We start from the raw sequence: 72,089 nt of genomic DNA, 5'->3' as shown, positions 1-72,089 counted from the left end.
AAGGCATCGCCATCTGACTGGGGCCTGATTGACAGGTTGAATATCACTCCTACATTTTCATATAGCTTCAAGGTGACATGAAATTATGTAACTAGCACGAAAGGTGTGGGGAATTACAAAATAATATTTAGATATAATCAGGAGACTATCATATGGCAGCTTAGGAGCATTTCCTAATTGTTGGGTTATAAAAACATTCTTTTTTCCAAATTGTTTGAAACTAGCTCATGTGCCACCAAGGCATTGAAGTCAGTTGCAAGTTTGCTTTTCCTCCTGTAACCTCTCAGAGCAGTGCTTATATGTGATAGATAAGGGAATTTCAGGGTGTTCAAGGCTGTGACACTTTTAATTTAATTAAATTCTCCTGTTTTTTAAAAATCATTTTATTGGGGCTCATGCAACTCTTATCACAAAGTCCACACATCCATCCATCGTGTCAAGCACATTTGTACATTCGTTGCCCTCATCATTCTCAAAACATTTGCTTTCTACTTGAGACCTTGGTATCAGCTCCTCATTTTTCCCCTCCCTGTCCGCTCCCCCCTCCCTCATGAACCTTTGATAATTTATAAATTATTATTATTTTGTCATGTCTTACATTGTCTGACATCTCCCTTCACCCACTTTACTGTTTTCCGTCCCCCAGGGAGGAGGTTATATGTGGATCCTTGTAATCGGTTCCCCCTTTCCATCTCACCCTCCCTCCACTCTCCCAGAATTGCCACTCACACCACTGGTCCTGAAGAGATCATCTGCCCTGGATTCCCTGTGTTTCCAGCTCTTATCTGTACCACTGTACATCCTCTGCTCTAGTCAGATTTGTAAGGTAGAATTGGGATCATGATAGTGGTGGTGGTGGGAAACATTTAGGAGCTAGAATAAATTATGTTTCATCGTTGGTACACTGCACCCTAACTGGCTGGTCTCCTCCCCATGACCTTTCTAATTTTTCCTGTTTTAGTTGTGGACTATAACACATATGAAGAAAAACACATTACACCTATGTTGCATGTTATACACCTGTTGCATCAAAACTGACAGTATCTCAGAAACACCACCCCCAGAGCCCCTACCCTCACCCCATGCAACTTTCTTCTTCCCACCCACTCCCACCCTCCCTTTCCCCTTCCCTGTCTCTCTCCTTTCCACCTCCAACTTCTGGCCTCATCAGAGCATTCAAAGTCCTTTCCTTCAGTATGACACCATTTTTATCTCTTTATAATAATTCTGTCATAACTATTTCTCTTTATGAGATTGACTAATGTTGACGGGCAATAACTGCTCCAATATCAGTTTGTGTTTTCTGCTCTCCTTCTTTGGGGCATATGCTGAGTGGAGAAAGATTATAGCATCCCGTGGTATTTTGATTCGCATATGCTTCGGAAGTTGGACATTAAATAAGAAAGACTGAAGAAGAATTGATGCATTTTAACTGTAGTCCTGGTCAAGAACATTGAAAGTACAACAGACTGAGTGAAGGCCAAACAGCTCTGTCATACTTAAGAGGTTCTACTGAAATATGTATCATGAGGAATAAGAGAGAGCAGAAAGATATCATGGGCAGCTGTGCCAGGGGAGATGGACAGAGCTCTCTCTCCTAACCAGCACCACCATCCCAATAAAACACATGGTGCTTTTGGGCTTCATGACTGACTGACAGTGACTTCAAAAATTATTTTTTCATAGGAACTCAAGATAATAAATCTCCTTTGAACACTGGGTCATAAAGATTACTATGAGACTTCATGAAAACCATTAACTCAAAAAAGACAAATCATGTTCTTCCTGGAGAATTCATTTACAAGGGCATGGAGTATGTTGTGCTTGCCTAATGCTGCTTCTGAATTGGAAGAGGATATCATTGACAGGAAACAGAAATTGATATGTCAGTACGTAGACACAGAAGGTGCCAAAGAATGAGACACATGAAGAGATAGCTACTGTGATAAAGTTACTACAAAAAATATCAAAATTAAGTTGAGTGCCATATGACTAGATACACAGTTTTTTTAAAACGCTTTATTAGGGGCTCATACAACTCTTATCACAGTCCATACATATACATACATCAATTGTATAAAGCACATCTGTACATTCTTTGCCGTAATCATTTTCTTTTCTTTCTTTCTTTTTTTTCCCTTTTCTTTTTTTACATTTTATTAGGGACTCATACTACTCTTATCACAATCCATACATATATATATACATCAATTGTATAAAGTACATCCATACATTCCCCGCCCCAATCATTCTGAAAGCATTTGCTCTCTACTTAAGCCCTTTGCATCAGGTCCTCTTTTTTTTTCCCCTCCCTCCCCGCTCCCCCCTCCCTCATGTGCCCTTTGTAATTTATACATCGTTATTTTGTCATATCTTGCCCTATCCGGAGTCTCCCTTCCCCCCTTTCTCTGCCGTCCCTCTCCCAGGGAGGAGGTCACATGTGGATCCCTATAATCAGTTCCCCCTTTCCAACCCACTCACCCTCCACTCTCCCAGCATCGTCCCTCATACCCTTGGTCCTGAAGGTATCATCCACCCTGGATTCCCTGTGCCTCCAGCTCTCATATGTACCAGTGTACAACCTCTGCCCTATCCAGCCCTGCAAGGTAGAATTCGGATCATGGTAGTTGGGGGGAGGAAGCATCCAGGATCTGGGGGAAAGCTGTGCTCTTCGTCGGTACTACCTTGCACCCTGACTGACCCATCTCCTCTCCTAAACCCCTCTATGAGGGGATCTCCAGTGGCCGACACTTGGGCCTTGGATCTCCACTCTGCACTTCCCCCTTCATTCAATGTGGTATATATATATATATATATATATATATATATACACACACACACACACACACACATATTCTTTTTTTTTTTGCATGATGCCTTATACCTGGTCCCTTTGGCACCTCGTGATCGCACTGGCTGGTGTGCTTCTTCCATGTGGGCTTTTTTGCTTCTGAGCTAGATGGCCGCTTGTTTATCTTGAAGCCTTTAAGACCCCAGACACTATCTCTTTTGATAGCCGGGCACCATCAGCTTTCTTCGCCACATTTGCTTATGCACCCATTTGTCTTCAGCGATCCTATCATGGAGGTGTGCAGCCAATGATATGATGATTTTTTGTTCTTTGATGCCTGATAAGTGATCCCTTTGGGATCACTCGCTCACTCAGGCTGGTGTGTTCTTCCATGTGGGCTTTGTTGCTTCTGAGCTAGATGGCCGCTTGTTTATCTTCAAGCCTTTAAGACCCCAGTCACTATGTCTTTTGATTGCCGGGCACCATCAGCTTTCTTCACCACATTTACTTTTTCACCCACTTTGGCTTCAGCAGTTGTGTCGGGAGAGTGAGCATCATAGAGTACCAATTTAATAAATGAAAGTATTCATGCATTGAGGGAGTGCTTGAGTAGAGGCCCAAGGTCCTTCCGCCACCTTAATATTAAACCTATAAATGTAGACAATTAGATCTATTTCCCCATCCTCATATATATGTTTGCATGTATACGTCTTTGTCTAGACCTCCATAAATGCCCCTTGACTCCCAGCTCCTTCCTCCCTCTCCCTTGACTTTCCTCCTGCCCCACCACCATGCTCCGTCCCCACCTGGGCTACAGCTATACCTCTTCTCTACACAACCTTACCCTCGATCGTTCCCCATCAGGCCTGTCACTCCCCCCTCACTACCATTTTGTGTCCCATGTTGTTCCCTTGTCCCTGTGTTTATTAACACCACTTCCTTACCCTCCTCCCCCTCCCCTACCCGGATCTGTCTGTCACCCCGGAACTGTCAGTCCGATTGTTTTTCCTCCAGATAGTTCATCCAGCCTGTCCTATTCAGACAGACCTGTGGAGACACTAACATGCACGAAAACAAAACAGAGGAAAACAAAGCAACAGTATACAACCAGGCAATAAAACAACAAAAACAAACCACTGACAAAGAACAAAACAAAACACTTCACAAAAGAAAGGCTTGTAGTTCGTTCAAGGATCTTTTGCTGGCCCTTAGGAGCATTTTCCAGTCCAGTCTGTTGGGGCACCACGCCCTGGCCCCAAAGTCCACTTTCAGCATTCCCTGGGGACCTTGCCACTCCATTCCCTGCTGTTCCACTGCACTCCCCCAGTGCTTTGCCTCGGTGTGTTGAGATCAGGTCAGGTGCAATTCCCACACTGTGTCTCCGGTGCTGTCCCCTGTATCGCCCTTAGTCACTGAGGGGCATCATGTCTCATAGTAGGGCCAGCCATGTTGTTCTCTCTGTGGACTAGCTGCTCTACTCAGGAACATCATCCTCACGGCCTCGTGGGCTAGGCTGTGTTCCACTCTCTCCTCCTGCCCCTTCATCTGCTCCCGTGTGCTCTGATCAGATATGTCCATCTCCCGGAGCTGCAGAGTCAATGTCATCCTTTGAAACAAATTCTTTTCGGGGGAGGGGCAGGAATCCACTTAATTTTTGGTGTTGGGCCCTACTCCATGCCAGGATATTGCATTCACACCTTGCGGCACTGGGTTGAAGTCTGGTCCCACTTTCCCTGTGGAGATATAAACAATACCCTCCCCTTGGGTGGATTAGTGCCCCATGCCCCCACTTCCCTTTTCTTCCTTATATTCATCCTTTTATTTTCCTTTCCCCACCTCCTCCACTGTTGTCTACCATGTGCATCCCTGGTTTTGATCTGGTCTCTTCCATACTACACAGTCTTCACCCCAGAAATGTTTGTATACAGTAGCTTTTTCCCCTATGCCACTTTTGCATTTAAAAAAATTTTTTTTAATACTTACCTCAGCGGGCTCATGTTCTACTTGTCCTTTTGTGCCTGACTTACTTCGCTTGGCATGATTTCCTCCAGTTCTTCCCATGCCGCTATGTGCCTCATACGTTCATCACTGCTTTTTACTGATGCGTAGTACTCCATTGTATGTATATACCACAGTTTTTTAATCCAATCGTCAGTTGATGGAAATTTGGGTTGCTTCCAACTCCTTGCAATTGTGAACTGTGCCGCAATGAACATTGGAGCACAGATGTCTGGTCTTGGTTTGTTCCTTGCCTCTTCTGGGTATATGCCCAGTAGGGGGATTGCTGGGTCATATGGTTACTCTATTTCCATCTGTTTTAGGTATCGCCAGATTGATTTCCATAGTGGCTGTACATACTTACAGGCCCACCAGCACTGGATGAGAGTTCCTGTCTCCCCACAGCCCCTCCAACACTTGTTGCTTTCTGATTTTTTGAATTGGTCTACCTTTGAGGGTGTCAGGTGGTACCTCATTGTTGTTTTAATTTGCATTTCTCTTATGGCTAAAGATCGGGAACATTTTCTCATATGTTGTTGGCCATTCAGATTTCTGTCCCTGTAAAATTTCTGTTCAAGTCCTTTGCCCACCTTTCAAGTGGGCTATTGGTTTTTTTCTTTTTGGAAGCTAGCAGAGTATTGTAGATTTTAGTAATAAGACCTTTGTCTGATGTGTCATTGCTAAAGATGTTTTCCCAGTCTGTGGACTCTCTTATTACTCTCTTGGTGAATTCTTTAGATGTACACATGTGTTTTATCTTCAGTATATCCCATTTGTCGATTTGTGCCTCCTCTGTGTTTGTGTCCTTCCCTATTTCTGATAGCCTGTGTATTCCCTGCGCCAAAGTTCTCAAGTTGGTCCCAATTCCCTCATTGATGGCCCTAATAGTTTGGGGTTTAACTTCAAGGTCTGTGATCCACCTTGAGTTTATTCTTGTGCATGGAGTGAGATAAGGGTCTTGCTTCATTTTTCTGCATGTGGATATCCATTTTTTCCAGCACCACTTGTTAAAGAGGGCATTGGCTTCCCATTTGATATATTTGGGGCCCTTATCAAAGATCAGCTGTGTGTATGCTGATGCTTTTATTTCTGGGTTTTCAGTTCTCTTCCATTGGTCTGAGTATCTGTCATTGTACCAATACCATGCAGTTTTGAGAACTGTGGCTGCATAGTATGTGCCAAAGTCAGGTAATGCAAGCCCTCCCACGGTGTCCTTCTTCTTGAGGAGTTCTCTGCTAATTCTGGGTTTCTTCCCTCTCCATATGAAGTTGGTAATCAGTTTTTCCATTTCTTTGAAGATAGATGATGGTAATTGTATCGGGATAGCATTAAACTTATATAGTGCTTTTGGCAGAACTGACATCTTAACTATATTAAGTCTCCCAATCCAAGAGCATGGAATATTCTTCCATTTGTTGAGGTCGCTCTTGGTTTCTTGTAATAGTGTTCTATAGTTTTCCCTATATAGATCTTTTGTTTTTTTAGTCAGGTGTATCCTTAGATATTTCACTTTGTGTTTGGCTATTGTGAAGGGTACCACCTTTTTGATCTCTTCTTCTGTGGTCTTATCTGATGTGTATAACAGTCCGATGGACTTCTGTTTGTTGATCTTGTATCCTGCCACTCTGCCAAACTCCTCTATTGCTTCCAGTACTCCCCTTGTGGAACTTTTGGGATTTTCCATATATAGAATCATATCATCTGCAAATAACAATAGTTTCACCTCTTCCTTCCCCAGACGTATACCTTTGATGTCACTTCTTTGCCTTATGCTGTTAGCTAAAACCTCCAGCACGATATTAAATATGAGTGGGGACAAGGGGCATCCTTGTGTGGTCCCCTTTTTCAGTGGGATTGTGTTAGTCTTTTCTCCATTGACTATCACTTTGGCTGTTGGTTTTTCATATATAGCTTGTACTGTCTTGAGGAACTTTCCTTCCATTCCTATCTTCGCTAGTGTCTTAAACAGGAATTGGTGTTGGATGTTGTTGAATGCTTTTTCTGCGTCTATTGATATAATCATGTGATTCTTATACTTTTTCATGTCAATGTGGCGAATAATACTAATGGTCTTTCGTATGTTGAACCATCCCTGCATCCCTGGTATGAATCCCACTTGGTCATGGTGAATTATTTGTTTTATATACTTTTGTATTCTGTTGGCTAGTATTTTGTTAAGGATTTTTGCATCAATGTTCATTAGGGATATCGGTCTGTAGTTCTCGATTCTTGTGGGATCTTTGCCCAGTTTGGGTATCAGAGTTATACTAGCTTCATAGAAGGAGTTTGGGAGTTTGCCATCTTTTTCTATGTTCTGGAAAAGTTTGTGTAGGATTGGTATTAGTTCTTCCCTGAATGCTTGGTAGAATTCTCCAGTGTAGCCATCTGGTCCAGGGGATTTTTTTGTTGGTAATCCCTTGATAACCTTTTCTATTTCTTCTATTGCTATGGGTCTGTTGAGATTCTTGATGTCCGCCGAGGATAGTCTAGGGAGGGATTGTTTTTCCAGGAATTTGTCCATGTCTTCCAAATTGTTGAATTCATTGGAGTATAATCCTTCATAGTACTGTGTAACTATCCTTTTGATTTCATTAGGGTCTGTTGTAATGACCCCTCTTTCATCCCTTATTCTTGCTATTGAGATTTGTTCCCTCCTTTCTTTGGTTAGGTTTGCCAATGGTCTATCGATCCTATTTATCCTTTCAAAGAACCAACTTTTAGCGATATTAATTTTTTCCATAGTTTTTTTATTTTCCCTCTCCATGAATCTCAGCCCTGATTTTTATTTTTTCTTTTGCTATTAGTAGGGTTGTCCTGCTGACTCTGCTCTAGTTTTTGTAAATTTTGTGTCAGCGTATCCGTCATGAGTCTCTCTTCCTTTCTTAGGTGTGCATGTATTGCTATGAACCTTCCTCTGATGACTGCCTTTGCTGTGTCCCATAAGTTTTGGTACGTCGTGTGCTCATTTTCGTTGGTTTCGAGAAATTTCCTGATTTCGTCTCGGATCTGCACCAGTATGCACTCCTTTTGCAGTAGAGAGTTATTCATCCTCCAATTATTTGCTCTTATTTTCTTTGTCTTCCTTTTGTTGATTTCCAGTCTTATGGCACAGTGGTCAGAGAGAGAGGTCTGTATTATTTCAATGTGCTTAAATTTATGTAGATTTGCCTTATGCCCCAGCATGTGGTCTATCTTCGAATATGTGCCATGGGGACTTGAAAAGAATGTGAAATTTTTTGTATTTGGATGAAAAGCTCTAAATATCTATTAGGTCAAATTGTCTAATTGTGGAGATTAGCTCCCTAGTCTCCTTGTTGAGTTTCTTTCCCTGTGATCTATCTTTTTCAGTGAGTGGTGTGTTGAAGTCGCCCACTATAATTGTCGAGTCTGTGATTTCTTTCTTAATCTTTTGGAGTGTTTGGTTGACGTATTGAGCTGGTCTCTCATTCGGGGAATATATGTTTACAATGCTTAGTGGTTCATTGTCTATGGTTCCCTTGAGCATTATATAGTGTCCCTCCTTATCTCTTTTTATGGTTTGCACTTTGAGGTCAATTTTATCCGAGATAAGGATTGCAACCCCTGCTTCTTTTGTATTGCTGTTTGCTTGGTAGGTCCTTCTCCAGCCTTTGATTCTCAGCCTATTTTTGTCTGTAGCCTTGAGATGTGTCTCCTGTAGGCAGCAAATTAATGGGTTGTGTTTTCTAAGCCATTCTGCTAGTTTCAGTCTTTTAATGCCTGAGTTCAGGCCATTGATATTCAGGGTTATTATCTCAATGTGCGGACTCTGTGATGCCATTTTATACCTTTTGTGTTGGGAGTTTTCCTACTTTATTTTATCATTAGTATGTGTTTTGCGTGTGTTTCATTCTTGACTTCTTTCCATCCTTAAGCCATTGCTATCTTGGGGTCTGTTTTCTCTTTGTTGTGGTCTGGGTGAAGTTGTTCTATGTGTTGGTCTCTTATTTGTGCTTGGTGAGTGTTGTTCTTCTGCCCATACTGAGTCGGCGAGGATCTTTTGTAAGGCTGGGTTTGTTGTAACGTATTTTTTTAGTTTTTCCTTGTCTGGGAAGACTTTTACTTCTCCATCGATCTTGATTGATAATTTGGCTGGGTAGAGTATTCTTGGATTTGCGTTGTTTTCCTTCAACTTTTGGAATATGTTACTCCACTCTCTCCTTTTTTGCATCGTTTCTGCTGATAAGTCTGAACATATCCTTATGTGGTGACCTTTATATGTGATTGCTTTTTTTGCCCTAGCTGCTCTCATGATTTTCTCCTTTTCCTCAAAGTTGGATAGTTTAACTATTATGTGCCTTGGTGATTTCTTCTTGGGGTCCCGTCGTAGATACACAGTTTTATAAAAGACAACTAAATGAGAATTATTTTTCTAACCCAAATTCACTGTATAGGAAATGTATAAAACTCTCTATAATGAAAGGATGTAATTTTTAAAATTACATCTTCTTCTGCAACTTTAACTCCTAGTACAAAGCGCCTCTTTATCAGTGCTCACTGGTGCTAATGATACTCTTGTTACTGTGCCCTTCTTTGTGTATATAAATGACCTAATAAATGTTCCTGATAACCAAAAATAATAGCTGTCCAGCCAGATGATAACACTGCCAGTGGCATTCAGTTATCTTGTACATTGACACAAACAAGAAGAAACTCTTTATTCTTGTTCTGACTTTCACTTTGTGTTCCTAAATCACCAGAATGCCAGAGCTGGAATTTAGTGGTTTTCACTCAAATATGAATTCTTTCCCTAAAAGGGGTGGGGGTGGGGGAGAGCATATGTACCAAATACGATATCACCTGTTCAAGTCAGTGATCCCAAATGCAATTGAACCAGTAGCAACAGCCAGCGATTTACCTGCAGGTGAATCTGCCCGAGTAGACTCCTTTGGGTCTCTTAATTAGTCACATCGCCCGTGAAGCCCGAGAGGGATGAAACCCCTGGAGGTTAAGGCAGGCCTCCAGTGTTCCTTCTGCAGTGCTTCTTCACACATGATGAGAGCTGGACTAAGTGGCTTCCCACTCGGCACAACTCTACTTCATGCCCCAGCCCATGCGACTCACAGGCAAGGACCACTACCAAAAGATCCCCTCCCAGAGCCTTTGTGTCCCCTTTGCTCAGCGCATGAACTAAAAACCCACTGTTCTCTAATTCAGCACTGGGGTACAAGTTGAAGCCTTCTGGATCTGGGTGGATCAAGGATAGTAAGCGTTCCTAGGTATTCTGCAACATTCCCTCTGGTGTGGCAGTGAACGGTTGAAATAGATTTGTGATGAAACACAAGCCCTATTGCAAAGTTTAGGGGTTGAGGCAATTCATACCCCAATCCAAATTCATGGGATCAATTCCATGGGTCTTGGGAGTCTCTTCAGTAGGGTTTGCCACTTTTCCTGCCAAAGCAGATGGGCTGCCCTTTCACACTGCCTCCTAGTCCCAGGTTTAGATAGTGCCTATCACTTTAGGATGCTTGTACAAGGGAGCCTAACTCTTCCAAAATCTCACTGGACTTGTATCAGCCCTGGAGACTGGTTGCTCATAAAGCAGCAGTAATTCCATTCAGGGAAAGACACATCACAGGGATAATAATTTTTAGACACTAAACCCTAAGCCAACGAATTTTTTTCTTTCAATGCTTTATGCAAGATTTAACTGTCGTAGAGCACTATTCAAACCTTCCTTCTCTCTTTCAAAGTTTTTTTTTTTATTAATCATTTTCTCGGAGGGTCTTACCAAGGAATTTTTCAAACCATAAATCCTTAGTTCAATGAGCCCTGCTGGTACAAAGTTTTGAGTGCTTGGCTCCTAACCAAAATGTCAGTTGTTGGAATCAGTCTGCAGCCATAAATAGTACAGCCTTGGCACTTCTATTCTATCGTATAGGGTCCTTATGAATTGGAATAGACTTGATGGGCCTGGGTTTGTTGGGGTTTTTATTGTTTGTTTTATTCCTTTAATCCACCTATTTCATGACCACTTTTCCATTGATTCAATGATCTTTGGGGTTTCACAGGTTAGCTTTTGCTACCTAACCATTAAAAAATAAACAATAACAAACCTTGTTGTCACAGCAACCCCACAGGACAAAGTAGAACTGCCCCATACGGTTCCCAGGCTGCAATCCTTATGGAAGCTGACTGCCACAGTTTTCTTCCAATAACTGTTAGGTTTGAACTCACAACGTTTTGCTTAGCAACAGAGCTCTGAACTATGTGCCACCAGGACGTCTTTCCCCCCAAAAAAACAAACTACCTTTAAAACAAGAGAGTTTAAGTCAATAATTCCTTTTTTCCTCACTCTTCTACAGTTGGGCAATTTGTGCCAGGGCTTATGGACAACAATGTGCTGGAATGGCTTCCGAGATAAGAGCAGAAAGAAGTTCGGGGGGAGGGGGGGTGTTACAGACCTAAATTCACTGTTGAAGCATCATCTTGATCTAAACAAATCAGAGGCCTGCCCAGGTTCAAGGGTGGAGAAATGGATTCATTTTTCATTAGAAAGAGCTGCAAAGACTTCAAGCTATTGAGTAGAGTAGGGTGAAATCCCCATAAGAGGAGGGACCTTAGGAAGTGTTGGTGTAGTGCTTGGCATCATGGGTGCTAGGAAACTCTGGGCTTGCCCACACTACTCCTGGACAGATGAGGGCTAATTAGGATGGTCAGAAGAGAACTTTGTAAGGGTTGGAGTATTTCTCACTGGTCCTCAAATGTTACCTGGGAGCAAAGAAGAATGATGCATATAAAAATAGTATTTACTCAAAGATAACTCAGCCTTGACCTAGAAAATGAGTATGGTGATAATATTGAAAACTAACTGCATAATCCTGACATTGAGTGGAACACACTGGTAAGAGGCAAAATAAGCTTGAAGCCCAAGATCCAAGTTGAGGTCAGAAGAGAGAATGACTATTCTGTGCCCATGGGAAGCCCCAGGACTCACTACAGAGGGTCATGTTTCTCGTGCCCAAGTGAGCAGAGCACCTGCACAGACACAATAAGTGATACTTCACGAGGCACAAGAAGCAGGTGTGCACACGTTTTGTTGAAAGGAGCAGGACAGGAAGAGTGGCACGTATCAGGATCCACAGCCAGGAAGTTTTCTCCATTTATCGAGATGTTGACTTGGTTGTGAGGATTTTTACTTTATGTTGAGATGTGGTCTACTGGACTTGTTGTAGTTGTTAGATGCCATGGAGTCAGTTCTGACCCCTAGCAACGCTATGCACAGCAGGACGAAACGCTGCCCAGTCCTGCGCTATCCTACAGTTGGTCTTATGGTTGAGGCCATTGTTGCAGCCCCCGTGTCAGTCCATCTCCTTGGGAGCCTTCCTCTTTTTTGCTGCCCCTCCACTCTACCAAGCGGACTGGTCTCTCCTGACAACATGTCCAAAGTATGAAAGACAAGTCTCGCCATCCTTGCCTCTAAAGAGCACTCCAGCTGTACTGCTTCCAAGACAGACTTGTTGGTCCTTTCGGCAGTCCGTGGGATTTTCAGTATTCTTTGCCCGCACCACAATTTAAATGGAGCAATTCTTCTTCATTCTTCCATATTCAGTGTCCAGTGTTCGCAAGCATCTGAGGTGATTGAAAATATCATGGAACGGTTCAGGTCCACCTTGTTTCTCAAATAACATTTGTCGAAGCTGCCCATTTTGGAGGACGTGGCCAATGAAAACCTTACAAAGACGGTTGCCTTTAGTATTCATCAGGAAATGCTTCGAACCTTCTTTGGTTTCAGAAAGCAAGTGTGGTAGTTACATAATCTGGCATCAATTTGAGGATTAAGAGTGTGGGTTGTAGCCTGTCAATCAGGACATAGCCATTGAGGCCTCTGTGTGGGCATGGCCTTCTCCTGAGGATTCTTGGAACTCCTATATTTCCTCCTTGGAGGTGGAAGACACCCTTTCTCTCTCTGCTTACTCCCTGTGAGACATTCCTGAGGAGAAACCACATGGACCCTTGATAAGCCCTGGGAGCTGGAGAAGCCACATGGAGATCCCTGCCAGTGCTGAGATGCTTACAACACCACTGGATTCACAAGACTTCCTACCCACTGGCCTGTGATTTTCCTGCATTCGGCATCATTGCATGTGTTTCCTGAGTCTGAAGAGGACTCTATAGATTCGTATCAGACATATGGGCTAATATCAGAGTTATGGACTTGATCTAGACTGGACTGGGATGTTTTCTCAATATTCAATTACTCTTGTATATAAAGCTCTTTCCTATACACTTATGTGTGCTTATGAATTTGTTTCTCTAGGCTACCCGGACTAACACAACAAGGTTGTATCATTTGCACATCTGCATAGATTGTGAAAAAGTCTTCCTCTAATCCTGATATCATAATCTTCTAATAATTGAGTTTTTCAGATTATTTGTGTACTTTGTACTGTATCCTGAACACAATATACAGATGGAAAAATATGGTGAAAGGATAGAATCCTTATGCAGACCTTTCCTAATTTTAGACCACTCTCTTTTGTTCTGTTGTTCTATGCACAGGTTCTGCACATTAAGTATTGTGGAATTCTCATTGTTCACAACATTATTCATAATGTGTTATGATCCACAAAGGCAGATCCCATTACATGGTAAATAAAACTCAAGTAAACATCTCTCTGGTATTTTCTGCCTTCTGTCAAGATCACTGTGCCATTAACAATGATGTCGCTTTTTTCATGTCCTTTGAATCCAACTCGAATTGCTGGCAGTTCCCTGACAACAGACCGTTGTAACTTTTTTTAATCATCCGCAGCAATAGTTTACTTGCATGTGATATTAGGCAATAATTTCCACATTTGTTGGACTGCTTTTGGATGGACACAAATACAGATTTGTTCCAGTTAGTTGGCCAAGTAGCTCGCCTTCCCATTTTCTTGATGTAGATGAGCGAGTGCTTCTAGCATTGTGTCCATTTACCGAAACATGTCATTCAGGATTCTATCAGCTCCTGGAGCCTTGTTTTCCAACAATGACTTCAGTTTGGCTTGAATTTATTCCTTGAGTCCGTCAGGATCATATTCTACCTCCTGAAATGGCTATTGAGCAGTTCTTTTAGTACAAGGATGCTATATTTATTCCATCTTCTTTTGGTGCCTCATGTATTGTTCAATATTTTATCTAGAGAATCCTAGATGGTTGCAACTTGGGGTTCAAATGGTTTTTTTGTTTTTAGTTCTTTTAGTCTGAGGAAAGCGGAGTGTGTCCTTCCTGTTTACTCCAGGTCTTTGTGCATTACACTGTAATGCATCATGTTCTTTTCCCAAGCCACCCTTTCAAATGAGTTCATCTCTTTTGCTTCATAATTTCTTGCATTTGTTTGAGTGCTCTCCGTTTAAGAACATGTTTCAGAGTCTTTTCCGATATCCCTACGGGTCTTCTCTTTATTTGTAGGGACATGTTTGCTTTCTTCATGTCAGATGTTCTTGATGTCAAGGCACACCTGATCTTCGGTCATTAGTGTTCCAAACAGAAACCTGTTCTTAAGATGGTCCTCAATTTCAGTGGGGTTATAATCAAAGTTGTCCTATGCTCTCATACATTTGTTTTAATCTTCCCCACCTTCAATCTGAATTTACATATTAGGAGTTGATGGCCTGTTCTTCAGTCAGCCCAGCCTTGTTCAGGCTGATGATCTTGAGTAAAATGTATATGCAGAGTTTTACAGGCAAGGAATTTCCTTCATATGATACTTAAAGTGTCGCCTAAGGGATGAAGAAGAGGCCTTCTAGTTTGCCTGTATCCGGGGTTAGATCAGCACACTAAGGAAAGCTTACTCAGCTAGCCACACCTGTTCCGTGGCACCTCATCCGGACCTGCTTTCTCACCGAGTCTGCAGAAGTGAGTCGTTGAGATAGACCTGCAGCCCACAAAGCTGAAAACATCTGCTCTCTCCGCCTCTGATCCCAAACAATGTGGCTGTGCGCTCTATCGATGCGATATGCTGCTATGATGTTGCATCTTGCTCCCTTCCAACCACCAAACTGCAACTTTGTTTTAGGGCAGTGATACGGGGAAGGCTGCGCAGTGCACAGTCCCGTGGGAACACTTCCTGGACCCATTTGCTTGCTTGCTCTCTTTCTCGGGAAGCAATCCGCTCTCATTGAACGCCCAGGCCTTCAGCGGAGGGCACTGCCTGTGCCCGGAGGGGGCAGCCCGAAGTCCTGCCCAGAGCAAGTTGCTCTCCCTACACAGTTTGCGCTCTGGGCGAGGCCTCCTGGGTCTAGCTGGGAGTTCCCAGGCAAACAGGTGTGGACGGCAGGCCTGTGGCTGGTTCCTTTAGTGCTCACCACCTCCTGTTCTCACTCTTTCCCCCGAGCACCATGCCCTACCTCCACAGGGCTGCAGCCTCGGGGGCGCCCCCCACCCGCAGGGACGCCCGCAGCACCCACTCCTCCGGCCAGAGCTTCGAGCAGCTACAGCAGGACTGCCTGCGCAAAGGCATCCTGTTCGAGGACTCGGACTTCCCGGCCAGCAGTGCCTCCCTCTTCTACAGCCAGCGGCCCCCGGTGCCCTTCGTGTGGAAACGACCCGGGGTGAGTGGAGCCCGAGGGGGGGGGAAAGCTGGGGGGCTGTGAACCGACCAGGGGTGAGTGTAGCCCGAGGTGGGGGGGAAGCTGGAGGGCTGTGAACCGACCAGGGGTGAGTGTAGCCCGAGGAGGGGAAGCTGGGGGGCTGTGAACCGACCAGGGGTGAGTGTAGCAGGAAGAGGGGAAGTTGGGGGGGCCTGTGAACTGACCAGGGGTGAGTGTAGCCAGAGGGCTGGGAAGTTGAGGGGCTGGAGGGCTGGCGAGGGGAACTTGAGAAGAGGGAGGAGGCTGCACACATGTACAAGACTCCTTGGGACAGACATCAGGTTGGTATGTTCTGTGGGGCGCGTCCTGGGGCACCTGCACCCGGCTGCCTGCTAACTGCGCTCATGCAGGCTGGACCCCCGAGTCCTGAGCCCCGGTGTGTGAGTTATGCATTAGCTGCTAAGGAAAGGTCAGCAGTCTGAGGGATTGACGCCCCTTCTTCTCCCATAAAGATTGATAGTCTCAGAAACCCAAAGGGACTGTCCTACCCTGTCGTAGGGGCACACTATGAGTCGGGGTTGATTTGATGTCAGTGAGCTTGGTGTGTTGTTTGTTTGTTGAGCTGGAGGCTGAGTTAGAGAAGCACTTGTCCGTAGTAGGCAGAGAATGGAGTCAACGCTCTGGACAGACTGCGTCCAAAAAGCGAAGGCTAAGGAATTTAAAGGCAAACAAATGCAGACATGGGTGGAGGACAGCCCGGGCAGCGCCGGAGCAACACTGTGATCGCGCCGATGAAATGTCCACAGCTTTTGGTGCCCGGCCAGTGGATCCCGCCTCCTACCTGCCCTCCTCCTCCTACAGCAGAGGCAGAGCCCGGCAAATGTGTGCTCAAGGAGGGGCCCTGAAACCCAGGCTTCTCCGTTTCCTGAGGGAGTAGACTCAGAATGGGTGTCCCCACCTCCAGCCGGCCAGAGATGCTGAGTCCCAGTGACACCAGCTGGTGACTAGAACCAAGTGTCAATATTTGCCACGCTGGACAACTCAGGCCCTCCCCGTGAGACACCCCAGCTGGCTCTCGCTCCCTGTGGGTGCTGGCCCCCTCTGCCACGAATGTGTTACCTGATGACAGCCAGGCCATCTAACTTGCTGAGCCTCAGTCCCCTGCCCTGTGGAATGCGAACCACGGTTGCGGTGGGAGTTCCGATGACTGTGCCAGGTCCCATCTCTAGCACATCAGTCGCAGGTGCCCAGAAAGAGGCAGGTGCTCTGTCATTCGCATTTGTCATCATCACGGTTATCAGCTCTAAGGCCCATGGCATTTGTGAGGGGCTCAGGACTCACCCCATCAAATCCCTCTCTGTGTTCCTACATTAAAATGGCTGCACTGGCTTAAGTGAGAAACTCATATGTATTAAAAACAACAACAAAAACTTTTGGGTTCTTCACAGTGGGCTCAAAGTAAACACAAGCTTACTTTATATAGTACAAAGGCCGTCATTGCTATTTTTACTCTCGTCTGTGTGGAGTGTGAGTAGATCGTGTGCGAAGTAGATAGTGAGTATGTGTGCATGATTTGTGTATATGAATGTGTAAGTGTATGTGAGTGTGTGTTCTATGTGCAAGTGTGTGTACGTGTTTGTGCCTGGGGTATAGCTGAGTGTCTATGAATGTGTCTATATGGGCATGTTGAATATGTAAATGTATGTGTGAGTGTGTGTGACTTAATGGGAATCCGTGTATATGAGTGTGTTTGTGTATGGTGTATATGTGAGTCTGTGTGTATGTAAGTGCCCATGTGAATATGTGGAGTGTATCTGGTGTGTATATGAAGGTATGTGTGTGTGAATATGTAAGTGTGTGTGGAATAAGTGTGTGTGATGTGTAAGTAAGTACATCTGTGTGTGAACAAGTGCAAGTGCCTTGTGTGTAAGAGTGTGTAGTGTACATGTGAGGTAAAAGTGTGGGGTGTGTGTGTGTGTGTTTGCAGACATAGAAAGAAGCTGGCTCTCCTGGCAACCTGAATATCATCTTGGCATTCTTCTTCCCCACCCCACCCTGCCACCTACGGTGGCCACAATGCAGCATTCCAGGCAGGGATCAGCGCAGAACCACTGATGGCCAGCGCCAGCAATTCCAAGCTTTGTCTATAAAACCCAAATCCGAAAATTTTAAAAGAGAGAGAGAGAGAGGAAAAAAAGAAAGAAAGCCAGTCGCTCTGGAATCCCATTCTGATACACGGAGACCCCGTGCACATCAGAGTAGGACGGTGGTCTGTAGAGCTTTTAGTGGCTGGTTTTTCAGAATTCGATTCCTACGCCTACCTTCTGAGGCTCCTCTGGGTGGGCTTGACATCCAGCCGTTTGGTCAGCAGGTCTGCCCGTTAGCCACGTGCCCCACCAGAGGCAGTGTCTCCCCTTGTGCATCCAGTACTTGTGAGTCTGTGTCTTTGGCTGAGGCCCTGATGACCTATCAACACTCAGAACAGGCCTGAAAGCAAATGTTCCAGGCTACTGGGCCCTCTGTGCCCGTGAGAATGCCTTCTTGGTGCCAAGGGCTTGCCTCCCTTCTCTCTTCTGGAGCCCAGCAGCACTCGGGGTGGGGGTGGGGTATCCATGGACATTGAAAATGGACATTCCACTACAAGCTTAGAATGTCTGAGCAGGAGGAAAGCAGCCCCACGTGTGACAGATGGGGACACCGTGAAGAGTCCGGGGCCTTCCTATTGAATGGGCCTGGCCATTGCAGAGCCCTCCTTCCCGAAGTTTCACTGGGGGGTTACAAGGAGGCAGCTCATGGACTTGAGCCTCTCTGCTCCTCACTTCTTGTCTCGCTCCCAAGAAATATTTCAGGTGAGGGACAAAATGCAGATCAGAGTCATAGAAAAGGGTTGAACAGAAAGGACAAACTTATTGAAAGGGATACCCGCTAAGGTCCCTTAGCTAGTCGACAAGGGCTGGAAGAATGCATTGCTGAGCCTTCTATTCTGCTAATGGAGGAGTTCCCACCATTGCCTAGCTTTCTGGTGGGTCTTCCGCTATTGGTGGGCCCTCAGTCATGAACCTCCGGTTATGTGTGCCCCTACACTCTAGTAGCCCAGAATTCATTGTATACCCTTATCTCCAGACGCCCAACCCCGAGAGTCGATTCAAGCATTATGGAGGTAGTATAAACCCACTGTCTCTCTCCACCTAGCCTTTTCCTGATCTCCACGTCTCTTCCACAGAGGAAGAAATGTGTCCTGTCTGTCCTTTATCTTCCTTTGTGCTGGGAGGTCTCTCCCCCACCCCACCCCCTTTGTGTTAAGATTCCTGCCAGACTCTTGCCAGCACCACTTCTGCTCCCTCTGCCTGCCGCTGGGTAGCTGACATTTCTTTTCCTGCTTTGTCCCTTTCCACCGTGCTTCCAGTTGGGGAACGTTCTGCCTACTTTACCTTTAGCTGACTGTCCTGCCAAATCCAAGCCAAATCAGACCTACTGCCATTGAGTCACTTCCAACACACAGTTTCCTTTAGGACAGAGTGGAACTATTCTTTGGGTTTCCAAGACTCAATCCTCAAAAAAGCTGCCCGCCTCATCTTTCTCTCACTGGGGGATTTGAATCTTGACCTTGTATTCAGCGTTCTGTGCTTCCAAACCTCATTGTCATTTTTGAAACATCTCATTGATAGTGTGCTTTACTTTTGCTTTGTTCTTTTTTTAACGGTTTTATCGGCACTTCATTCACACATCATACAATTCAATAGTTCAGTCATGTCAAGAAGAGGTGTACAATCATTACCACAATCAATTTTAGAACATTTTCTTCTTCTTTGTAATCATCGTTATTCATATAATTAATTTTTTTAATCATGGCAAAAAAATACCCCAGCAAAACAATCTCCAGTTCAGCAACCTCTACATGAATAATCCAGTGCCATTGATTATACTCTTCATGTTGTACAGCCATTATTGATATTCTTTTCAACATTATTCCACCATCATTAACATAAACTCAAACCCCCCTAAGGAAAAACTCTTCTTCTTTCACCTATGGTAACCATTGGTCAAGTTTGGTCTCTCTCTCTCTCTCTAATAGTTTTCTTGATATAACATTCACATAGCATATACTTCCATAGTTAAAACCATTTGTAAAAGAGCTATATATACATCAGCACAATCAGTTCAAATACTCCCTCTCTCTTCCAGCATTGTTTGCTCCTCCATTCCCCTCACCCTCCCCGCCCACCATCTCCAACAAACCATTGCATCAGTTATTGTCTGTAGGCATCCATTCCTTCTGGGCTTTATAAACTGGGAAACATAATAGAAGGAATTTTTAAAAGTGAAATAGAAAGAGGAAAATAATATAAAGTTAAAAATAAAGATTAAGAAAGAAAAGACTACAAACAATATTTTAAAAGCCTAATAAGAAATTTCTACTGTTGTAGAACAAGTGAGAAATATTTAAGCCTAGAGCAAATTCAGGTTGAGTCAAGAAAGAAGTCGATTGACCAACTGATTATATTATACCATGGTTCAATCCAATAAAATCAAGTTTGCAATAATCTCTGGCTGATAATAAAGCTGTTTGAGTCCCTTTTGGTTAGAGGGCATCTGCCAGAGGCTTAATCTTAAATTTATGACTGATGCCAACTATGTAGCCAGATGTGGTGAAGTTTATTTGAAAACCGCTCAGGCGGTTGAAGAAGGTAAAGTCCCGATTTGGCACAGATCTTCCATAAGCACTGCGGTTTACCAGAGGCTCCAGGTCTAGCTTAAGCATACTGCCAATGGCAGCCTTTCAAATACAGAAATACAAGGAGGGGGAGGAAATCCCATTTTCTCAAGGAAGCGAGAGATGCCCTGAGCCTTCTCCGTCTTACGAACTCACTCTGCATCAGACTTCACTCTGATAAAGTTCTCATTCTTCCAGGAAATTGTGAGAAACCCAGAATTCATTCTTGGAGGGGCCACCAGGACCGATATCTGTCAGGGGGAGCTTGGTAAGTGGAAGGAGGGGAAAGGGTGGAGAATTGGTTTGACAGACATCAGCACCTTCTGAATGGGGCTTACCAGGATTGGTCAACTTTATCAGCACCAAGTCATCATAGAATGCCCAAGGTGGTATGGTTGAATGGAACTTCCCTGCCAGCACCCTCTCCCTCGTTGACCCTCCCTACCACCCTCCAGTCCACTAACCTGCTTCCTCTGAATAGAGTCCTGTGGGCTCTAAGGCCCTTAAAATCCAACCCCTTTGATGGCAATGTACATGTGGTTTCTGACCCACCTGCCAGGTGTGGTTATGAACATGACCTTCCAACCATCCTCCCAGTTTTACAGATGAGACCAAAATAAATTCATGGCCACTTATTCATACTATCATTTTCCAATGGGGTCTTACAGAAGCTGGACTGGAGACCCCAAAGGATAGCTAATACATTAGAAAGCAAACTCCATGACTTTACAAAGGCTGGGGTGCCACGGACCCGGTTGTGACTTCTCAGATCTAGTAGTTTCCTTCCTGATGAGCACTCAGCAGTTCATTCTCACTTGTGCAAAGCAATCAGAAAGGCGCCATATTACACCTTATTTCCTGAAAGCACATGAGAACACGATAGACGGTTCTGTCCAGAAATGTGAACTTTGAGGAAGCCAGGCTATGTGTGCAGGAGTTTGCGTTCCAGTTACTTTGATACCCTATAAAACCCAAGACATCTGGGAGGAGAAAATGGCTAGGTCCTGTCTGTTAGATAGATGGACACGCACAACATCTGCTCACACATGTTCTAGCAGCAGCAGTGACAGCACTTCCAGGCACTAGTTTAAGGCACTCAGGCCATTCTCAGTGCAGGCCAATGGGTCCATCGTGTGTCTGGTAGAAACAGCTGGAACACCATAGGAGGGGTTACTTCACTGTGGACTCTTCCTCCAGACGTATGCCAGTATGAAGACACAGCTTGGAAATTCATTCCATGGCTAAGTCAACAAATCTTGAAAATGGAAAATAAACAGAAACGGAGCTATCCTTGTGTATCACTAAATGTAACGAGCTGTGGGAAGTATCACTCCAAGGATATCCTCCCCTGGTCGTGTAGGGAGGCATGCTGTTCTGGGAACACCCGAGTGCTGAAGGCCTTGCAGGACAGCCGCTGCGATGTGGCCGCTTCTCTTGCTCATCAATATGGGCAGCCTTGTTACACAGGAAGGAAAGTGAGTATCATTCCGCAGAGCTGAACTAGAATAGAGCCCTGTGCTTGGACCCAAGTAACTGTATCTGACCACACTGTCAAGGGAGTCAAAGCTGTTTATGACAACTGGCAGGGAAAAAAGCAGGGAGGGGAAGACGCATGTATCTATTCCTGTTCCATTTGTTTTTATAAAAAATGCCGAGAAGCTGTGGCTACATCTGGAACTCTTTCTATCTCCCATGGCATTCCCTTTCCCGTGTGCCCTGCGCTGCTGGTGAAAGCAGGGCTGTGTGGCTTTTATTTTTGCAGGAGATTGCTGGCTATTGGCTGCCATCGCCTCCCTCACACTTAATGAAAAAGCACTGGCTCGAGTTATCCCTCAGGACCAGAGCTTTGGCCCGGGGTATGCTGGTATTTTCCATTTCCAGGTAAGAGGAAATCTGGTCCAGCCGTGTTCTCTCTTTGAGCCCCAGCACGATGGCAGGGGCATCTTTATCGTGCTTGGAGGGCAAGGCAGGAGGTGATGGCATCTATCAGTGGGAGAGCTCTGTTTACTCGAAAACCACCCTTTCCGGTGGATAATATGTAAAAGCATTAGATGAGCATTAATAACATCCCATGGTAGATCCTTAAGTGATATTTTGGCAAGCCCGGTCTCTGTATATTAAGGGTTTTATTATTTAGAATTGCATGTGCTTCCCGCATAAAATTGCCTAAAAACAATCACATCTGTGGGGAAACGAATATTTCTCATAAATGGAGAGGTCTTTCTTACTGAAGAAATGGAAATTTGGAGACATTGAATGAGTTCAAAAAACAGAACCAAGCGCTACACTGAGACAACTTGTGCTGGGATAGTGTGGGGAGAGCAGGACCATGAGTGACATACAGTGGTCCAGGCTCCCCCTTCTATACGCTCCTCCATCAGGTCTCCAGGTAGGGGCCACTCTTGTGGAAACACATCTTTTCAACAAACTTAACATTTCTCTTGGTAGAATTCAGCCTCAGTATATGCATCTGAAAAATGGAGACACTAGCACTACCTCATAGAAGTTTCTTAAGAATGCAGTGGACCTGGAGATCCCCTGGCTGAGGAATCTTGGGGAGGAGATGAGCCAGCCAGGGTGCAATATAGCAACGATAAAAAATACAACTTTCATCTAGTTCCTAAATGCTTCCCCCCACCACCGCCCCCCACTATCATGATCCGAATTCTCCCTTCCAAGTCTGGCTAGACCAGAGGAAGTACACTGGTACAGATAGGAACTAGAAACACAGGGAATCCAGGGAGGATGACCCCTTCAGGACCATTGGTGTGAGTGGCAATAAAGGGTGGATTGGAAAGGGGGAACAGATTACAAAGATCTATGTGTGACCTCCTCCCTGGGGAACGGATAACAGAAAAGTGGGTGTAGGGAGATGTCGGACAGGGCAAGATATGACAAAATAATAATTTATAAATTATAAAGGGTTCATGAGGGAGGGGGAGCTGGAAGGGAGGGGAAAAAATAAGGAGCTGATGTCAGGGTCTTAAGTGGAGAGCAAATGTTTTGAGAATGATGAGGGCAATGAATGTACAAATGTGCTTTATACAGTTGATGTATGTATGGATTGTGATAAGAGTTGTATGAGCCCCTAATAAAATGATTTTTTAAATGCAGTGGGCGTCCCCACCCCCAGCCAGTCCTGGGGCTTTGGGGCTTGGCTCAAGGGGAGTTCCTCTGGGACATGGGGGTACAGTGAATGGTGTGACCCTTTGGTGGGCATGCCTACACAGTAGGGTATGCTGGGCCCCTCTAAGTTTTCCCGTATGGGCTCCAATAAATTTCTTCCCTTTTGCTAAAAAAAAAAAAAAAGAATACAGTGGGATACCACACCAAGTTGTGGCACAGTGTCAGGCATGAAGGAGGAGTCCCTTATCTTCTACCCCTACTCCTTTCTCCTTAGCCTCTCAGGACACCATGCTTCCGTCCAGCCCTGGCCCTGTCCTCTCACTGAGATAAGCAATCTGATAACCTGATATCATTTCCCATTTCAGGAACTGTGGCACACCACCCGCATACCGATCCTCAACATAAAAAAAAAAGAATGATAGTTGAAATATTAACTTCTATTCTGTAGAAATAATCCTACTTGGAAATAGAGTTTTCTTTATTATATTCTTTATGAGTTTTGAATAATAAAAATAGCCTCCACAGAGGAATTCACAGGGTGGGGGGTGGAGAGACAGGTGTCTTTGGAGGGGCCATCTACAAGCCAAAGAGCACCCAGTGCGACCAATGAGAAAGACCCGGGGATGGGCTTTTAGCCCAGAACTCTGAGAAAATAGACGTCTGTCCTCGCAGCCACACATATGGCATTTTGTTAGAGTTGTACTAGGACGAGGCAAAGCCTGATAACGCACCCCCACGTTTCAGAAGTCGAGATCAAGAGAAATAATGTGTCACTTAAGAACTCAAAATAAAAAAAGAACTCAGGCTCCAATCACAGAGACAGAGTTCCTCTCCCCCTCAGACCTCCACTGATACCGCCAGTGGCTGAGCAATCACCAGTTCTCCTAAACCCGAAGGGGGCCGAGTGGGGTGGGGCATTTAACTCTAGCAAAAGCAGTAGGACTGGCTGCCTCTAAGCAGGAATGGCCACCATTTGATTATCAGCAGGAAGGAATCTTGAGGAATATGGAATCCAATCCTCTTCACTTAGTTACTGGGGGTAGGGGGGGGGGGGGACCACTGAGTCCCAGGGATGGAGAGTGACTTATTCAAATTCCCAGACAGCTCAAGATACTACTCAAGACAATACTCCAATTGGATGTAAACGGAAATCCCTTCCTTCCTGCTTTGTCTCAGGATGCAGTGTGTGGGTGCTGGAGGCTGGCAGAGCCTCTCTTCAGCCACCTTCCGGCCCGGATGCTCTTGAAGCCTAAGCACTCTCTCTTGGACCCCTCCCTGCACTGGAAGCAGGAGCTCAGGATGGACATTCAGCACCTCCCCAACCAATCTCTTAGGAGCTCCCTGATCGACCCGACCCCTTGGCTAAATTGAATTCACCTGGCCCAGGTGGGCCAATCCAGGTTTAGCACCCACCCATGCGGGACACCTGAACCTCTGAGCATGTGCAGTGCGCCACTCCTTTGTTCCTGTGCTTGGCTCTCTGGGCATGCGTTAATGGACATTCCCCAGCCCTGTGCTAGAACTACCTGTAAGGTCTCTCTCTCCGGGCTAGATTCCAACCTTGGTCCTTGGCTCTGCACGAGAAAGATTTCACGCCGAAGCCAGGCTTGTGATCCAAGTGAATTTAATGAGAGTTAAAAGAAGCTTCAGGTTTTACGCAGCACCCAAAGGATTCCTTTGACCATGTGGCCTGGAAGAGACTGCTCCGGGTCATGCAAGGATCTCTCTCCTCCCATGAAGATGACCAGACAAGCCCCTCTCCCTTCTGGTCCCTGCCTTTTCAAGTGTTCCTGTGGGAGGCGTGGTGAATGACCCCAGGTCGCTCCCATTGGTTGAATTGCTATCACCTGGCCCAGGTGGGCTGCTCCAGGTGTAACGCCCATCCGAGCCCACCAGCCGGAAAATCCAGCTTTGTCCTATGCTGGCTCTCCTGGGCATGCGTAAATGGACTTCCCATTTCCCTAGGCTAAGCTGCCTAACATACCTAACAGTGTTCTTTATCTTTTCCAATTTTGGAAACTCGTTGGCATCCGTGTTCTTTGGCCTGTAGCTACATTGCTCCAACCTCCACTTCGGTCATCATATGGCTCTCTGTCCTGTGTATCTGTTGCTCTGTCCACAATTTCCCCTTCTTATAGGAACACCAGTTGTTGGTTCGGGGGCCATCCTAGTCCAACATGACCTCAATTTAATGGATTACATTGCAAGAAAACCTTTCCCCAATCAAGTCACATTTACCAAGTGCTGGGGGTTCGGAACTGACCACATCTGTGTGTGTGTGTGTGTGTGTGTGTGTGTGTGTGTGTGTGTGTGTGAGAGAGAGAGAGAGAGAGAGAGAGAGAGAGAGAGAGAGAGAGAGAGAGAGAGAGAGAGAGAGAGAGAGAGAGAGATTTCTATCACTATATCCATACAGGGATTTCCTCAAAGCTCTAAAGTGATCAGGGGTAAAAGTGGCCAATAGTTACCAATGAGCCTCAGACCTCACGTGGAACTCACCCTCCACTTCTGTTTCCTTCCTTGGTACAGTTCTGGCAGCACAGTGAATGGCTGGAGGTGGTGATTGATGACCGGCTGCCCACCTTCAAAGACCGCTTAGTGTTCCTCCACTCTGCAGACCACAACGAGTTCTGGAGTGCCTTGCTGGAAAAAGCCTATGCCAAGTGAGTGCCAGTGTCCCTGCTTAAGGAGGCTTATTCTCCACTCGGCCCGTACTCTACAGAGGGAGGCTGGACGTCAAAGGGCGAAGCGCCAGAGCCAGGACTTACCAGTGAAGAGCAGTGGCCTGACCTCCGTGAGGCCCCCTCTGGGTTGAGGAGTCTCCTCAGCAATTTTCCTGTCAAGGCCCTGGAGCCGCCCCTCCCTCAGGCATCTCTCCCTGAACTGTGAAGAAAAGCTGGCAGGGGAATCAGAGGGGAATTCTAGACGTGCCGCTTCCCCACCAAACACTGTCAAGACCCAAAAATCTGAGAAGAGAAAGGGACTTGGCTTTCTCAATTTATGAACACCTGACAACGTCATGGGCAGGCCCTCTTTCAAGTGAGATTCTACAGAAAGACACACGTATGTACACCCCAGCAGTCCTAGGCCGGGGTACCATTATTATCCACACCTGATAAATAAGGACACAGGCACTGCACAAAGAACTCAAGTCAATGGTGCAGCTGGGGTTTGGCCCAGCCTCTACTTCTCACTCCCGCCAGAGCATACTGCCTCAGTTTCCCTGCCGCACCTTCACACCAGGTCACATCTGCCCTGACTTCGGCCCGATGACTGAGGCGCGTCCTGTGGTGTTCCTCACGGTCCACAGCAGTCTCCCTGCTCTCTCTCCTGCTGTCCCCACAGGCTCAACGGAAGCTATGAGGCTCTGAAAGGAGGAAGCGCCATTGAAGCCATGGAGGACTTTACAGGGGGTGTCGCGGAGACCTTCGAAACCAAAGGCGCTCCCAAGAACCTCTATGAGATTCTAGAGAAGGCCTTGCAGAGGGGTTCCCTCGTGGGCTGCTCCATTGACGTAAGTTCCTCACTAACTCCCCCACCAGTCCAGACAGCGCACGCCACACAGCCGTCTGAGAAGTTGCCGGGCTCATACAGAAGTAGCCATGTAATTTGTGTGGGGTCAGGGAGTGTTGATGTTAATTTCTTTTGAACCTACTCACCATTGCCTGGTATATAGCCCTTTTCATTTTTCTCGTTGCCCCTACAAGCATGTACAAGCACATAAACACATGTAAATGGATGCTTTGGTTTATTTTTCACAAAAATGGAGTCATATACTTTTTCTGAGATGTGTTTTTTTGTTTAATATATAATGAAAAGTATATCAATTGATAGAAATGTATCTGTATTTTTAATTTTAGACATACAAATATACATATTTGTGTGTATATATAATCTATTTTTAATTTAAAATTTTAAATCTGATCAAGTTTTCTACTTCCTCTTAGATTAATTTTGGGAATTTATTCATTACTAATAAACTGTCAGTTTCCCTTTCACTTTCAAATTTTTGACCTAGTATTGCATATAATATTGTTATATGCTTTTATTATCCCTATAGTATAGATGAGTGGATCTTCTCTCTCATAAGAGCTGGATGATACAGTTTTCTGCCTGGTAACAAAATAAAAGTCAGTGCTTTATTGGTGTCTGAGCTGAGAAGGACAGTCTTTACACGTAGGGGAGGAAGTCGGGCTTTACTGTGTCTCCCTGCTGGCCATCTGCAGAGCTTGTTTAGCCCAGTTCTATCCATAAGGACCTCGTTAAGGAAGCAGAGCAAGGGGGCGGGGGTGGTAGGGCCAGGCACACAGCGGACAATATGTCCAATGTTGCTCTTTTTTCATTTTAGACCAGAAATGCTGCGGAATCGGAAGCTCGGACGCCGTTTGGTCTCATTAAAGGCCATGCCTATACCATCACAGGGATTGACCAGGTAGGAGATGAGGGCCCCTGTTGCCAGAAAGCCAGGATGGTCACAAAACACCAGCCCTTATACTCTTTTAGACCTGTTTACCTATTTAGTTATCTCATGTTTCATGAGTTCATCACAATGAAAATGGCCCTCTCAGAGAATGTTGCCTCTTGGGGAGGTAGGCTGGGGTCCCACACAGCAAAATATCCGGGGTCAAATTTTTTAGCAGGTATGGAAGCTGTTCTTGCTTCTTTTCTCCCATGAATCTACATCAGTCCCGTGCTCTGCAGCTGTAGGCCAGGGTATAACTAATACCTGGGGCATCAAGGAGCACACAGTACCACCCAACTTGGGAAAGAGAGAGGGAGGAAGAGATGAAAGAAGGTGATGGGGTGCCAAGGGCTGCTCTCTCAGAAAAAAAAAGTCAGGGACTCGCACTTCCATGGAACAGTTAATATACTGGAAGTCCTTCAACTCATGAGTGCCGCTGGGTCCAAGGTCAAGGAAGCAGACAGCTGAGTCTTCCCTATAGCAATGCAGGCAAGCCAGCAGTCTGGCCACAGGCAGCAATCAGCAGGGTGGGTCACCAAGAGTCAGCAAGACAACAGGATCCAACAGTCCCAAGCTCAAGCGATGTATCCACCAGCAGCGTGGCAAAGCAGGTCTCGAAGGAACCTCAAGCTCTAGTGACACGATCCATGGGTTGGCAGTCCCACAGAAAGTGTAGCTCACAAAATGAAGCAGAGAACTGGCAGTCACATGCTGGTCCAATCACCAGAGAGCAAGAGAGAGAGAGAGGTGGGGCTTGCCCAGCCATTTATCTCTTTGCCCATCAATCAAACTGCAACCTTATTAATCCCACATGTTCCTATTGGCCAGGTTGCCACAATAAACCTACCTATCACATATGGTCTTCCTTCTCTGATCATACAACCCTTGCTGACCTCTCTCTGGGGCAGGCATGTGGGATTTTCTATGAGATCTTCTCAATGTTGCTACAAGTACAACGGAAAGATCCCATCATCTGAGTGCAGCTGCTTCAGCTTTGTCTTTACCTCCAAGACACTTATTCTGAATGTTTCCGATCAAGAGTAATATCTGAACTATGTACACAAATTAAAATACAATTATCTGTCAAATTTATTAAGGCTAAAGTGTTCTGATCAGCTATCATCTCACTATCTTCTCATCAAAATCTTTCTAAAATGATTTGACCCTCTTGCCTGCCCCAATATAGAAAATTAAGCACATTATGGCCTCTCCTATACTGTTCAGGGACCTGCATGTTTCAGGATTGCCATTCTGAACAGCAGTGGCCACACATGGCACCTGATCCACTTGCTGGCAAGTTGACTCCAACTCTTGGCAATTCCATGTGCACTCACATGGTTTTCAATGGCTGACTTTCAATCCTTTCAATGTCTTGTTTTCAGTGGCTGATCTTCAGTTCTTTCTATCCAGACACCTCTAGGTGGACTTGAATACTCAACCTATGTACATTAACTGTTTTCAGCCAGCAGGGACCCCTTGATACTTGAAAGGGGAGAATTTTGGAATTAATGAAGTTGCTGAAACAATTTTTACTTGTTGTTATTTAAATTGCTAGCATGTACTGAGATTCTGATCATTTATCTCTGCACAGGACGCTAAGGGTGGAAGAAAATTTAGTAATAGTTCCATGAACATTTTTTTTAAATGATATTCTTTACCACGTGTATGCTGAACACTGAAAAATTAAGGCCTTGTCCCCATCTCCAAGGTGATCCCAGTCAAGAAAAAAGCCCTCATTTGTTGGAAGATTTATGTGGACCAGCTTCTGGCTAACTAAAATTCAATGCTATTTCCCAGATGCAGCATTCTGGGTGGCTTATATAAAATCATTTGTGAAGCTCATAATTGTGTTAAAAAAAAGAATTAGAAAATTCCAATATACTCTGGTTTCTCTTCAAATCGTATAAATCTTTCGCCTTTTACTAAAGATTTCCGTGGAGGAAAATAAATATGAGTCTTTACACCAATTTTGTGAGGTCTTGTGTAAACAAGATTTACAATGGTTCAAAAAATAGGCTGAAAACTTAGGTACTCTTAAGTCATATATTTTGTCTTACAAGCAGCTCTATATAGCTCAGTGGAATTGAGTTTACCTTTAGTGCTAGAGTATTTAAGTACAGCTTTTTGTATTTGTTAATAAGGCTTACGAGAATGTGGTTATTTATTTCTACCAGTAAATGAAGGAAAGTAAAGGGATGGGACCCTGTACAGTGTTTTTTTATTATTATTTCTAAAGTTATTGTGAGTAGATGCTTCCTGAAATAAAAAGGAAAACAAAGAGGTTGACTTATGTAAAAATCATAATTGTGAGAAATGTGTATATTTTGAATAACCTCAAAACCATGTGTGAAGGCTGGGTACTGAATAAAGAAGACTTAAAAAAAAAGAATTAGAAAATTCTAAGAGCTAGTTAAGAATTGATAAGTTTTTCATGCTTTTGCCTCTGAGATGATTAAGTGAGGTTGTAGAGACTGCAGTGTTTGAACCAAGAGACTCATAGTAGAGCCTGGCTTCCCCTGTGATGACTGCCTTAGGGTCCACGTGGGAAAATAAGCAAGCCTTTACTGCAAGAATCACTCCACATCTCTGTAATGCCCTGCCTTTCCAGGTAAACTTCAAAGGCCAAAACATCGAGCTCATCAGAGTCCGGAATCCTTGGGGCCAGGTCGAGTGGAATGGGGCATGGAGTGACAAGTCAGTAACCTTGCCCTGTCTCCGCTGCTCCTTGGGCATGAGGGTTGGGGCTGGTTCTGTGTGAACATGTGGAGGAGGAGCAGTCTGTCTGCAGCTCTCCTCCAGCTCTTTAATCATGTCCTTCTTATCTCTGGGGTGACCTGACTTCCCCTCTTTCAGCCCTCCAGTGTGCTTCAGTCAAATTGGATTCTCAAGAAAAGCTTTAACTTTTCGTCTACTCGTGTTTATGTCATATCCCATAGGGATATTTAATATGCTATGTTCTATCTATGATTGTGAAAGGTTTTCTATCCTTTTACATTGTGAGTGGCTCCAGAAAGCCGTATACACACGTGCATCTTTGCATGCAAGTGGATGTGTGTTAGATTGAGCATGTGTGTGTGCATGCATGTGTATATGTGTAAGTCTGTTTTCAGAGGGGTAGGATAGGGTGGCAGTGAGGATGGGATGTGGAGACTCTTGAAGCACTGATGAAATGGTTACAATTTGGTCCTCTCTAATGGTCACTGATGGTTGGCCAGGGGTCCACTGGCACAGCAAAGAACGAGAGGAAGTACAGCAGGAAATTTATCCTGTCACATGACACTTATTTATGTGGCTCCCAATTACACTCACTTCTCATTTATTGACATGGTTGGTTCCAAAGACCATATCATTATATGCAACATTTGGCATTATCCAGAAGTGGAGGATGATCGCAACAGATCACAACTGGAGGATGACTATATCATGGCATAACTGCCAAATTACCTCATTGCATGACTGCCGGCCCACTGAGAAGCATGGCCCAGCCAAGCTGACACATAACCTTAACTATCGCGACGAGCGATGCGCTTACCTCGAGCCTCAGTGTTCTGTCCTGACAGACATATGCCATTAATACACAGAAAATTTGGACAGTAGATTTATTTACTACTGTCATAAAGGTGAGCTGTCAAATGGTAAGATAGCTGATACATGAGGAAAAGGGATATAAAGGTCTGCTTTTCCTGCGGCTCCTCCGGTTTTTTATTCAGTCAGAAGGGATGTTTTTATCTCTCCTCTTGTATAGAAGGCATGGTTCACCATCTAAATGAAAGCCTGGGAATGTCTAGGCATGCCTGTGACAGTGCCTGCCCTGGGCTCTCTCTCCTCACTCCTTTCTCCTCTCAGCCAGGTTCTCTGGGCCCTTGGGCTCTCGGAAGTCCTTCCTTGTCCACTCTCCTGGCAGGTTCTTTAAGACCCTGAAACAAGCCTAGAACATGAGTGAAACTGAGCCAGAACCACCTGGGTTCGTATAAAGCTATGATGTCACCCAGCAAGCACTTGTCACGGCTTTATCAGTCAGGTTCCAGCGTTGGGATGGAGCCTGCTTGTTCACCTGGACCCCGCTCTTTTCCCATCCTCCCTTTCCTGCTTCCTGGTATCTACTTGCTCAGAACAAAGGGCACTGAATGGAGACCACCATCAAAATAGATGAGGTTGGTTGTCGGAGAAGACCAGCCCCTAACAACTATCACGGGTTCATAGACACAACTGTGCGGTTATTATATATAAAGATTATAGTAAAGTCAAGCCCCCTGATTACAGGTAACGACATACATCACAGGAAGAGGTAGTACCTTAGGCAATACAGTGATGGGAGGGGGATGATCTAGGGCTGTACACGCTATAGGGAAAGGAGGGATTCAGGGTACACATGTGACAAGATAAGAGGATCCTAGATTCATGATGGCAGCCTAACTCTGATTTTCCTTGAGCTGGAGACTTGATTTATTCTGAGTTCTTCATGGAAAGTAACCCACTGTCCTTAACGGCAGGGAGCGAGCCCCACCTATGGAGGACCAGACAGTAGTCTGATTGCTCTGGATGGCTGTGCTTTCAGGGGAATGACTTGGCAATCATTTACCACTAGTTGCAAGCAGTACCCTAGGTCTGACATATATTTGGGGGAGACATGCTGGGGAACGGCCTTTTTATATTCCCCCATTGGTCAAAATTAAGCAATTATACAAAAGAAAGGCTATATTTTCCTTTCCCAGGCTAATATATAGAACTAGAAATAAAGAAGGTGTATTTTTCCTGGAATAAAATTCATTTTCCCCTCACACTCAGCAGCCAGATGTGGTAAGACTAAGTCCCCAGGCTTGACCACACTCCTTAGGCCATAGGAACAGAGTTCAAGACACCAGAAGTCTTTTCATGTGAGCCTCTTAGACAGTAAACCAAACCAAACTCACTGCCATCAAATCAATGCTGACTCATAGCAACCCCCTGTAGGTTTCTGAGATTGTAACTGTTTTCAGGGGTAGAAAGCTCAGTCTTTATCTCATGGAACTGTTACTGATGGTTTCAAACTGCTAACCGTGCAGATCACAGCCCAACAAGTAAACACCACTACACCACCAGGGCTCTCAGCTCTTAGAAAGTAAGGGCTGTTAATTGTACTCTTCTTGCTATGGCACCAGTGACTTGGAGAGATGACCTCCGGAGTCCTTCACCTGAAGCTGCTGCTCCTCCTCTCTGAAGCTAACTCAGGGTATAGAGCATGTGGAAGACGAGCCCTGGTGGCATAGTGGTTATGTGTTGGGCCTCTAACAACAAGGTCAGCAGTTCAAAACTACCAGCCACTCCAAGGAAGAAAGATGGGCTTCCTACTCCTGTTAAGATTTACAGTCTTGGAAACTCACAGAGGGCAATTGTACTCTGCCTATAGGGTTGCTATGAGTTTGGATCAACACAATGGCATATGCAGAGGTGGGGGTGGTGGAGAGAGGGAGGAGAGAGGGAATGTAGAAGTAACCACCTCAATGACAACTTGACAGTAAATCAACCAGTCGCTGACTCACGGTGATCCTTATGTGTCGGTGCAGAACTAGGTTCCACAGGATTTCTCGATGGATGGTGTTCACAAGTAGGTCGCCAGGCCTTTCTTCTAAGGCACACCTAGGAGGATTCAAACTCTCAGACTTTCAGTTAATAAGTGAACAGATCATCGTGTACATCACCCAGGGATTCCATAGCATGATGGTCGTCATTGCTTAATGTGAACTGTACAGGAAGCTATAGAGCAGTAGACAACCTAGTTCTGAACTTGAAAGCACAACTGCCAAGTTGGAGGGATAACTGATGGCCTTTCCCTAGCTCTTCCCTATGAACACGTCACCTCATCTGTCCAAATGTCCTCCACCATAGAGTGGACACATCTACTTCATAGAACTGTGAATTAAGTTCATAACGATGCCAGACAAATAGAGATACTTTGTACCTAGCATCCGAAGCAAGGTACTGCACTAAAGGTACTGCACTATACTCTAAACGTATCTGTTTACACACTAAGAAGAGTGGTCACTTGGTTTATCCCACAACCAAGAGCAATAAAAGAGTCGATGGTAGTCAAGGGACTGACATCAAACAACTGGGGTGCTCATTCCACTAATTTTTTTGTTTTCTACTGTCACCATGATGTCCTATGTGGGACCTTCAAGTGGTTCTCTGAGGTTGTTGCCTCAGCACTGAACTGCTGACTATGTGAGGACCGAGGACCAACCAGGTTCTATGTGCCTTGCACATTCCCGGGACTCAGAGAGTAGTCACTGAGCAGGACAAGTTCACACAGAACAACCCGCACCTTGGCTCCTCTCCCTCTGGGATCAGGGTTGTTGGCACTGCTGCCCATTCATGGTTGTCTCCCTAAATGCTGACTTTGTTTGCTCCTAGTGCCCTCGAGTGGCATTCCGTGGGCCCGGCTGTGAAGAAGCGCCTCTGTCATGCCACTCTGGACGATGGGGAATTCTGGTACAGTACTTGTCTTTCTTTTCATCAATAGCATACAAGGTATAAATGTCACAAACATTTTCAAAAAGTCAGACACACGTGTCTCAGACCCCTGATACCCATCTATCTGTCTAGCTTCCCATAAAATTTAGTCCCCTCAATCATATTTTGCCCCCAGCACTGAGTTAGGGAAATCCAGAAGAGCACGGGCGTGGCGAAGAGCCCCTGGTCCCAGCCCAGCCTCTTCCGTATGAGCTATTCATCGCCAGGTGGCTTCGAGGGCACGCAGTCCTGCTGCGCACCACGTCCATGCCTCCATGCTCACCTGATGACAGGGACCCTGCTGAGTGCGACTTTGATATCGTCTGAAAGAATAAACCCACCTGGGAAGGAAGCATTTCTAATCTAGTCATTCCATTGGGCCGAACCCCTTCGTTTAACTGAAGAGTTTTAGTGGGCCTTTGTCTCTGGCAGTTTTCTGGTTCCGTTTTGCTTTCTCTTATGTCTTGCCATTTCAGGTTCACAGACAACGGACTCTTCCAATCCTCCAAGACCACTAATTCTTGGTTTCTGGTCCCGTTTCACTTCATGCTCTCAAAAGCAGTCCATTTTTGCCTAAGTTCATCTCTTTCCGGTAACACCTTGTTAAAAATGAAGCAAAACCTAGGATACACCAGTATTCTGGCTTTTTCTACTCTTTCCCCTTAGAACACAAACACAGTTAGCATTTGTTCTTTCTTCCGGGTTTTTCAGGCAAAATGATAAAATATTTTGTCACTGTGCAGTGTAGCATTTCCAAGCTTCAGTATTTCCTCGGGGTTTTCTGCTCAACTGCTAAGCTGATCTCACATATTTCAGAACTTTGTTATGGCTGCTCCAGACTTCAAGCTACCAGTGACTTAGGGTAACACAGTTGCTGTAAGTAATAGACACTAAGCATATAAGGCAAGTGTGGGGAAGCTTTTATTCTGCCCAGGCCCACTTGGATATTTATCATTTCATTCAAGGACCATTCAAAATAATCATCTTAAAATTTTAGCCTGTTCTATTTGGTCAACCATTTCATTAACTCACCCTGATGTGGTGACTGGAACTGCTTCTCTGTGGTGAGATGTGTGATATTAACTTGAATGGATGATTTCTCTGGTTTTATATGGCCCGAGGGCTGGATATTCCCCACTCCTGATATCAAGAATTTAACACAATAAAGTTTATTTCTCACCCCTGGTAAGGGTCCAAGGGGGAATTCCCTACTCTCTCCATGCAAATAAATCAGACTCAAGCTCCTTCTACTGTGTGGCCCCTTGGTTCCTTCAGGTTACATGGTCATCTGCATGTAGATATCAGAAGAAAGAAAAGCAATTGGAGACCACACTCTACTTCCTGAAAACCTTGTCCTAGAAATAACGCACATCCACTGCGCACATCCACCAGGAACAGTTAGTCGCGTAGGTACCCCTCTGTGAAAGTTGGGTGTAGTCACCAGCCTCATTCTGGTTGCTGAATTTCAGGGGCCTGCAGGCCACCTCTGCCTCGGGAACCATGAGGGCCTAAATCCCAAGACACTTGTGGAAACCATGCAAGGTACTTGCGAGATTCAACAGCTGTTGAATTAGGAATTAGAGACAGCTTTACCTTGAACTTTGAGTACAGCGAGGCTCTGGGTGCCTTTGAATTCAGTTACAGGAGCTTGGGGAGGAAAGCTGAGCCCGGGAATTGCTGGTACTGCAGGAGGCAGGAGCTGTGGACTCTGAACAGGAGGACGAGCAAAGGGTCAAGAGGCCGTGTGAAGTCAGAAGAGGGGAAGGAAGAGTGGGCCAGAGGAATGAGGAAATCCACCGAGTGGGAGATCCTCTCAAGGAGTGTGCCCTTTGGGGTGTGTTTGTTGGTCTGCAAGGAGCAAGCAAGGTCCTTTGTGACGCTTCTCTGTACTCTCCTTCAAGGCGCCGACATAGGCCTTTTCTAGTCAGTTCCTTCCCGTTTCATCTTTCACCCAGTTTTTTCACTTTGGTTCCCCCTCTTGGTAATAAATAGTCACCTTCTTACTAACACATTACCATGGTATAACTTGAAAGGCTATAACGTCAAAGGAAAAACGTCTCTCTTCTCCGCTTTAGCTGCCAATCCATCCCGTGGCTCTTCTCTAGGCAAAAAGGCCCACATTGTCCACCCTCCAGAGTGTTTCACTATGGCTTTTCCCCCGCCTTCCACTGAGACTACTCTTGGCAGTGTCACCTCTGACTGTCGCTTTGCTAAATCCATTCGTCGCGGTTTGCCTGCAGCATTGGACATGTCTGCCATGATGTCCTCTGGGCCATGCGGCACTGCATTTGCTCAGGGGTCTTCTGTTACAGAAGACCTTTCCCTCTGCTTTCCCAGGCCCCTGGCACCCCCCTCACTGCCCATGAATGTGCTGTGGACCCAGCCCTTGGGCTTCCCTTTCTTGCTATCCATACCCACGCTTCAGGTGACCTCATCCAGTCCCAGGACTTTATTTTATTAATCATCTTATTGGAGGGCTCTTGCAGATCTTATAACAATCCATCATTCAATTGTATGAAGCACACTTGTACATGTGTTGCCATCATCATTTCCAAAACACTTTCTTTCTCCTTGAGCCCTTGGTATCTGCTCCTCTTTTTCCTTCTCCCTCCCCCGCCTCTCACCCTTATGAACACTTGATCAATTATATGTTATTATTGTTGTTTTGTATCTTACACCATCCATTATCTCCCTTTGCCCACATTTCTATTATTCATCCCCCTCCTGTGTGTTATATCCAACCTATGATCAGTTCCCCTTTTCTACCCCTTTCCCACCCCTCCCCCTCCCGTCATGGTATCTCTAGTTCTCACTGCCGTTCCTGAGGGGTTTATCTGTCCTGAATTCCCAAGGCCCCCATAAACATAAAATATTTTGTTATAATAGCCTGGCACTCTTTAACACTCACCTTCCCAACACGACCGCTGAAGACAAAAATGGATGCATAAGCAAACGCGGTGAAGAGAGCGGATGATGCCGGACATGGAATCCAGAACTTTAAATACTGTCCTTCCACAGATGAACTCCAGGATGAGATAGTCCAGTACATCCCCCAAATCCAGATTCATATATTCTGCTGCCCACTCAACACCTCTTCTTGAATATCTAATTGATCTCATAGCATAGTATGCTCAAAACGGAACTTCTGAGCCGTTCTTCCAAATTGCCCACCCACAGCCTTTCCCATCTCTGCCGTTGTAGTTGGTCAAACCCAACATCTTTGTTTCCGTCTATTCTCTCTCCTCCTCCGCAGCAGCAAGTTCTATAGGACAGGCCTTCCGAATACACCTAAAATCCGCCCACTCTCGCTATCTCCCCTCATATTAGCCCCACCCGAACCACACTCCTTTCTTACCTTATTGAATTAACCGCCTCGCTGATCTCTCTACTTCTTTGACCCATGAAATCTCTTCTCAATCCAGATGCTGGATGAATCAGCTTCCGCCTCTGTTTCACCCTTTTCAGTGGCTCTCCATCTTCTTACAGTCAACCCCCCGAATCTTTAAGATGACCTCCAGGACCCTCTATCCTCTAAGCCACCATTGCCTTTGGATCACATCATTTACAGATATCTTTCACAATCTGTGTCAGCCTTACTGACCCGCTAAGAGTTCTTTGAGCACATCGCAACCATTCTGCCTCAGGACCTTGCTGCCCATCTGACTAGAAAACTCTTCCCCCGTAGAGCTGTTTGCCTACTCCCCTATGCTTTAGTTCTCTATTGAAAACTCACCCTAGCAGTAATTTCTTTCCTTGGCCCCTATGTGAGGCTGGGTTGTCCGGAGAAACAAAATCAGTGACACTCATATGTATAAGAAAGAACTTTATATCAAGAAGTAATTATATATCAAGAAGGCATCCCAGCTCAGTCCAACTCAAGTCCATGGATCTATTGCTAGCTGGAGCCCTCAGCAGACTCATGTAGCTGCAGGATGCTGCAGCAGAAAAGTGAAGCAGAAGCAGGAAGATCACAGGTCAATGGGTGCAGAGTTGTGTGGAGTCAAGGTCAATGGATCTACCGGGTGTCATAGCTTTCAGGATGCAAGAAGCAAGGGGCAAGATGAAAGGCAATATATAGAGAGGTTCCTGGTGTTTCATTTATTAAAAGGCCACACCCACAAGGAGGCATCATCAGGCTGTGACCTGATTGGTAGGTTAGATTCCTTCCTTACCCTTTCGTTCAAGTACAGATTGACATAAATTCAAACTACCACAATAACCTAAATGAGTGCCTCAATTCTACATTCCATGCTTTTGCCTTAATTTCTTTTTCCTCTGTAGTACCAATCATATACAGCAGCCTCTGTTTTTGCCTTTGCTTCTGTGTGTATATTCTGTCTCCCCACACTTGAGTATAATCTATGAGGGAAGACATTTGATAATAGACATTTGCTACTCTCTATCGATAGATGGTTCCATGAATGAATGAATCCTGTCATCACCATTACCCTCCCCCATGTTGTTTTCCTCCACTTTCTTGCAGGATGTCATTTCAGGATTTCAAGGCCCATTTTGACAAGGTGGAGATTTGCAACCTTACTCCCGATGCCCTAGATGATAATGCTTTCCATAAATGGGAAGTGACAGTCCACCAAGGAAGCTGGGTTCGGGGCTCCACTGCTGGGGGTTGCCGCAATTTCCTGGGTTGGTAGGCACCTCTCCCTCTCTGTGTCAGTCCCAAGTGTCCCGTCCAATCAGGACCAAGCCCATAGGGAAACCCAGAAATGCAGAGTAGGACAGAATATTTGGGGAATGGCTGGGAAAAGAAAGTTGTGATATCAAAGGAAGTTAGATAAGAATTGCTTAGGAAAACTCCCTTATTTTATCACTTGTGTTGTTATCTAATAGAAGTAATAGAAAAATAGCCCACATCAATTTATCAATAAAGAATACTAATTAGATGACATAAACAAAGGTCAGGGAAGGAGGTAGGCTTCAGGCACAGTTCTATCAGGGCTCTGGCTCCATTTGTTTGCAATGATCTATTCTGCTCGATTTCCAATGCTAGCTCCTTGGGATGGCTTTTCTTTATGGTAGAAGGGCTGCCTGTAGCATCAGGACTACCTGAGCTCTTATGTCTATGCACCGAAGTCATCGAGCAAAGTCTTCAATTTCCATCTAATTTCCAACTAGATGGAAACCGATATAGGTTTCCATGGACTGATTGGCTTTATTCCAATTCTCCGTGGCAAGTGTGTAAACCAATCAGAGTCCACCCTTAGAGGTCAGGCTTACTCAAATTGCATGCCATTTAACAGTGGAATGGTTGCTGAGCGACCAAATGCAGATCCACTACACTCTTTCGAAATGCCAAAAGATGGAGCAATCTGTAACACATTATAAGCCAAAGAAAATCTTTGAAAAAGCTAGAGAGGAAATAGCCTACACAAAACGATTTTAAAAAGAAGAAGGAGGAGGAGGAGGGAATCAAAGGCAAAACAAATTGTATTCACACAGAGAAAAGAAATGTTCTCAGGCTTGGGGAGATGTAGTGGGAGGTAGTGTGTGTGTGTGTGTGTGTGTGTCTGTGTGTCTGTGTTTGTGTGTGCACGCGTGCATGGACGTGAGTATTATTGTCCTTCGTGTTTTTGGTTTTTTGGTTTGTATTGTTTCGTTGGAAGGACAGGAAGATAATTTATGTCTTTCCAATGGCAGACACCTTCTGGACCAACCCACAGATCAAGCTGTCCTTGAATGAGAGAGATGAAGGCCAGGAGGAATGCACTTTCCTTGTAGCCCTGATGCAGAAAGATCGAAGGAAACTCAAGAGATTTGGGGCCAATGTGCTCACCATCGGCTATGCCATTTACCAAGTACGTGGGGGGCCAAACTGCCCTTCCTTCTCCACCATCCCAGTGTCAAGTCTACATTTCTCTTTGGCACTCTTGAGTCTCAATGGCTAGTCATCAAATGGTCCAAACCTTAAGACCAGAGGCCCCTGCTAGTGTGAACCACCCCCCTTGCTTTCTCATTGCAGAGCCCTGGCAAAGATGAACATCTGGGCAAAGACTTCTTCAAGTACCATGCCTCACAGGCCAGAAGCAAAACCTTCGTTAACCTGAGAGAAGTCTCCGACCGCTTCCAACTGCCCCCTGGGGAGTACATCCTGATCCCCAGCACTTTCGAGCCACACCAGGAAGCTGATTTTTGCCTGAGAATCTTTTCAGAGAAAAAAGCCATTATTCAGTGAGTACTAGATTGGACAACCCCTTGTCCTATAGTGGCTCATTCACATTGAAGACACCTAGAGATGGATACTGTGGGCCCCTTCTTCCCTTGCTCACGGTTGACCTGGGACACCAGGCTGCAGAATTTCTTCTCCTATTTCCTAAAGGTGTTCCTTTCTACATTAGCATGGCTCCTCCCTCCCTCAAACAAACCAGAAAAAGTTGCTCCCCAGCTATTGCCAGAATCATGATGACTGGGCACTCAGGTGAAGTCCTTTTGTTCAGACCCTGTCACCCTGGAGCGTCTGGGATGGTAACCACATTTCAAAATAACATTCTGCCACCTTTTCCTAGCTGTGTTTTTGCAATTTTTTTGCATTGATTGCTTCTATATAAAAGACTTCCCATTGTTGCCCAGTCACCATTGGCTGCTCTGTGACCAAGAGGAAAAGGGGTCAAGACACAGGCACCCATTTATCTTCCCAATGAAGGGATTGCAAAGATCCCAGAGAATGGCAAAATGGATCTTCTGCATGCCAGCTAGACACCTGGATGGTTAAAAAGACAGAAGCCATTGTGGACCATGGTCTGCTGTTTGGTTCTGTTTTCACCTTTTATTTTGTGGGTTCAATTGTGGTGGTTGTGTCTACTGAGAAGACTTCGAATTATAGTCGACAGGTTGGGTCCCCCAGAGTGAGCCAAAATGTGCTTCTTTCTCTTGGACTGAACTGAAGTACTGATTTATGGCTTCCAGAATCAGAGCAACACACAAGCTACTATAGTGTGACAAACTGATCATCCGGTGGTAGACTCCAATCTTTTTAAAAATCATGTCATTTAGGACTCATATAGCTCTTATCACAATACATATATGCATACATACATTGTGTCAAGCACATGTGCACATTTGCTGCCATCATCATTCTCAAAAAGTTTTCTTTCTACTTAAACCCTTGGTATCAGCTCCTCATTTCCCCCTCCCTCCCTTATGAACCCTTGATAATTTATAAATTATTATTATTTTTCCATGTCTTACACTGACTGATGTCTCCCTTCACTCATTTTTCTGTTGTCCATCCCCCTAGGAGGAGGTTATATGTACATCATTGTGATCTGTTTCCTCTTTCTCTTTCCACCTTACTTTTACCCTCCTGGTATCACTACTTTCATTAGTGGTCCTGAGAGGTTTACCTGTCCTGGATTCCTTGTTTCCATCTCTTATCTCTAGCCATGTACATGCTCTGGTCTGCCTAGATTTGTAAGGTAGAATTGGGATCATCATAGGGGGATGGGAGGAAGCATTAAAGAACTAGAGGAAAGTTGTGTGTTTCATAGGTGCTATACTGCACACTGACTGGCATATCTCTTCCTTGTGACCCTTCTGTAAGCGGATATCCAATTGTCTACAAATGGGCTTTGGGTCTCCACTCCGTACTCCCCTTCATTCACATTGATATGATTTTTTGTTCTGGGTCTTTGATGCCTGATACCTGATCCCATAGACACCTCATGATCACACAGGCTGGTGTGCTTCTTCCATGTGGACTTTGTTGCTTCTCAGTTAGATGGCCGCTTGTTGATCTTCAAGCCTTTAAGACCTCAGACACTGTCTTTTAATAGCTGGGCACCAGCAGCTTTCTTCACCACTTTGGCTTATGCACCCATTTTGTCTTCAGCGATCATGTTGGGAAGGTAAGCATCATGAAATACCAGGTTATTAGAACAAAGTGTTCTTGTGTTGAGGGAGTAGAGGCCCAATGTCTGTCTGCTACCTTAATACTTAACTATATACATATATGTACATAGATCTATTTCCCTATCATTTTATATAAATATATTTATGTTTATACATGCCTGTATTTAGACCTCTATAAATTCCCATTTGCCTCCTAGTCGTTTCCTCTATTTCCTTTTACTTTCCTATTGCCCCACTATCATGTTTGGCCTTCATCCGGTTTCAGTAATTCCTTTCAGTTACATTGCCCTTGATCAAGCCTTCCCAGGCATCCAACACCGTCCTCACCATTGATTTTAGATCACTGTTATTCCCTTGTCCCTGGGTTTGTTAACACCCACTTCCTTTCACCTACCCTTCTCCTGTGTCCCCCGGCACCATCAGTCCTGTTGTTTTCGCCTCCTAATTGTTTATCCCACCTATGCAGAGATAATAATAAACACAAAAACAAGACAGAGCAAAACAAAGCAACAAAATAAAACCAAACAACAAAAAATTACTGATAATTTTTTTTAAAGGAAAGCCTATAAATAGTTCCAGGTCTGTTTGTTGACCTTTAGTAGTATTTCCCAGTCCAGTCTGATGGGGTGCCACACCCTGGCCCTAAAGTCTGTTTTTGATATTTTATGGTTTTGCTCCCCTTGCTGCTCTGTGGCACGCCCTTAGCATTGCCCCGGTGTGGTGGGGTCAGACCGGGAACAATTCCCACACCATGCCTCCAGTGTTGTCCCTCATAGTGCTATGGGTCAGTGAGGAAGGTCATGTGTTGTGGTGGGGCCGACCCTATGGTGTCTCTGTGCATTGGCTGCTCTGAGCAGGAATATCATCCTTGGGGCTTGGTGGGTCAGGATAGGGACTCCAATCTTAATGTTTGCTTATTTGTACTCCTTTTGAGTGTTTATTAGTTTTTTTCTCAGAGGGTTTTAAAATTTGTTTATTTATTTTTAAAAATTTTATTCACATACAATTCACGTATCATATATTCAAATAGTTCAATCACATTCCTAAGAGTTGTGCAACCATCACCACAATCCATTCCAGGACATTTCTTCTTCCTTCTACTCCTCATTTCCTACTAGCTTCCCTTGTCATTTACATTTGAATCTGTTGATCCAGTTGTTGTCTAGATAGGTTTACCTAATCTGGGTTTCATATACAGAAAATCAGACATCCCAACAACTATGAAAAAAAAATCTGAGTCAATAACAAATCAGAAAATATTAAAAACTGGAGCAAATATACATTGGATCAAGAGGGAGATCTGCAACAAGGTGACACATTTTGACCTAATTATAATCACAATAATCCAACCTGCAATGTGCACTGTCTGGGGTCCATAGTCAGAGTGGATTCCCCAGGGACCATGCAAATGGATTTGGTGCTTTCAATGTTATCCACATCCTTCTACAAACAAGGTATGCAGAATTTAAGCAATAATACCATTCCCTCCTCTACGGGTGGGTTTTATTATTGGCAGTTCTTGGATCACACATGCTGGTAGATTTCTCTGTGGACTTAGCAGATGCCTCATTTAGATGGGTTCTGCTGTAAGACAGGCCAATAAGACCTCAGACACTAGTCTTTCTGATAGTCAGGCACCATTTGCTTTCTTCACCACTTTTCTACAGCACGCATATCTTCAGTAATCACTTTAAGGGGATAAGTATTGAGTAGAGTCATATCATAAGAGTTAATTGTTCTTAGATTGGGGCTACAATTAAGTGTGAGTTCAAAATCAATTCATATATCTATGGTGTATACCTTTATATCCCTGGTTCACTTTAAAAACATCATTATTATTTTATTGAAGACATTATAAATTATCCTCATGGGACATATGATAGTTCTTTTGACATTACCACTGATTTCATTAATTTAGCCACTGGTATAGAATTTAAAACACTGTGGAGAAATAGAAAGTACATATGCCTGAATAGGACAGTTTTTTAGCCCAAAATACATGTATTGTTGATTTCTACAGATTAAAAACTTAGGTGCTTGAACACCATTTACACTATTTCAGAGATAGGACGAAACTTTCATTAATTCTCTTTCACAAAGGCAAAGAGAATACGAAGATAGCACATACCTGGTAGTCTTGAGTTGGCAGATACTGGATACCTTCACGGCAAGAATTGTGACCCAAAGTCCAATGACTTCTATGGGGGTTTCCTTGGGAGAGTATCATCGGCTTCAGCTCACAGGGGGGTTTCAGCTTTAGGAACATGGGAATATCTCTGTGTCTTTAATCTGCTATCAGTGTGTTTAAGATAAAGTCCAGTTCACTTAGTGGGAGTGCTGAATCTAATCCTTCTGGCCTTTGAGGGATATTGTGTACCTCAGGGGGACAGAGTCTAAAACCTCGCTGTCCACAGTGCACAACCTGGGTCAACAAGGGTTGAAAACAAGCTAGGTCAAGAGCGTCCAGTCAGGTACTGATCATATTCTTCTTGGCGGCCTTCTAGGTTTTGATTTTTCCAGTTGTTTTTTGCTTTGACCAAAGTTGAAGCCTGTTCCTCCTGTCGGGTCCCTGGCCTGCAAGCAATACAGGTTCCCTTATCTATGTGGACAATAAAATACACTTTCATTTTCTTCTTTGTCCCAAACATAAGCACACAAACACACTTGCGAGTCTCCCTTCCCAGTGAAGCAAGGGACTGACATCTGTGGGGAAGAAGTGAGGAAGTAAAGGATACAATTTGTATGGTAGCTTGTGTGTTCTTGTTGTCCGGACTCATCTTGTTCTGTAACCTTTTAATGCCACCATCCCACCCCCATGAATGATTAATAGGTTGTATCATCTCCAAGGGTTGGGTACCTCCTTTATGGCTTCCCTGTTTACGCGAGTGAATGTGTAGACGATGAGACTGCTAGGCTCGTGGATCATTGGTGGCTCTACAATTTTACAGATCCATTTTTTGCAACATTGCAAATCCCCTTTTTAAAAGTGCATTAGGGAACAAGGAGTAACTGTGTTCTAAGTTTATTTTCACCTGGAAGTTCCAAATTGCTAGTCTTCTATGGTAGACAGGATTCTCTAGAGAAACAAAACCAGGACACTATGATTTTATGTGCGTGTGTATGGATAAATATATACAGCACAGATGAATATAACAGCTAATTAGTCCACACTGCAGTACAGAGGGCTCAGTTCAACTCACTTCCATGGAACAATTAATATACTGGAAGTCCTTCAACTCACAAGGGCTGATAGGTCCAAGGGCAAGGAAGCAGACAGCTGAGCCTTCCCTATGGCAATGCAGGCAGACCTGGCAATGCAGGCAGTTCAGTCACAAGCAGCAAACAGCAACGTGGGTCACCAATGGTCAGTAGCTCAGGGGCTTAACAAAGAAGGCCCAGGTGGGATATTGAACTCAAACAATGCAAAACTACAGGATCTGACAGCTTCAAACTCAAGCAATGGATACACCAGCAGTGTGGCAAAGCAGGTCTCAAAGGAATCTCAAGCTCTAGGAACAGGATCCATGGATTGGCTGTCCCACAGGTAGCGTAGATCACAAGTTGAAGCAGAGAACTAGATAAAGCAGCCACATGCTGGTCTGATCACCAGAGAGCAATAGCCAGAGGGATAGGGCTTGCCAAGCCATTTATCTCTTTGCCCTCCAATCAAACTGCAACCTTATTAAAACCATGTGTTCCTATTGATGAGGTTGGCACAATAAACCTACCTGTCACATTTTCATTGGATGATGACTACTTGGGCCTCCCTCTTGACCTTGTTCTTCCCAATCTGAGCAATGGTTAATGGTGAGATCTACCAAGCAAAAGCCAAACTCACTGCCATGGAGTCCATTATAACTCATAGTGACCTTGCAGGACAGGGTCGAAATGCCCCTGTGGGTTTTTGAGACTGCAACTCTATATGGTCGTGGAAATCCCCATCTTTCTCCTGCAGAGCAGCTGGTGGTTTAAAACTCCTGTGCTTGCAGTTAGCAGCCCAATATTTAACTACTATGCCATGGGGGCTTCTTGGTGAGATCTACAACACCTTTGGAATGCAGCTGTCACAGAAAGAGAAAGTGTCAATGGGGCAATAACTCCCAGTACATCTAGGTCCTTGTGCTCTGTAGATTGTAATTAGGCATGGGGAAAAGCCCAGCTCCCTTCCATTGAGTCCATTCTGATTCATAGGGACCCTGTGTAGAGTTTCCTTGGTTGGAAATCTTTGCAGGGAGTCCTGGTGGCATAGTGGTTACAAATTGGGCTGCTAACCACCAAGCCAGCAGTTTAAAACCACCAGCCACTTACTGGGAGGAAGATTCTACTCCCGCAAAGAGTTACAAACTCACAGGGCAGCTCTCCCTTGCCCTATAGGGTTGCTAGGAATTGGAGTTGACTCAATGGCAGTGACTTTTGGAGTTTTTTGTATTTTTTTTAATCTTTGTAGATGCAAATAGCTGTATGTTTCTCCTGCAGAGCAGCTTGAAACACTGATTTGGGGAATTCGTGGTTCCAACACTTAGCCACCAAAGGTACCAGGGTTCCCTTTCAGAAAGTCAGCCTACAATTGAGCCAGTGTGTTTTCTTCCCTAACAGGGATATGGACGGACATGTGGACATTGAACTTCCTGAGGTGAGTCTTCTGAGGTTGCCATTCTGAATGAGATTCCGTAGAGGGAGGGTCGTGGAAGCCTTCCTTTCAAGCAGTGTCATTTAAGACTCTGAAGGTCAGGGATGGCTACTTGCCATCAGTAAATGTGTGATCGCAACATCCTGGCAAACAGCGCTGTCTCTGTCAGTCTCATATTACACAGGGCCCAGCGTGGAAACTATGTGGTTGCTTGGTGTAAAGTCGATCGATGCAATCTTTCTCTTCATCACCCCCTCCCTCTTTTGTTGCCGCTTGTGCAGGGACAGAAAATCCTGAAAATGTATTTTATTTAAGACAAGTAATAAGTGTTTAAACATAAATACATATATACATACATACATACATACACAAATCAGAGAGGCAGGTCGGTTCTCCTCTTGTGGACTCCGAGGAAAACATCACCCGTCCCCTGTGCCATGTGTGTAAGAGAGAGGGAAAGGTGGTAGATTGCTTAAAAAGACTGGATAGCTCTCCAGGCATTCTGACGTGTAGCAGGGAACTTTCCCGCTTCAAACTCAGCTGCAAGATCGTCCTAAGGCATTCGCGGCTCTGTGCTGCCTTCTCTGATTCCAGTTTATTCGTGGACTAAAACAAGCCAGCGTTTCCTGAGCTCATCTCGTGCTTCAGGCACAGATTCTTGCTCTCAGAGATGTTAGCATCTAATGGAACAGCCGATGAAACCAGTTATTCTAGCCAAATGTAGTGAGGGTCAGGATAGAGAGAGAAAGGACAGCTAGCCATGAGGTCACCTCTGGTTAAGACCTTAACTTAACTCTCAGGCCCAAGGAAGATTTCTTTAGTCTTCTCATCTGGAAGGTAAGGGGGCGTCTTTCAGCGAGTCAAAGTCCTCCCACACAGCCATGCCAAAGAACCCTCCCAAACAATGAAAACCATGGAGGCAGCTTTGCTGCTCCTAATGCCACAGGCAGAGACTCCACACAAAGAGAGTGACATAAGGCTGATGGGGGTGGGTCTTAGCGTCTCTTCTGGGAAGTTCAGAAGTACTGGCTTCTCACTTGGGGACAGCATACTGCCCATTGAGGTCTCTTCTTTCCTGCTGTTTCTTGGCAAGTTTCTCTCTCTCTCTGTCTTTCTTTCTTGGTACAAATTTTTATGCTTGTGTTTTAGCCTCCCAAACCAAGCTCTCCTAGCCAGGAGACAGAGGAGGAGCGACAGTTCCGCACCCTGTTTGAACACATCGCAGGCGAGGTATGCACACACACAGCCCCCTAGCTCCCAGAACCCTCCTAGGCCACCTAGCCATCTTCCCCAATGATGAATGTGCTGAATGTCCTGATGCTGTCTTATCGGTGCCGCTTACCAAGCAGGATGGGTCTGGTTGGAGAGTAAGAACAACCCATGTCACCTGAGAGGCCCCACACAGCCTTGTCCCAAAGATCTCTGATGCCAATCTGCCCCCTGTGGATGGGGCCAAAGAAACCAAAGAAACACAATGCATTTCCTGAGCTCTTTCTACATTTGGGGTACAGACTGGTGCCCAGGAACTTTTTGTTGGAGACTGAATAAAGCTTTGAGGAGGCCACCTCTTTGAACTATGTCCAGAAATTCTGCCGTTGGGGTGTTACCCTTCATGATAGTTTTCAGGGAAACCACTATTAAATTGCAAGCACTTTCCCCATGAGGCACTACCCGGACCCTCTGTTTTCATCCCTTGAGTTCAGTGAAGTTCGGACCTTGCTGAAACTCTCACATGTGGGTGATGAGAGCCATAAGGAGCCATTGTGTTCACTCCCACAGGACATGGAGGTGACAGCAGAGGAGCTGGAATATGTCTTAAATGCTGTGCTGCAAAAGAGTAAGTACCAGCCCCCTCTGGGGCTCATGGGACACCCCTGCTGCCTGTGTCCCTCTGAGCTCAGATCTCCGTTCCAGTACTGACTTTGAGGCAGAAATTAGGCATAGCTTTCATTGTTTATTGTTTATTTTCTCATTGCAAAACAGATATGCATTCATTGTAAGACATGCAGGAAAGCCAAAGAACTACTATAAAAACCACTAAGAACCCACCACCCATAAGCACATCATCATTAACACATATATATGTGATTTTTGTATTTATAGAACACATATCTGACAATGCCAAACCATAGATATAATTTTATCTGTTTGTAATTTTTTAGATAACAGCTTTGAGATATAGTTCATATACAATACAATTCACCCATTTAAGACGTTTAATTTAATGGCTTTTAGTGTGTTCACAGAATTGTGAACCACAATCAATTTGAAAATGTTTCATTACCCCTCCCCTCAAATCTATATACTTTGGCATTCACCCCTACCCTAGCACTACCATAAACCAAACCAAACCTTTGGCCATTGAGTTGATTCTGACTCATAGCGCTTTCCAGACCAAGGCAAAGCTGTCATTCATCTGCTCTGTCTCTATAGAATTGCCCATGGTGTACATTCATTACATGCAATCTTACAATGCATGCCCTTTGTAACTGGCCTTTTACTCTTCATAATGTTTTAAAGACCCATTGATGTTGTAGCATATATCCAAGCCTCATTTCTTCTTATTGCTGGGCAGTTCTTCATTAAGGAACCCTAGTGGTGTCATGCTTATATGTGGGCTGCTAAGCAAAAGGCTGCCAATTTGCCCCACCAGTCACTCTGTGGGAGAAAGGTGAAGCCGTCTGCTCCTATAAAGATCTACAGGCTTGGACACCCACAGAGGCAGTTCTACTTGCCCTATAGGGTTGTTATACATCAGAACCGATGCAGTGGCAAAGAGTTTGTTTTGCAATTCTCCATTATATGGATATACTATATTTTGTCAATCAACTGATATACACTTCAGTTATTTCCATTTTGTGCTATGTACATGTATGTTCAACTATTTGCATGAACTAGTATTTTCATGTCTTGGCCTTTGTGGTGTAGTGGTGATGCTTTGGGGTGCTAGTCTTCAAGGTCAGCGATTTGAAACCACCAGCTGCTCTGAGGGAGAAAGTACAGACTTTCTATTGCCATCAAGAGTAACCGTCTCAGAAACCCACAGAGGATGCTCTATCTGGTCCTTCGAGGTAGCTATGAGTTGAAATCGACTCAATAGCCCTGAGGAGTAGAATGGCTAGATCAGATAGTATCTGTGGTTAACCTATAAGCAACCATCATTTTACACCATTTTACTTTCCTACCACAATTGCAAGAAGGTTTCCATTTTTCCAACAATTTAAATTGTTACCTTGGAGGTTTAACCATTATGAGCATTACCCTGGGTTGAGAAATATGCTTCAAAATATGATTCCTGGGGACTGCATGATATGGCATACATGGACACAGCAATTTATTGGCCATGACCTTATGTTTCTTGGTAATTTATACCATTTGTAATTTTTGCCATTATAGATAAACTAATGATAAAAATTAATATTTCAAATTCTTAGTTTATCTCTCTATTTGGAATTCTTAAAACTAGAAGAAATGGATGAAAGAATAATCACACTTTAAGGCTTTCTCCCCATTTTATGTTTTTTTTCCCTCCCAGAAGACCCCATCAGTGCCCCATCACCATACTGCTAGGCCCTCAGGAGACTGCACGGGGGGTAGGGGGTGGGGTGGGGGTATTGATCACAGTCAGGTGTCAACCCCCGATGCTGTTTTCATGTGTAATTTCAGGAAAGGACATCAAGTTCAAGAAGCTGAGCCTGCTTTCCTGTAAAAACATAATTTCTCTCATGGATGTATCCTTTCAAATACGTGGGCAGAAGTGTATGTTAATACTGGCCTCTGTGCACAGGAGAGTGTTTTTCTGTGGTGCAGCCTTTTCTCAAATGCTACATCCTTAACTAATAAGCTAATCTTATCTTCGGAGAACCAAAGGCTGGGAACACTCTAATACTAGACATGGGACAGAATCTCTGCAGGGGTTGGGGGTGCTTTGGAGGAACTTCAGATCTCGTTGCAATATGGGGCTCTGCTCCACACAGGGAAGAATTGTGAGTGTTTCAGGTCCTTCCCACACCACCCCTGCCATTTCCTTTCTTCGGAGATCTGTGGTTTAAGCATTAAAACCGCCTTGGCCCCTATCGGGGAGGCTGATTTTGAATCCCATATGCCGGTGGAAAGTCAGCAATACGATTCACCCTTTGTAATGCCTATTCCTTTCATAAAACTCATTATACATTTGAGGAAATGCTACGTTTTTATTCCCTTGCATTGGTTGCTTCAGTAAACAAACACAGAGCGTAAGAGGAAAAGTGCCAAATGACCGGAGGGTGACACGCTGTCATTCACTTCAGCTTTGTGTTACACGCACATTCCATGAGAAAAATGAGGGAATTGTGCACTTCCTGAAAGTGTTCAAAGAGCTGAAAATATTGTCAGCACAGTTGCTACGTGTTCAGCAGAAGGAGAAAGGGATTTTTCGGAGAGGAACATAGTATCAGAGAAGAGAAGTCGCCTGTTACTAATGTATCAGACACAATGACTATTGTCTAATTGGCCTACTTCTAAAGGACTGGGATCCTTCTCTTATAGTGAAAACATGATTAAGGCTAAATCACAAAGCCAATGATGCTTAAACAGAAGTGAAGAATATTGCAAGTGAGGATGCCAATCAAGACACAATATGGAAATATCTTCAATAACAGTTTTATTGGCTTTTTGTCAATTATTATAATTTTTCATTAATATTTAAAAACTCATAATCTAGTTTGTATGCTTCCTTTATTGTTCTTATTTATGTATTAACTGTATGAAATAATAAACTATCTTTTGGTATGTATATATATATATATTTATATATATACTTAAAATAGTCATTAGGGCAACAAACCGGTTGTTAAATTATTTGAATCCCACTATTGCTCCAATCCCATTGTGCATGGAGTCACCATGAGTCAGAGGCAACTCACAGGTAACCAACAGCAACAATATATTCTCCCAGAAAATTCCTTGTTTAAAAAAAATTAATTAATAAAATAAAATTCCTTGTTTATAACCTCTCGCACCTGAAGTCCCCAGGATCTGTGGTCCCATAAGGATATTGCAATTGAAACATGGCTTATTACTTCCTTAATGTGTGGATGCAGACGAGTGGCAATGGAAAACTAGAATTTGATGAATTCAAAGTGTTCTGGGACAAGCTGAAGAAGTGGACTGTACGTAAACATGGGTGTTTTTTTGATCGTGGGATGAAGCTCATAGCCTAGAGCAGCAGCAGATTTTAAAAGGCTACAAGCTAGAGGATTTGTATCTAGAAACAAGAGATGGAAGATGTGATAACATTGTGATTCACAGTAAATTTTTTTTGAGGTGCCGGGGATCGAACTCGGGGCCTCATACATGCAAAGCATGTGCTCTTCCACTGAGCTACATGCCCTGTGTGCAAATTTTAAAAAGCTTTGCTACAGAATCACAGAGATATTTATTAAACAGAAATATCAAAATGTGAAATTTTGTTTCTTAATGTACCTTCTATCAGGTCTATTAACTCTGGAAGGTGTGTTTTCATCTCTACAAATTTCTCCAAAGAATTTTATGTTCTTTGATGTCACACCATCAAAATGGCATTTTTGGCATCCTTGAGAAACTCAAGTCACATTTCTTTTAGATGCTCCTTGAATTTGGGGATCAAAAAGAAATCAAAAGGTGCAAGATCAGGACTATAGGGTAGATGGGGATAAAATTGCTCACCAAAATTCTCCTAAGACAGGCATTTGGTAAAAGGAATGAGCCAGTACATTGTCATAATGGGGGTAGGGGGGATATCCTTGGCGAAATTTTCCTGGCCTTTTTCTCGACAGTTTTCAAGATTCTTAAAACTTCTTCATAATAAGCCCCAGTGGTGGTCCTGTGGTTTTGAGAAATTTAATCAAGATTACCCTTTTAAAAACCTTAAAAAAAAACCACCATAACCTTCTGAGTTGACTTCTCTGCTTTAAATTCATCTCTGATATCTTCCTGACCTTCCTGCAAATGTTTGATCCATCTAAAAACGGTTGTGTTATGGAGGGCAGCATTCATACTTGTAAACTTAAATGATTTGGTAATATACCCATGTGAGCTTTGTTAACCGTTTCATATTAGCCCTGACCTCAAAATAGGTTTTTCCCCATGGCCTAGAAAAGATCTTTTTTTTGAAAGTGCTCTAATGAGTCTAAGCTGAGTGTATTCCTGAGAGAACTTGTCTGTAGCCATCCACGGATACAGAGACATGTTTAAACATGCTTAGTTTGGAAGAAACTTGTGCATGTCTGAACTAGAACCCTAGAATATAACATATAGATATAGATATACTTACTCTTGTGCTGAAGGAAGTACCAGAGCTTCCTCTACATGAAAACTTAAAACAAGAAACAAAAAAAAAAAAAAAAAGGAAGACCAATATCCTTTGGCTATGTCACCAAGCACTCCTTTTAGGGCTTCCAGTAGGATTGCTCCCCGCAGGCAGTCACCCTCCCCTTAATCATGGGAAGGAAGCCTGTGTTCTCCCAAATGCTCTCTGCCACAGGAGATTTTCTCATTTCCTCTGCTCTCCTTCCTGCAGAGTCTCTTCCTTCAGTTTGACGTGGACAAGTCTGGCACCATGTCTTCATATGAGCTGCGCATCGCGCTCAAAGCTGCAGGTAAGGAAGCACCTGGGGAAGGTCTTTGGGAGGACCTGTGTTCAGGCATTCACTGCTCGCAGTGCTTTCTGCCCACTCTTAGCTACTCCTAACAATCCAGGAGGTGGGGAAGTCTACCCAGCACATCCCACTGACCTGGGTGAACCTCAGAGTCTACATTTCCTGTGGCCACGTATTAGTGGTGGCAGAAGAGATTTCATACCTAAGACTTTCTCCCTGCAGAATTGGCACTTTTACATACTATCTGACATTGGTAGGCATCCTAAAATGCATCCAGGGGGATGAATGTAGCCTGACCCCTGAGGCCTCTCATCAGTGACTTTCTGGTCTCACAGACCTAGTACAACTCTGTGCTTGTCACTCCGGTGCCTGCTTTCTGACAGTGATTACCTAAGGTACAGGGAACACAGTGGTCCTATGGCTGTCTGGGCTAATGATGTGCTCCTCTGGGCTCAGTCGCATAATCTACACCCTTCTGCTGTGTTGTGGCTACTCTTAACCTTGTCAGCAGCAAACTCTGTGTCCAAAACAGATTATTTAGTAATGATTTATACGCTGCTCCATTTTGTAAAGAATTGATCCCAGGTGGCTTGCTAACCCACTATTAGCCACCACACTTCAGCATGGGTCTTTGTTTCCGCTTTCCTTCACATGTAGTCGTGATTTTGATAGTCACTATGCATCCGGATCAACTTAATGGCAATAGGTTACACATCCCACACCCTTGCCACTCTGGGCTCCCCCAAGGCCTGGTTCACAGGCCCCTCGGCTCTGCCGGGCCTGGTGTTGAATGCCCTTCCAGGTATTCCAGACACCTGGAAACATTCTCAATTACATGCTCAAAGAGCCAGCATGTACAAAATCAAGGCCATGTTGGAAAAATCTGGCTTCTACATATGTCTTAGTCAGTATTCTCTAGAAGAACAAAACTAGTGATGTAGATAGAAGTCCAGTTCAAGGCAACGGCTCAGATAAATGTGAGAAAATGGCTCTTTCAGTTATAGGGGCTATCAAGTCCCAAAATTATGAGTCAGGCAGCAGACTGGCAACATCTACTGGCTTACACGATTGGGAGGGCTGATCGACCCCAAATCTGCAAGTTAAATATGAGACTGGAGGCCTCTGTAGGCTCACAGTGTTGTGGAGTTTGGCAAATCCAAATCTACAGGTGAGGCAGCAGAGTTAATCTGCAGGTAAAGCGGCTGCAGGCTTACATCCCAGAACCAGGGGCCAAGCATTAAGAAGAGTGCAGGGTTGAGAGAGCAACCTTAGCCAGAACATCCGTCTAGATACTGAAAGCATGCCACATCCCCAAGGAAACTCCCTTTTCAACAGATTGACTGCGCCTATCAGATCGCCAAATGGAGCATGATTACATAGTCTGCCAAACCACTGAGCGCTAGCCTAGCAAAGTTGGCAAGGAATATATGAAAGGGGGAAATCACGGTAAGGGTATCAATTGGTAATCAAAGTGTTAGCTAGAAGAAACTTTACCTCACTGAGACATGAGGACCCAGAAGCACAAAGAAATAGAGCGACAGTATTGTCTGATACCCAGCCCCTGACCTTGGTCTAGTAGTTAATCTCCCTCCTAATGGCTGAGCATGTGTTCCAAAACAATTCTCTGAGATGCCACTCCTAAAGATCCACCAGTGGAGGGCTGAAACACCTCACAGGAATCACAGGAACTAAAGGGAACATGGTGTAGGAGTGGAGTTTGGGCTCATATATCTTCCAATGGGAAACTCCCCAGTGAAACTCCCCAGTGCTGACTTTTTCAGAAGTCAGCAAAAACCGACAGGTGATATTGGCAGTCAAGCCAAGACAATGCATTCTTTAAGCTTGGAAGCTGTTTGGGGTAAACCAGTGAGCTCAACCACACCCATCCACCCCAACAAATAAAAACACCCTCATGCTCTGTTCAGCCGAAGCACAGAAGCTCCCCTGGGTTCAGAGAGCCCGTGCCCTGTAAGGAATGAATTGACACTCCACTGGCTCCCCAGCTCTCTGCCCACGAGTGCCCCAGGGAGGGCAGAGACTTGGAACTTGGACTTCATGGATCTTGGTTCTCCCACATCCCCCTGCAGGCTTCCAACTGAGCAATCAACTTCTGCAGCTGATCATCCTCAGGTATGCGGATGAAGAACTACAAGTGGACTTTGATGACTTCCTCAACTGCCTTGTTCGACTGGAGAATGCAAGTCGTAAGTGTTCAGGGGGTTGTGAGGGTCATTGGTTCCTCAGGGAGAGTCTAGTCTATTTCAAAGTATCTTTTAGCATCTTCCATGAGAATATAAGAACCAACCCGCCCAAAACAATGTCAAAGACAGATCATAAATATCAACCAATGATTTATATGGTCATGGATTATTAACTAAGGGCTCGGAATTTGTGATTCTTCTTTGCCGTGTATTTCTTACATCATTGATCTTTATGTTCATAGTATCTTTGCAGGAGGGTAATGGGGGTGGCATCACTTGTCTGTTAGTTTGTCCTACTGGAGCAGCTTGTGTGTTTCTGTGATTCTGGAAGTTATGTCACTGGTGTTTCAAACGCCAGCATCATCCCCTAAAGTGACCAGATTTCAGCGATGTTTCCAGACTAAGAACAGACAACAAAGAAGGAACCCGTTGCCTGCTTAGGAGGAAGTAGGCACTGAAAATCTTCTGCATAGCTTCCAAACATTGCCAGACACTGAAAGAATAATGAATGGAAGCAGATCATTTTCAGACATAACGCTAGAAGATGGGACTCTCAGGTCAGAAGACACTGGAAACTCGACTGAGGCGGAGCTGATTTCTCGGAGTGGAGTTGACCATGGTGATGTGAGTGGGGTAAAACCTGTGGAAGTGAAGCCTTAGGGATCTTCATTTGCTGATGGGGCTCTACTCAAGGTAAGGAGAAACAGCTACAAAGATCTGCTAATGACCAGAACTTGGAATGTGTCATGTTTGAATCTAGGAATATTGGAAGTCATCTGTGGTAGTTACATAATCTCAGGTCAACTTGAGTGTATTAAGAGTGAAGGGGTGGAATCTAGCCTGTCAACCAAGTCACAGCCTGATGATGCCTCCTTGTGGGCATGGCCTTTTCATAATGAATCTGGGAACGTCCTCTTTCTCTCTGCTTCACCATGCTGTTGAGGATCCATACTCCGAGAGCTAGAGGAGCCATGTGGAGACCCACGCCAGTGCTGAGATGCTTCTACTGCCACAGGATCCACAAGGTGTGACACCCACTGGCCTGTGATCTTCCTGCATTTTGCATCATTGCACGTGCTGCATGAGCCTTAAGAGGAATTCATGAGCTAATATCAGACTTATGGACTTGCTCTGGACTGGGCTGGATGTTTTATTGATATATCATTACTTCTTGATATAAGTTCTCTCTTACACATATATGACTGTCAATGAATTTTTCCCCTAGTCAACCCAGACTAACACATCAACAAAAATGAAATGGAACACATAAAGATCAATATCTAGGTATTAGTGAACTGAAATGGACTGGTATTGGCCAATTTGAATCTGAAAATCATATGATTTTCTATGCCAGGAATAACATAATCAAGAGAAATGACATTGCATTAATCATCAAAAAGGACATTGCAAACTCAATCTTGAAGCACAGTGCTGTCTAGGATAAAACGACAAAAATCAAACTCACTGCCATCGAGTCGATGCCAACTCACAGTGACCCAATAGGACAGGGTGGAACTGCCTGTGTGAGTTTCCAAGATAGTAACTGTCTACAGGAGGATAAAGTCCTGTCTATCCAACACTGAGTGCCAGTGGTTTTGAACTGTAGGCCTAGTGGATAGTAGATCAGTGCATAACCACTGCAACCAGAGTTCCTGCTGCCTGATAGGATTTTATTGATCTGCCTTTAAGTTAATCCAAATCAAGACAATAGGCTTTTATGTATGTCATCCCGAAAGAAAAGAATTGCCAACCAAGAACCATTTGCCCAGCAGAATTGCCTCTCAAATACAATGGTTAAACATGGTCATTCTCAGATAAACAGAAATTAAAGGAATTTATAAAAACTCACCAACCTCACAAGAAATAGTAGAGTCCTTAAGATAGAGAACCAGAAGCATCAAGCAACAACCTGCGATTAAGATGTATGACGGCAATATCAAGATACTGATTCAAACCCAGAAACCTCAAAAGCAAAATAAAGCTACAAACCTGGGAACTGGGTACCAGGACATCAAAAACGGAATAAATGATGTAATTATAAAACTTCCATATAGAAAGGAAATCAAGTCAACATTAAAAATAACAAACTGTCTTAAACTCGGGAAAATAAAGGTACATCTCAGAGTAAGCACAAAGAAAACTAATGAACTTGCCCACCTAAATAAAAATGAAGAAACTCATAAAGACAAATTAAATAGAAAAATAAATGATGTATTCCTAAAAAGAAAGTCTATAAATAAGAACCACTACAGAAAATTCATCAGAAGAAGCTGTCAATCCCATAAAAAGAATAGCAAATGTCAGCAATAGTCATGTTTATTGATAATCGTGCTAAATATGTTGTTGTGCCATCAAGTCAGTTCTGACCCTTGGAGACCATATGCACAACAGAAGAAAATACTGCGTCATTCTCACAATTGTTCCCGTGCTTGAGCCTGTTGGTTTAAATGGACCAGTTCAGAGACAGGGAATGGTAAATGGGTTTTGTTTGTTTGTTTGTTTGTTTGTTTGTTTGTTTGTTTTTAAAAGGAACATGGCCCATCAATATGTTATAATAGATATGACTTAGATGCAAAGATATAAATAGGTTAAAAATCAAAGGAGAAAAAAAAAGAATAATGAGAAAGCAATAAGAAAAAGAGAGCAAGAGTAGCAATATTAACCTAACAAGATAGACTGTAAGTCAAAATTCATCACAAGAGACAAGAAAGTCATTATGTAATGATTAAAGGACCAATCCCAAAAAAAGATATAACCATAATAAACATTTGCACACCCAATAACAGAGCTCCAAAAGACATAAAACCAACTTTAACAGTACTTTAAAAAAAAGTCCTATAATAGGGGTAAAGACTTTTAAAAATAGATTTATTGGCATTTTATTCACATATCATGCAATTCAATAGTTCAATGACATTGAGAAGAGCTGTGCAATCATCACCACAGTCAGTTTAGAACATTTTCTTCATTATTGTCCTCATCGTTACTAGCTCCTCATTTCCCCAACCTCCCCTGCCACTCCCCCAAGGAACCATTAACCCAGTTACTGTCTCTATAGATTTACCCATCCTGGATTTCATAGACAGGAAAACATTTTTTACAAACACCTAACAACAATAACAAAGTAAAACAGATTAAAACCTCAGTAGAAAAGAAAGCAGAAAATATTAAAAACTAGAACAAATTAAAAATGCGTCATAAGGTAGATCAAATGATAAGGTGCTAAATTTTTACCTAAGTGCATCTGCAATAATCCACTTTCCAATGTATTCTACACAGTAAGGCTGTTTACATCCCTGGCCCATGGTCAGAGGGGATTGGCCAGGGGCTTAATCCACATATATTTCCCTTTCTTTTTTTAAAAAATTTGAAACACCTCTAAAATGGGGTTTTTTTAAAAAGGAGATCAAATTACATCTGCCACAGTTGACTTTACATGCTGTCTGATAACAGAGGTATTCACTCACATCCCTCAAGCACGATGGGAGGGAATTCACCGGAGGCTTAATCCATGTGTGGGATCTGGGGCTTCCGCTGTCATCCATGGCCTTCTGCAGACCAGGTGTTCAAACTTGAAGATCGGATACTCGGCCTTCCTTTGGATTTGGCTTATATTATTTACAATCCTCAGATCACACAGGCTGTACGGCTTCTTCCATGTGGATTTAGTTGATACCTCACTTAAATGACTGCTTGTTTTAAGAACCAGCCTCTATTACATCTGATTGCTGGGTGACCTCTAGTTTCTTCCCTGTGCTTTGCTATAGCGTCCATCTCTTCAGTGGTCTCTTCAGGAGGGTGAGCATCAAGCAGGTCATGTCATAAGAATTAATTGTTCTTAGATAGTGTCTAGAAATAAGTGCAAGCCAAAAATCTGTTCATGTATCTGTGGATTATATGTTTTTCTGGCTTGCTTTAGTTGTATATTGTCATTTTATGTTAGAGAACATTATCAATCAACCCTCTGGGACATCATTTCCACTGCCATCCAGTCAATACTGACTCATATCGGTCGACCCTATAGGACAGGGTAGAACTGTACTTATGAGTCTCCAAGACTCTGAATATTCACAGGAGTAGAAAGTCTCATTCTTCCCTTGCAGAACAGGCTTTTGGTTTCAAATTGCTGAGCTTGTAATTAGGAACCCAATGCATAGTCACTACACATCGATGGTGTCATTCGTTTAGCCAGTGGTACAGAATTTAAATCACTATTGAGAAAGGGAAATTATACAAGTATAGACCACCTATGAGCTATAATACAAGAACTGTTAACTAGAAATTAAACCCCTAAGTGATTGGGCACTATTTATACAAAACAATTGGGGTTAGTGATAGGGGAAAGTGTTCAATAATATTCATTTGCAATCACAGACCCATGCCTACCAGAGTATTGTAATTAATAATGAATCAAGGAGAGCATGTAATCTTCTAATCCAGTCTCCTAATTCAAGAGCCTGCCTAGCACTCATGAAAGATATATCAACCCTGTATATGGACATCTTAAAAAAACCCTTCACAAGAGGAGACCTCACCTCAGCTGGGGTCAATTTTTCGAGAGGTGGGTAGCGTTGCAAAGTACACATTCTTCTGCAGCATTCGTGGATAATTCTCCAGAACAGACCATATTGTAGTCCACGAAACCAGCCTCAATAAACTTTAAAACATCCAAATAATACAATGCATCTTCCCAGATCACCACACTATCAAACTAGAAATCACAGGAGGAAAAATGGGGGAAAAATCAAATTCATGGGCACACAATAGCACCTTACTTTAAAAGAGACTAATAAAATAAATTTCAAGTAAAAAATATTAAATTTCTTGAACCGAATATGAATGAAAACACATGTCAGAACCTTTAGGATATAGCAAAAGCAAAGCTCTGAGGAGAACTTAAGGCAATTAATGCACAAAAGAGAAGGTCAAAATCAATAGTTTGACCCTACAACTTGAACAATTTGGAAAAGAGCAGCAAAAGGAGCCACAGCCACCAGGAGCAAATCTAATCTAAAGATTGGAGCAGACACACAACAGAAAGGCAGTAGAAAGAATCAACAAAATTGGAAGTTGAAATTTAGACGATAAAATAAAATCACTGAATACACACACACACACACACACACACACACACACACAGCCCCTAGCCAGATAGCTTCACTGGAGAATTCTGCCAAGCTTTCAGAAAGAGTTGACACCAATTCTAAGCAAACGATTCCAAAACATAAAAAAGTAAGGTATATCCACTGAATTCATTCTATGGTGCAAACACAACCTTGATACCAAAGCCAGGCAAAGATATTATTTAAAAACAAATTTATAGACCAATATCTCTCACGAATGTAGACTGGAAATTTATCAACAAAATTTTAGCCAATAGAATTTAATGTAACCAAACTCACTTCCATATGAATCTATTCTGACTCACAGCAACCCAATATAAGAAATTCAATAGCACATCAGTAAATACTAATAACACATGGTCCAATAGGATTCAAACCAGGGATGCAAGGACGCTTCAAGATCAGGATGTCAATTAGTACAATTCACTACATGATCATCTCAATCAATGCCAAAAAGCATCTGTAAAATCAAAACCCTTTCTGTCTAAAACTTTCAGCAAACTAGAAGCATAAGGGAAATTCCCCCAGTATAATTTGCAGCATATATACCCTGTTTCCCCGAAAATAAGACCATGTCTTATATTAATTTTTGCTCCCAAAGATGCGTTAGGTCTTATTTTCAGGCGATATCTTATTTTTTCATTAAGAAGAATACGGTACATATTTATTGTTTATTAAAAGAGCCCTAGCACTTCCTGTCTGCTCTGGATCCACTATGGACAACAGTGAGCTGTGTGGCGCCTACCCATATGGTCCAGAGTCCAGAATTATGATAGCTTCAGGGGGGCTTATTATCAGGGAGGTCTTATTTTTGGGTGACGCCTTATATTTCAGTGAGAGGCAAAACTTAAGTAGGTCTTATTTTCGGAACAGGGTACATACAAAGGTGATAGGTGATATTATTCTCAACACAGAGAGCTTGAAAGCATTCCCTCTGAGAATAAGAACAAGGCAAGGATGGTCTTTCTTCATCACCATCCTCATTCACTATTGTGCTGGAAGGTCTAGCTAGAGCAATCAGAGGACAAAGGGAAATGAACACAATGGTAGGCAAAGTAAAGTTCCCAGGTGACATGATCCCACACATAGACAAGCCCAAAGATTTCATGGAAAAGAGACTGTAACTTATAGGACACATCAAAGTGGCAGAGTGTAAGTTCAACAGACAAAGTCAATTGCATTTATCTATGAGAGTCTCAGAAGAGAAATTAGAGCAATAATCATTTATAATAGCCCCTAAAGGAATCAAACATTTGTGAGTTCCTAGTTAGATTTTTAAGGATGTAGAAAATTTATACAAAGATTTTACAAACTACTACTGCCAAAAATGCAAAGAGATCTACGTAAATGGAAAAACGTACTATGCCGATCACTCACTGTCATGAACTCGATCCTGACTCTATGGGACTCGACCATGTAGCACAGAGTAGAACTGCCCTTTGGGTCTCCAAGACTTTAAACCTTTATGGGAGAAGACTGCCATTTTCCCCCCTCAGAGTAACTGATGGGTCTCAACAGCTCAGTTTGTGATTAGATGCTTAGTACACAGTTCACTATGCCACCGGGGCGTATGCTTTCAGTCCTCTTAGGTTAAAGAGCCCTGGTGGCGTGATGGTTATGCACCTTGAGGTTACCAGCTTGAAACCACCAGCCCCTCCATGGGAGAAAGATGAGACTCTCCACTCCCATGAAGAGTTACAGTCTGGGAAACCCACAAGGGCAATTCTACCCTGTCTTCCAGGGTCACTATGAGTCAGAATTGACTCAGTGGCAGTAGAACTGCCATATTAATGGATAGAAATACTTAATATTGTGAAAATGCCAATATCACTAAGTGATCTATAGATATAATGTATTTCTGATCCAAGTATTAACAGAAATGTTTAATGAAATGGGACAACTAACCTCTAATTTTATCCAGAAAGGAAAGAGGCCCCAGGTAACTAAAGCATTATTGAAGAACAGAGTAGGAGATGCCATACTTACTGACCTCCAAACCTACTGGACAGTCAAGGTAGTCAGAACAACTTGGTATTGGTACAGAGATCAGTGGTAAGGATGGAAAATCGAGGAATCAATCTCTCCAACTCTGGACTGCTGATTTTCAACAAAGGGTCCAAGTCCTTGAAGAGACGCCCTATGATGCAAGTTGACCACCAGGTGGAGCCACTTCCTCAAAGGTTTCTAGAAGTTCCCTCAAACTCGCAGGGAATAATTGAAATGGTCAGGGGAATTGTTTCCATTGTGATGCCTTCTCCTGTCTCTCTTACCAGGAGTGTTTCAAGCTCTCAGTACCGAGAACAAGGACTCCATCCATCTCAGTATAAACGAGGTATGTCCAAACCAACCCTCTGATCAGGAATCTGCTCAGGATAGGCATAGAGTAGGCACCCCATGAGTGTTTGCTGAATGCATGATGTTCAAAAAGGCTCACATCTAGCTATGGGGTTGATAATGATGCTGATGATAGCTAATGCTTTTCAGGATCTATATACTAGTATTCATTCCAATAATTTTATGAGTTAAGTACTGTGTCAGTCTGGATTGACTAGAGAAACAAATCCACGGGCACTTATATGTGCATAAGAAAGAGTTTTATATAAAAAGTAATTGTACGTTAAGAAAACATCCCAGTTCAGTCCAGATCAAATCCATAAGTGCAATATTAGCCCATATGTCCAATATCAATCTATAAAGTCCTCTTCAGACTCACAAAACACATGCAATGATGCTGAATGCAGGAAGATCACAGGCCAGTGGGTGGGAAGTCTCATGGATTCAGTGGCACTGTAAGCATCTCAGCACTGGCAGGGGTCTCCATGTGGCTTCTCCAGCTCAGGGCACTAGCGTAGTTCCATGTGTCTTGTCAGCTGCAATGTCTCCCAGGGAGTCAGTGTGTGTCCTGCCTCCAACCAGCTACTTATCTCCTTAGCACCTCCAAATGAGGTCATCAAGCTGCAATCTGATTGACAGGCCAAATTCCACCCCTTCACACACAAGTCTCAAATTGACACCAGATTCTGTAACTACCACACGTACCAATGCTATTCTCATTTTACAGAGGTGGAACCTGAGGTCTAGATGAAATAAATCACCCTACATACTGTGAGCCTACAAATTCTGCCTTCCTTTCTTTCTCTTCTCTAAGTTCCTTCCTTCTAGCTTCTACTTTGTTCATTCTTCCTTGCTTGTATAGACCGGTGGGCACCATTATGTTTTAATTGTGGGTGCGTATCATTCTGTGTGAGTGTGTGTCTGAGTGTGTCCTCATCCTTCAATAACTCTGGGAAATACAGCCTGTTTACTTAGTACAAAGGTGATGACAGCAATTATGGTGGTGGGTGGGATGGCACGGTTCAGAACTTCAGAGAATTCGGGAGAGTATTTCTGATAGCCCTCGAGGTGTGGTCCACTGAATAGCAGCATCAGCCTCCCCGAGGACCTCATTGGAAAGGCGGCCACAGAGAGTCAGCATCCCATTTTAACAAGACCCCAGTGATCCCTACACACATTAGGGTTTGAGATGCACTGGCGGTACATTCTCCTGTCTGAAGGCAGAAGACAAACGGTAAGATCTCTCTCTCCTCTCAGGGCTAGAGTTACACCTCGGTCCTTGGCTCCACAAGAGAAAGAATTCACACCAAAACCTGACTTGTGATCCAAGTGAATTTAATGAGAGAAGAAGCTTCAGGTTTTACACGGCACCCATAGGATTCCTTTCGACCATGCAGCCTGGCAGAGACTGCTCGGGGTCACGCAAATATCTCTCTCCCAAGTTTTTCTCCGAAAAAGACCCGTCTCAAGTTCTTTCTCAAGTTCTCTCCCCAGTTCCCCCCCCCCTCTCTCCCCCTGGCTCCTGCCTTTTCAAGCATTCCCGTGGGAGGCATGGTGAACGACCCCAGGTCGATCCCCATTGGCTGAATTGCAATCACCTGGCCCAGGTGGGCTGATCCAGGTTTAACGCCCATCCATGCCCACCAGCCAGAAAAACCTAGGCTTTGTTCTATTCTTGACTCTCCTGGGCATGCGTCAATGGACATCCCATCCCTGCCTATCTGCCTAACAAAACCAGGGACATTTTTCTTCGGTGGTTTCTGTAACTTTTATGTTCCATTTTCTTCTGGTCCGGTTGTAGTTCAATTGTGCTAGAGCCAGGTCTCTCTTTGGCCTCTTTATCAGGCGCATGCGCTCACACAGCATACTCTTCTGCAAATGCAGTGGTAACTTCGCGTTAGTAACTATCCCTTTCCAAATGCAGCAGTAACTATGCCAAGAAAAAGAAGTTGGCGGTGTCACGCATCAGATAGGGGGACAGAGCCTCATTGCCTTCCTTGCTGTCTGATTTTGATTAAGTCACTTATTCCGTACCTCAGTTTTACTATTTCCAGAAAGAATTTAGTCATTCTAAATCTTATCCCAGAGCTTTGGTTTATAGCAATCTCATAAATCGGTGATTCAGGATATCAACTCATGGTAAAGTATATAATGGGTGTGCGTGTCCTTTCCCAAGATACATTGTAATTTTTCTGGTATTCTCTACACTTTTCATATGTGGTAGACACTACTTTGATACAGACCTACGATTATTCTCATGAAAACATAAGGGACCCCAATGCTACTTGGCTTTATTTCTGTTTATTTCCACGTTTGCCACTAATAAGCATGAAGGAAATGCACGTCAGCTTAGAGATAATGGAAGGGAAGCGGGGAAGCCTTGTTACCCAGCAGCCTCTGGGGCATTCAAAAGCCCAGCAAAACCAGTAAAAGGTGCAATTTACTGCTTCACGGCTATGTTGTAACTCCCAAGACTGGATGGAAAGGCTTCCCTGATTTCTTCATCGTTTCCTCATCTCCTCAACAGCTCTTTGGAATAAGGCTCTTGCCCACCCCCTTTATAGTTATTAACACTCCTGGAAAGTAGGAAAATCCTTGTGATTATCTCTCCTATCCCCTTCACCTGAAACCTGGAGTTATTCTCAACCAGGACTACATAGCAGGAGAGACAGTCCCTGGAGAAGGATATCATTTTTCGGTAGCGGGGCAGTAAAAAAAGGAAGGTCCTCCGCAAGCCGGATGGACACCATGATTGTAACAGTAGGCTCAGACATAAGAGGGTGAGGCGAGCCCAGGATTTCATGCCGTTGTACATAGGGTTGTGGTCTCTGTGAGTCGGAACCCACTCGACGGCACCTAACAACAATAAGTACCTGGGAAGCTTTATAAGTCCTCTAAATTCACAACTGAATTAGGATCTCTGAGAGTGGGAATCACTATTGATATGTTTTTTAAATTTCCAATTTGCAACCAAGTAGGAGAGCCACTGTGTTAACTCCCGTCCTACCCTCTGCCTCCAACAGCAAACCCTTTCTACTGTTTATGCTAGCCTCACCTGCATTTATGGTAAAAGGGTCATTGTGTTTTGACCTCCTATCCCCCAGCTTTGACATATGTCACGCCGAAGGAAGGTGGGAGAAGTCCTCGGGTGATACACGTTCAGTTGTTAAGAGGTTGGTTGCATAAGCCAAGCCAGAGGTGCCTTGGAAGTAAGATCTGGCATCTACTTCTGAAAAATTAAAAATCCTTTGAAGGAGAGTTCTACCCTAGCACACACACACACGTATTGGGAGTTGGAACCAAGCTGATGGCAATAGACTTCGTGTTTGGGCGGGGAGTGTGTGGTAATGGTGGTGGTGGTGGTTATTTGGAGAAGGAGGATAGGAGAGAAAAATGTACCCCCACTTGATTATGCTCCCCAAAGTTTCCCTCTTAATGAGGAGAAAGCTGATGGAGAAGGCAGTGTAGAGTGAAGGAATGGAAGCCAGGAGGAAAGAAGTCCATGCGAATGAGCTGAATTAAACACTTCTCCACCCAAGACTGACCATGCTGCCCTTTACTGCAGTCCCTCAGGGATGGCGGACCACGACGCTCCCCAGGATGAGGGCTCCCCTCATCAAAGAGGAAAGAAGCTGTATACAACCCTGCCTAACATACCAGAGAGGCAACACTGCTACAATGAAAGAACCCACATTGTACCTTACCTTTCACCATCTGCACGTGACTATATTCCCAAAAGGCTCAAGAATTAATTAATGATCTACCTATTTTTTAAAAGTTTCCTGTTGAGGCAAATTGGCCAAGTTTGTGGGGATGATGAGATTGCAGAACGTTTGTGACATGAACAAAATGGAGTCAGTCCTGATTTCCCTCTTTTGCTTTTCAGTTCATCAACTTGACAATGAACATCTGAAGCGGCGCTGATGGTGACCCAGCCCTCCCATGAAGCACAGCACTTCTCTAGGTGTTTAGCCAGCCTACCTGGCGCTCTTTTCCCTTGCCTTGTTCATCCTTCTCCACCTTTCCCTTTCCCCACACCTTCATCTGCAAAGAATGCAATGGAATCACTAGGTCCTGCAATTTTGTATGACTTTGTGGTAATTTCTTCTCTATTTTGGGTTATGCCGCCCTATGTCGCCCATCCAGATTCAGGCATCTTAACCAATTTCTACCACCCTCTCTCTACACCCTTCACCTCTGCCTATTAAACATCACTCAAAGTCCTACTGAAAAAAACAAAACAACAACCTGGCTCTAAGGTAGCAGCAAACATTATACTCAAATATCCGTTAAAGAACAATGTTTGGTAAAAGTGTGTGTCAGCAGAGATGAGAGGGGAAATCAGTTGGGCATCACAAGTGTGATTCCTTCTTGATGCAGACACCAGAGGATTCTGGATGTGGACTGACAAGCACGGAACGCTATGATAATCTCTACTTCCATCTCTGGTTGCTGGTAACTATTCCATTCCCTGTCGAGTCCAGACACACTTTATGTCCAAAGGCTTTGGGGAGTAAAAGTCCAGTATGATATTGTTCTTCTTGGGAAGTCTAAATCTTATCTTATTTGATCTCATTTATCTCATCCATGATGGTGGTAAACACTGGGGAAGGCTTGCTGGGATCCCACTAACACTGAGTCAGGAACGCCCTTTGCATTGGAGTCATAGGGCTTAGCATGAGAAGATATTGGCTCAGTAAGTATGAGGTCCCATTTATATATATATTCTATCATATAAGGTTGACGATTGGGCCAAGCGGGGTTCTCAGAAAAGAGAAGGAAAGATGATTGGGATGAAGATCAAGTAAAGAGGGGAATCAGAATCGTATTTTCTGACTCGCAGCTAAAAATGACAGGGTAAAATAGCCCCAGTCACCACCCAAATCTTCCCTGGGCTTGCGCAGCAGTGAGTATGGCACAAGGGCACTCTTAGAAAGAGGTGTCTGGTGGAACACATCGTACAACCACACACCATGAATTGTGCTTGGTTCACGGCTCCTGCTGCTGCCATTGTTTATTAGGTGTTGTGAACATGAACCTTGCTCACTGGCAAAACTTGAAGGGAAGTCCTCACCATCTGACTCACTCCTCATGTCATTATGACATCGTGCTTTTAGGCTTTTATGGCCATAATCACATCTATTTCTCTCCACTAATCCTCGCCCCCCCCCTCCACCACCATCTGCCCAACAGCTTGAAAAGGGTAGAATGGTGTTTATGAACTGGCCATCCTCTTGACTTTTGTACATAGCGGTGTGCCCCTGGGAAATGTATTCATCTCTCTTTGAGACTTAGTTTCCTCAACCCGAATAGGAAGGTAGTCATCCCTGCCTACATAGTGTTCGCAGTGGACATATGAAATGGAGTGTACGAAGCATCTGACATGTGGTGAGTGCTCAATACACCGCTTCCATCCAGTCCCTTTTCACAGTCCCCAAAGAATGAGTGGGTTCTTTTTGTATTTGCCTCTGTTCTTTATTGCAAGAATAAAAGCATTATAGAGCCATCAATATTGAACTTTGAAGGGGACTATGCAGACTGTTTTGTGATAATAAAACTAGAACAATAATAACAACAAATACCTCTGTGCTGTGTGTATGTAATTCCTATTTCTTGCTGAATTATATGGTCTGACACTAACACCCAGAAGCCAAGAAAGTTGTTCCTCATGCATAAAAACCAAACTCACTGCCTGCCGATGAGTCAATCCTGACCCATAGTGACCCATTAGAACAGGGTAGAACTGCTCCTGTGAGTTTCCCAGACTGAAACTCTTTCCGGGAGTAGAAAGCCCCATCTTTCTCCTGCAGGGACGAGGTTTCCAACTGCTGACCTTTCTATTAGTAGCCCAACCAGTAACCACTGCACTACAGGGCTACTTAAGAGTTGGATAAAGACAACTAAGCCCACATGGAAGAAGCACACCAGCCTGTGTGATCACAAGGTGCCAAAGGGATCAGTTATCAGGCATCAAAGAACAAAAAAATCATATCATTGTGTGCTCACCTCCCTGATATGATCGTTGAAGACAAATAGGTGTATAAGCAAATGTGGTGAAGAAAGCTGATGGTACCTGGTTATCAAAAGATATAGCATCTGCGGTCTTAAAAGCTTGAAGGTAAGCAAGCGACCATCTAGCTCAGAAGCAACAAAGCCCACATGGAAGAAGCACACCAGCCTATGCGATCACAAGGTGATCGAAGGGATCAGGTATCAGGCACCAGCAGAAGAAAAAATCTTATAATGAATGAGGGTGTGTGTGTGGAGTGGAGACCCAAAGCCCATTTGTAGGCCACTGGACAGCCCTTTACAGAAGGGTCTCAGGAGGAAATGAGCCAGTCAGTGTGCAATGTAGCAACGATGAAACATACAACTTTCCTCTAGTTCCTAAATGCTTCCTCCTTCCCCACTATCATGATCCTAATTCTACCTTTCAAGTCTGGCTAGATCAGAGGAAGTACACTGGTACAGATAGGAACTGGAAACACAGAGAATTCAAGGCGGATGATCCCTTTAGGACCAGTGGTGTGAGTGACGATACTGGGAGGGTGGAGGGAGGGTGGGGTGGAAAGGGGGAACTGATTACAAGGATCTACATATAACCTCCTCCCTGGGGGACTGACAACAGAAGAGTGGGTGAGGGGCGATGTCAGACAGGGAAAGATATGACAAAATAATAATTTATAAATTAAAAAAATAATAATTTATAAATTATCAAGGGTTCATGAGGGAGGGGGGAGCGGGGAGGGGAGGGGGAAAATGAGGAGCTGATGCCAGGAGCTTAGGTGGAGAGCAAATGCTTTGAGAATGATGAAGGCAATGAATGTACAAATGTGCTTTACACAATTGCTGTATGTATGGATTGTGATAAGAGTTGTATGAGCCCCCAGTAAAATGATTAAAAATAAAGAAAAACCTACCCCAGCACCCTGAAAAAAAAAAGTTGGATAAAGAGCCAAATCTCAATTGGAGGAAGCATACTCCTTCCTAATCTTGAGAGTCTAGGAACATATGAATAACCTGAAAATTACTCTTATGATAGTATTGTCTAATTCTTAAAACAAATTAACACTAACAAAAACCTCCTTTACTATTTACTTTTTCATGAAGATGAAAGTTTAAGAAATGCTATTCCGAGGTGGGGTTCAGTTCAGTGAGGAGGAGAATAGGATTGTGCTAGGGAAAAGGACCCCAGATTCAGAATTGTTCTATAGAGACCCTGTTATTACGTCTTAAACAAGAGGAAGGCAAAATCCAAAGGTAGTCATTTGGATGAGGGAAGCTTCTCACCAGCTGCCCTATATGGACACCGGTGGAATCTGATGAATCGCAGTCATAGGGTGGATTAGAGCTTAAGTTTCTGAGCACGAAGTTTGCAAAAGGCTGTTATCCTTAGTAGAAACCCTAAATCCATTTGTGAGTTTCTAAATTCAGCCGCCGTTGGATCTCTTCTGACCATTATCCAGCAGCACAAATAGCTTTGCTCTTTAGCAGAGTGCATTAAAGAGTAGATTACTGTCACTCCTCGGATTTACTTGCCTGGGTGTGTCCTTAATGAGAATTAGGGGACTAGAGTTACAGGGCCACGCACCACATTCTGACTGCTTCGGACAGATAAGCTCTTCTCTCTAAAATAATGGGCATGCCTCAATCATGGTCCTGAATCCTCTTCTGTAGTCCACCTGTAACTGTGATGTATTGATCTGCCACCGAGCATACTTGGTGAGTTTCCTTTGTCCTCCCACATCCTTTTTAAACCTCTGAAACGAAGCAAACCTTGGATGCCGTTTACAGCTTTGGGCAATGACCTTCCTCATCCAGAGGGCGTGTCTTTGTTTTCATCTTGCCTTCCCCTGCTTAAGACAATGAGTGTTCTCCTTAGATTATATTTGAGACTTGGCGTCTCTTTTGTACCCCCAAACAGTGTTGGCTATATACTGCAGAGAACAGTGTTTATTTTACGCTGCAAAGAACAGTGTTTATTATCTATGGTAAAGAACAATGATCATAGGACTATGATTGGTGACAAGGCAATCCACCGCTGGCTCAGGTGTGGCAACAGACGTGGCAGTGTAATGGAAGTCAGGGAAGGACTATGATTGGGATTTTTGCAAAACTTCAGGTTAAAAAGAACACAGGACTCGTTCTGTGGTTTCCATTACCTGGCCACATGATGGTCAGGATATGACTCAGGATTATGTGACTCTGAGTAGGAGTTACAAGACAATACCAGAATCAAGGAGAAATGGAAAGAATCTCAGTGGAGAAGGGAGTGAAGGGCAGAAAAGATACATTTCCTTTATCAATCGTTTTCAAAATGGAAGGAATTTCCAACACTGAGAGAAGGCAGTTAAGGGTGTGGGCTACATATGGACCCGGCCCTCGAATGACTGAATTGGCTTTTAGGTCTGGCCTGATGGCAAAGGTACAGCATGAACTTGAGGGATAAATGTAATGTCTGTGAAGGGGAGAAATGCTATCAAAAGTCAGTCAATAACAGGCCAGCCACCAGCAGTATAAAAACACTCCTACTTCTGATAGAGAGTGACCTGAAAGGTCAGTCTGCTCTTATTTCATGAGGGAAATACTATGTAGATACGAGATTCATAGACTTAGTTAAGATGTAACTTAGCAAGAAATCCTCCATAGCTGGGACCCTGAGCTAGACCCCTTGTCTTGTCTCACGGAGTATCCAGTGACAGTGTCCAGGCTTTCTCTCGCCTCTCTAGAAGGGGGAGGACCTGCACACACAGCCTGTCTCCTGGCGATTGAAAGTCCCTAAGTCATGGAAGCTCTGTAATATAAGATCTTTGTTTTCCTAGCTTGTACCTGTCATTCCAAGATTGGTGTCTATCTGAAGAAACAGTTTCACTCAGCCAGTATATAAATCCTATGAGAACAAAGAGGGGGGAGACTGGCATTTGGAAGAAGAACCCCCCACCCCCACCCCCATTCTCCATTCCCATGCATGTGAAAATAGAATCTTTTGAATCCACTTGGTTTCTGTCATCTGGAACAGTGCCTGGGTAATGCAGACCCTCTTAGTGCCCACCCTACAACATTTCCACCAGTGGCCCGCTCAGACTAGCTGAGGTGCTCGTTCGCAGGATCGCTACTGATGTAACCCTTAAATTAACTTACTTGCTCCATTCAAACTTTCTCCTCTCTCTGAATATTTTCTTGTGAGCATGACGAGAACTCAGCGAGGA

At 44.0% G+C, this 72,089-nt stretch overlaps 1 protein-coding gene and 1 non-coding gene across 2 annotated transcripts; both read left to right on the top strand.

Annotated features, from left to right (window-relative positions):
* The first annotated feature begins 15,129 nt into the window (after nt 1-15,129).
* CAPN9 (calpain 9) lies at nt 15,130-68,435 on the top strand. The gene is made up of 20 exons (XM_075540602.1): nt 15,130-15,342; nt 20,234-20,303; nt 21,798-21,916; nt 25,688-25,821; nt 26,504-26,672; nt 27,507-27,590; nt 30,229-30,314; nt 34,014-34,091; nt 38,596-38,756; nt 39,768-39,925; nt 40,090-40,298; nt 46,572-46,608; nt 47,755-47,835; nt 48,385-48,442; nt 50,272-50,336; nt 51,687-51,755; nt 53,144-53,222; nt 55,310-55,426; nt 62,820-62,878; nt 66,767-68,435. The coding sequence occupies exons 1-20, from the start codon at nt 15,130-15,132 to the stop codon at nt 66,791-66,793; spliced, it is 2,073 nt and encodes a 690-aa protein (XP_075396717.1). The 3' UTR covers nt 66,794-68,435.
* On the top strand, nt 29,499-29,615 carry LOC142438125 (U5 spliceosomal RNA). Its single transcript, XR_012782559.1, has one exon. It is a non-coding gene; the product is annotated as a U5 spliceosomal RNA (small nuclear RNA).
* Nucleotides 68,436-72,089: the final 3,654 nt, after the last annotated feature.

The sequence above is a fragment of the Tenrec ecaudatus genome, chromosome 1 (genome assembly GCF_050624435.1).
Source record: "Tenrec ecaudatus isolate mTenEca1 chromosome 1, mTenEca1.hap1, whole genome shotgun sequence".
NCBI lineage: Eukaryota > Metazoa > Chordata > Mammalia > Afrosoricida > Tenrecidae > Tenrec > Tenrec ecaudatus.
This window is presented reverse-complemented; position numbering and strand designations above follow the sequence as displayed.

What these genes read in the sequence shown, in the direction of transcription:
- CAPN9 (XM_075540602.1), top strand. Translation starts at nt 15,130, where the DNA reads ATGCCCTACCTCCACAGGGCTGCAGCCTCGGGGGCGCCCCCCACCCGC. An exon ending in TATCTGTCAGGGGGAGCTTG is followed by an intron (nt 20,304 to 21,797) that starts GTAAGTGGAAGG and finishes TTATTTTTGCAG; the next exon opens with GAGATTGCTGGCTATTGGCT. An exon ending in CATCGCGCTCAAAGCTGCAG is followed by an intron (nt 53,223 to 55,309) that starts GTAAGGAAGCAC and finishes ATCCCCCTGCAG; the next exon opens with GCTTCCAACTGAGCAATCAA.